The sequence below is a fragment of the Rhinichthys klamathensis genome, unplaced genomic scaffold, assembly GCF_029890125.1.
Source record: "Rhinichthys klamathensis goyatoka isolate OS25496 unplaced genomic scaffold, OSU_Roscu_1.1 h1tg000267l_1, whole genome shotgun sequence".
Taxonomy (NCBI): domain Eukaryota; kingdom Metazoa; phylum Chordata; class Actinopteri; order Cypriniformes; family Leuciscidae; genus Rhinichthys; species Rhinichthys klamathensis.
Genome location: NW_026606788.1, coordinates 443327 through 515415, shown reverse-complemented (window position 1 = coordinate 515415; position 72089 = coordinate 443327). Strand labels below are relative to the sequence as shown.

Sequence of the window (72089 nt, the reverse complement as noted above, 5' to 3'; positions counted from 1 at the left end):
GTATGAATGTTAAACATTGTAAACCATACAATAATTTATTTATTTAACAGACCAGTCCAGCAGTTCAACACACTTGTGTCATGAGAAAATTTAATCCACATGTACAAACAAGAAGGAAATGTGTGTGTATTTTAAAAATAGTAAACTACACAATTATCTGTTTACACAATGATTTGTTATTGTACTGTTATTAAACACAAGTAGTTCTATATACAGGTCCTTCTCAAAAAATTAGCATATTGTTATGATGTTGGAAGGGTGAAGAAGGGAATGAACCCAATCGCAGACAGTAGTCACAGCACACGGTTTATTATGAACAAAAAGGGAAAACAAAACCCACGAGGGGGCGAAACACGGACAGGACAAGGACTCTTAGGCTGACAAGACTAAACTATGACTTCACAATAAACAGACAATAATACTAATAAATGCTCACAATGACAATAATCGCCACAAAGTACTCACAGGTAACATTTGGCAACATTTGGCAATGAACCGACACAAGACAGCAAACACAAGGGGATCAAATAAGGAGACTAATCAAGACATGACAGGTGACACAGATAAAGCAATAATGACTAAATCAGGATAACAAGGGGGCGGGGTGAAGAGACGAGACAACACAAGCACATGACCAAAACACAAGGCCATGTGCTTGCACACAGAACATGGGTCTGTCATGATCCTGCCGCAAAACTAAGAGAATCACGGACATGATGGCAGAATCATGACACATATTGTGATAAAGTTAATTATTTTCCATAATGTAATGATAAAAATTAAACTTTCATATATTTGAGATTTATTGCACACCAACTGAAATATTTCAGGTCTTTTATTGTTTTAATACTGATGATTTTGGCATACAGCTCATGAAAACCCAAAATTCCTGGCTCAAAAAATTAGCATATCATGAAAAGGGTCTCTAAACAAGCTATTAACCTAATCATCTGAATCAACTAATTAACTCTAAACACCTGCAAAAGATTCCTGAGGCTTTTAAAAACTCCCAGCCTGTTTCATTACTCAAAACCGCAATCATGGGTAAGACTGCCGACCTGACTGCTGTCCAGAAGGCCATCATTGACACCCTCAAGCAAGAGGGTAAGACAGAAAGAAATTTCTGAACAAATAGGCTGTTCCCAGAGTGCTGTATCAAGGCACCTCAGTGGGAAGTCTGTGGGAAGGAAAAAGTGTGGCAAAAAACGCTGCACAACGAGAAGAGGTGACCGGACCCTGAGGAAGATTGTGGAGAAGGACCGATTCCAGACCTTGGGGGACCTGCGGAAGCAGTGGACTGAGTCTGGAGTAGAAACATCCAGAGCCACCGTGCACAGGCGTGTGCAGGAAATGGGCTACAGGTGCCGCATTCCCCAGGTCAAGCCACTTTTGAACCAGAAACAGCGGCAGAAGCACCTGACCTGGGCTACAGAGAAGCAGCACTGGACTGTTGCTCAGTTTTGCATGTCATTCGGAAATCAAGGTGCCAGAGTCTGGAGGAAGACTGGGGAGAAGGAAATGCCAAAATGCCTGAAGTCCAGTGTCAAGTACCCACAGTCAGTGATGGTCTGGGGTGCCATGTCAGCTGCTGGTGTTGGTGCACTGTGTTTTATCAAGGGCAGGGTCAATGCAGCTAGCTATCAGGAGATTTTGGAGCACTTCATGCTTCCATCTGCTGAAAAGCTTTATGGAGATGAAGATTTCATTTTTCAGCACGACCTGGCACCTGCTCACAGTGCCAAAACCACTGGTAAATGGTTTACTGACCATGGTATTACTGTGCTCAATTGGCCTGCCAACTCTCCTGACCTGAACCCCATAGAGAATCTGTGGGATATTGTGAAGAGAAAGTTGAGAGACGCAAGACCCAACACTCTGGATGAGCTTAAGGCCGCTATCGAAGCATCCTGGGCCTCCATAACACAAAAAATGTCAGACATGTCAGAATATGTTCCATTGGGACAATGCAAAACCTCAACTGACTATGATCTGGAAGCTGAGCAGGAAAGGATAACAGTATGTTTTGAGCTGCCATGTGATTTTAGCTACATTTATAGAAAGTAAACATGAATATGATTTACTGTGACCTAGCTGCATCAGTTACACCTAGGGTTCATCATGTTATATTCATATTCTAGTCTTCCTGTTCTGGGCTTTGCTGTATTATTATCAACAAGTAAGTTACAGAACTGAATAAGATTTCTTAACGGTCTTGATGGAGTTAACCATTAGCAACTAAGAAAATTAGCCATGGTTTAACTAGTAACTACAAAGAAAAAAACACGGTAGGCCTATTTTTAGTAAAACTGTGGTTAGTAAAATGATAATAAATTCGCCAAAAACGGTGTTACTACAATTTTACTAAAATAAAATCAAGGATGTTTTTTTAAGAGAAGAGTGTTCAGCTTCCAGACAGTATTTCAAAATGTCCCCTGTTTAAGAGATTGATTGACTGACTATCATAACGAAGATTTTATACACAATTGGACGGACTTTGATACGCATAACAAGTCTACTAAAGCTTGTTTTAGGTCTTTAGAGATGTGGGTGCAACTGATCTTTTTTAAAACAGATGGAAAATTAAAACTTGCATGCTGCCCTCCAGCTCTCGACGCCAGTTATGACTGAACGTTTAAGAATGCTAAACGTTAGCTTGGAAACTGTCAACTAACACAAATGTAATATAAAATATCGTTCATATGTAGTATGAGACTCTTACCTCAGCCGGTGATCGGTTGTTGGCATGATGTCCGCTGTGATGAACCAGGCTTACTGAAAAAGGGCGCGTTATTTCCGAACGGACTGACTGACACCCGGACTATAATTAATTTGTTCAGCAATCCTGCTCACGGCTGCTCCTGACGAATAAGATCATAGCTTTGAACCACTGTGATCACAATCCACTTCACGTGCGTAGACTGAATTCAAATCTCCCGCTTGCCCTGACAACAGATCCAAACTTGACAGATCTGACCAGCTAACCGTTGTGGGTGGGACTAAGCAACGGAAAAGTAATGGCGGATAATTTGAATCTGCGTCATCGCGCGTGCGCGTTTGCACACACAGTTAAGCCCCGTTCACACCGTTAGTGCTGTCGCTCTAATGTTATTGGTACCCTTACAAAAATAACCCACAGGAATCCTGCAGGAATATTATGCAGATTTCCTACAGGATTTTCAGCTCATTTTCCTGTAGGAATACCTGCAGGAATTATATCCCTCACTGAAAAAAAAAAAACCTGTTGGATTAACATAAAAAAAAATATGTACATCGGTTGCACATAATAAAGTTAGGTTTACGCAACATGATTTATATATGTTAAAGGTACATAATTTATGTTTGTTATATAAACATGATTTATATATGTTAAAGCTACATAATTTATGTTTGTTAAATAAACATGATTTATATATGTTAAAGCTGCAGTCCGGCATTTTTCCTCTTTGTCGCCATCTCTGTTTGAAATCTGTAATTGCAGTTATTCGCGGAATTATTAACTTTGCGTGAGTTGCACATCGGCATGAAACAGCGCGGATGAACACAATGTTTTGAGACTGCGAGTCTGTCAGTCACCGCGCTGATGTGGAAACTGGCATTCAGAATCACACATTCTACTTTTGGAAGTAGGCCTACAGTATGACCATGACAACATACAAATTTTCATCGGAAAATGTCATCTGAACAAGTAACATCCACATCAACTAAGGGGGGAAAGCCTTGCAGTAAATCGTGCTGATTAAATATAACGATCGCGTCAAACCTTTCAAATTATACTTTGTTCTCAAATTATCAACATCAGCATTGTGACTACATTTAATGTGTATTATGATTACCCTGTAGTTCAGTTTCTATTTCTGTGCAGTCTAATTTCTAATTGTCATACCAATAAATTATTGTTTCTTTACTGGTTTTCTTTGAGAAAAAAACAAAAACAAAAAAAACACGTATCTGTAATCCGATGCATATTTAAAACTATATATAATTTCGGAGGAGGCCGGTTTGGTTTTCTTGGAGTAGAGGTGAATTGCTCCCTCTCATAGCTAGCACAAAATATTTACCATAATAGCTAAACGAATAAAGACAGGAAACTCCGTAACTGTGTGAATTAAGCGAACAAGTGTGCTACTGTTACACGATTGAACTATTGAAATGTCTTACCTGTCCTAAAAGAAAAAAAGCCGTCTCTGCGTCCGTTTTGAACCGATGTTTATCCTTGTTTTCGCGTGGGCCAGTTGCAGTCTCTTTTTTCTCTAACGTTACCCACTCCGAAGTCCGAATTATTTGGGGTTTTACAAGTGGTGAATGTCCAGTTGTCACTGGTGATTGTCGTTTGAACATTTCTGGATCCGCCATAAGTTTAATTATTTAATGCTGTGAGAAAAGGCTAAAAATGTCCACCTCCAACATCCTCACGCAATATAGCCGACTAGCCGGGACGCCTTCTTTATGTGTACAGATGTGACGTAATGACGCAAAGACATGCTCGAATTTCCCGCGGAAATCCACCAGTACCACTGGAATTAAAATCATTATTACAAGCTAACCGTTTTGAATCGGGCAAAACCAAGCAGATATTTTTGAGCACTGGCTGGTTATGTTTTTTTAAATTATTATTATTTTGGATAATTTTTAACCCAAAAATGTTACGGACAGCAGCTTTAAAGCTACATAATTTATGTTTGTTAAATAAACATGATTTATATATGTTAAAGCTACATAATTTATGTTTGTTATATAAACATGATTTAAATATATGTTAACCTGTTAAGCTTCAAGCCCACTTTTGAAAAATCCCCAGAAATGACATACACAAACTGAAACAGATACAGTTCATGAACCCTTTGCACTAAAAGCACAAGTATGATCTCATTTGAAAGCTGACACCTGGTTGTTTATTGTAAATGTAGAATTAATTATTGTCATAATGAAAAAAAAACATTTTAAATAGCTTCAAAGTTTTGTAAAGTTATTAGAAATTTATTTTTATGAAACATCTTCATGAAAATAAAATTGAAGTTGGCCCTGGAGCAATCTAGAAATGCACTGCAGCTAAAGCCACATGTCTGACCATTTTATATTTAAAATCTGAAAATGATAAGTATAAAGCTCTGTATTTAGTTAAATGTTTTTCAAGATCATGTCAAATTACTTTATTTTGATTAGACTCTATTAGCAAACTGATGTTTAGTCATCTTCTGAGTCATCTATTCAGTCTATTGTCTCTATTGTTTTGTGGTGCCCCATTCAGTCTCAGTCTCCCCTGCACACATTTACACCTCTCCAGACTGGTTATTATGGCTCTAAATATGCATTTCTTTTGTCTGCATTATAGCTACTAACGACTGGCTATTCACAAGCTATTCATAGGGTTTCAAACCCTAATTTCTTTTATCAAAGTTCTCACTAAATATTTGAAACTGGTATCAAATGCACTGAAACATTTCAGTAAGCATTCCTATTTAGAAAAAAATCATAAAACAATAACTGCTCGTGGCAGGTGCGCCTGGGCTCGCTAGCATGTTAGCTTAGCACACCATCAATACACGACCATTTATGAGATTAAAACCATGTTTGCGCTCCAAACTCACTATATAACGCAAGTCTAGTGTTTTAAATAATCTTCTGTGATCTAACTTGGCTTCAGATAAAAAAAAAATCAGACAGAAAATGTATTATTTAGTGTTCTGAACGATGATGAAATCTATATCGATTAGCATTACATTATAAATATAATCTATTATTATGAAATACCTGGCATGGCTTGAAGAACACAGGTAACTCAAATATCATTGCAATCATGTTTATTGTCTTCAAAACATCTTTATCTGCATGTTACAGCGATCTCTGTACTTTCTGTATCACTCAGTGACGTCCTGGAATGTCACATGACTATGGGTCTTCTTCATGATCTATATATGGACTTTTATTGGACATAATAGCGCCCCCATGCAATTGGTATGAATGGAAAACACAGCACATCTCAGTAAGAAGCGATCATTATGATTACATCGACGCATTTGGGTATAAATTCAATAAATATTATTCCTGTCTATAGAAATATGATGTGAATCTATGAGAATATATCAATATTTCTCCACATCTGCACATTGTTGAGCTAAAAGCCCTCAGGGACGTTGTTTTGTGAATCGCTGTCATGACGACAGCACGGAGTGTTTTTTATGAATGGACCAGCTGACGCTTATAATTCATATTAAAGGTATCGACTCATTTTTTTCATTTCATAACTCCTGACACAAATTAAGACATAACTGTCACTATAAGTTTCTCAGAATACAATAGTGGTCAAATACTGAATCTTGAGTCTTATATCTTTTTAATGATGTATAGTTTGTCAAGGTATAACATTAAATCTGATAGTATATTTGAACTAAATAAAAAAAAAAACGCTTCAGTGCGCCGACGCTCTGGAGAAGGTTAAGAGGTTAAAGCTACATAATTTCTGCTTGTTAAACAAACATGATTTTAGTGTTTTTCCATTGATATATGCTGTGATTTCAATTAAACTACTTTAATCACATTTTTTAAAGTACATTAACTACATTACTCTAGAGTTTAAAAAGCAGTAGGACAAGCAAACACATTTCTTGAATCAAATCACTGTATTCTTTAAGTTACAATACAATTGTCTTACAGTAAGTGCTGCAGAAGTAAGCTTTCTCCGGGTTAAAAATAGTTTAAACTCCATGAACAATGACAGTGTGGCGTCTCTATGATTTGATAGGGGGAGTGTAAACTGAAAAAAACAAATTTACACCTCTAAAATGCTCGACTACGCCACCCCAGAGGCAACATTACCAGGGAATCGCCTTTCAGAATGATTTAAAGCACACAAGTTCGGTTACGACTGAGTCAAGATCAGAAACAGAGGTGTAGTACAAAAATATAATTTTATTAACAACCATTAAACAGCATGTACCAATAGTCAAGTAAAAGAAAATATCGCACACACACAAACACTGCTACACCTGTTCCAGGGCTGAGAACCACTCGCCTATCCTCAAGGAACCACGGCAACCACACGTGCACTCACACTGCACCTCAAATGTGAACCACCGCACACGGAAGAGGAACCCACCACCAAACAGAGAGGAAGGCTCGTCCACACACACACGGGTCTGGGTCCCCGACCCCCCTGGAGAGAGAGCAAAAGTTCCAATTACACATACACATTTATTTTCCTAAAACTTGGTACTCAAAAAGAAAATGCAATCATAAACAACCTACACAAAACCTTAACAAACAAAATTAAATAATAAATGCACAATTAAGTAAATTCACAAACTGGTCGAAGAGAGATTGCTTAATAACTGATTTAGAATACTGGGTAAGCAATCAACCAGATCACAGAAAACTCACAATCCCACAAGAAAATAATAATAATCAAAAAGAAGATAAATACACAGACATGTTGACCAAAGAAAACAAAAAGAAAATAATTCACAGAAACTTGGCTGGTACAAATAAAGAAAAATAAATCACAAGAATGAACCAATCATTTAAATTATACCAGATCTCATTCGCAACCATCATAAAGAACAAAATAAAGAAATAAACCAACTAAAGGGAAACATTAAAGCACAAAAGCGCTTTCCATCTCGACATTGGCTAGTGAATGGCTAGTGAATGGTCAAACCGTTTCGAGGGGTTGTGGAGGAAGAGAAGGCGAGTTACGTTGCCGAATCTGCGACACACCAGGCGGCCACTCCAGCAGACGTTAAAGTGTCCAGCTTCGGAACTCACACAGAATATCGGCAAAACGCCCAGCAACAGCACGTGAGCACTGATCGCCGGCAAGGTGCAATCGATCTGCCGGTCTATACTGCAGCACCCCGCTGAGGGAGATTCAGCACACGTCAAGAGTCGTCATGTGAGGATTTATCCGCCCAAATCCCAACCATACGAATAGCAACAAAGAAAACAGCGCTGGCAAAAGAGAGCAGCCAACAGAAAGCCCACTGCAACGTCCCGCACTCGGTTTGAACTTGCGGCACTAAAACATCCTATTGCAACGCACGTCGCTATAATGTATCACCGGAGTCCTCAGTCCACACAGACAGACAATTCCGTGACACGCCGGAAATGGATAACGTCACTCGTGACGATGAGACGCACATCCCAAAGGCACTACCGCGCTGCTTTTATAGTCCACTAAATCATGCGAAATAGACCCGCCCCGTCATTATGCCAACGGCAATTACTAACAACTGCTACAATCTACCCCCCCTTTTGTCGTCGTCGTCCCGACGAGGATCCATCCTTCCAAGTGTACCATCTGATGACAAATCTAACACCAAGGTCTAAATACGGCTCTGATGGAGTTGGATGCTGATGCAAGAGGATTACTAGGTCTTACCTCCCCTCCTACCGCTTGTGGCAAGTGGTGCACATTAGAATGTTGTCCTGCCCCAATTCGTCTTGTTCTACGCAGGGTTACCTCAGGCTGGACATCTGGACCACCTTCGGTAGGTCCAGGTACCGGTAAAGGACTCGTGCCACCATCACTAACCTCAACCTCTGCGGAATCAACTGTACTGGAAACGGGAACATCGACCTGCCTCAAAGGAGACCTACTCAAAGTAACCCTCTGATCTACTGTGGGAACTCTTGATACCACATAAACCAGGTCGCCTTCTATTGGTTCCTCCGCCTCAATTGCAACCGCAACTGGCGATTCAACCCGAACCTCAGGGAGGTCGAGTGCCACCTCTCCCTGGGCTCTGGGTTTCAAAGATGAACGATGGACGTGCCGTACCTTCTCCCGATCCTGCTCTGGAGCTATCGTATACACAGATCCACCCACCGGTGGGGCCTTAACAACCCGATATAAAATTGAACTCCACAGATCATGTATCTTATGACGACCCCGGACCCCGTGATCACGCAGGTAAACCAACTGACCTTCATACAACGGCAGTTCCTTGACCCGTCGATCATGTTTAACCTTACGCCGGTTTGCGGCCACCTGCAGCCTATCTCGTGCACCCTCAAAAGCAACCCTTAAACGTGCCTGGTGCTCCTCAACCCACTGATGCACTCTACCTGCAACTGGCTCTTGTACTCTACCGAGCAGAAAGTCAATGGGCAACCTGGGCTCCTGCCCAAACATGAGAAAATATGGGGACTCTCCTGTGGTCTGATGCGGGGTAGTATTATAACAAAACAGAACTTGCAGTAAACAGGAGGCCCAATCTCTCTTTCTCTCAGGGGACAAAGTTCGCAGCAAGTTGTGTAATGTTCGATTGAACCTCTCACATTGACCGTTGCCGGCCGGATGATAGGGAGTGCTGCGAGACTTACCCACCTGATAGAGACTACACAACTGCTGTATTAACTGAGATTCAAAGTTGCGGCCCTGGTCGGAATGAATCCGGCCAGGGACCCCAAATCTGAAAAACCACTCATTTACCAGAACACGGGCCACGGTCTCAGCCTGCTGGTCCTTAGTGGGCACAGCCACAGTGAATTTACTGAACACGTCAGTCATCACCATCACGTTCTCTTGTCCTGAACGAGACGGCTCTAAGATGGTAAAATCAATAGCCACAATCTCGTTCGGGCGAGAAGCCAACAGATGTCCCATGTAACTCCTTGCAATCGGTGCCACATCTTTGGCCAGTTGACACCGCTCACACTCTTGCACCCAACGAGCTACATCGGCCGACATACCGGGCCAATAGCACCGCTGCCGCACCAACTCGAGGGTGCGTTCCGTCCCCTGATGACCATGGTGTTGGTGCAACTGAACCAGCACTTCTGATTGCAGTGCCACCGGCAACACCAGTTGGAATATTACCTCTCCTCCATCTGGCCGGAAGATTTTACGATGTAATAGACCCTCCTGCTCACTCAGTCGGTCCCATTGTCGAAGCAGCATCATTACAGGTTTAGCCAACTGTCGCCACTCTCTAGGCTCTGGACATTGCCCTCGCTGCCAGAACCTCCTCACTTCTCCTATAACTGGGTCTGCCACTTGCAGAGCAATAAGATCGGATAGGGAACGGCTAGGCCACGCCTGTATAGCCCCCTGGGTTGCGGTCCCTCCTGACTCTAAGACCGCCACTCGCCTTAACAGCTCTGGAACGTCAGACCCCAATGAGCAGCCACCGTTTCCTTCCGATCCAACCCCACGTAACCGAGAAAGAGCATCGGCATTCTGGTTGGTCTTACCTGACCGGTAGTGAATCTCAAAATCGAATGCTGCTAACTCAGCGGCCCACCTTTGCTCGGTGGCCCCAAGCTTAGCTGTCGCCAGGTGACTAAGCGGGTTGTAATCAGTACGTACCAGGCACTTATGGCCGAGCAAATACTCCCTGAATTTCTCACCCATAGCCCACTTAAGGGCCAGAAACTCCAAACGCATGGAACTGTAAGTAGCGGAATTACGCTCAGCTGGCCTGAGGCTTCGGCTCGCATAAGCGACGGGTCTAACTTTACCATCAAATTCCTGTGAGAGTACTGCTCCCAGTCCCACGTGACTGGCATCGACCTCTAAGATAAAGGGCCGGGTAAAATCCGCATAAGCCAACACTGGCGCTGTAGTGAGAACCTGTTTCAATGCTTGGAACGCTTCCTCGCACTGCTCTGACCACGCTGTAGTTATTTCCTGACCTCGCTTACTGGACTTACCTCCCGTTAACATAGCCACCACTTTGTGTAACGGGGCTGCCAACTTGGCAAACCCCTCTACGAAACGCCTGTAATAGCTGACAAAACCCAAAAACGTTCGTAGCTCTAACACGGTCGTAGGATGAGGCCACTGGGCTACAGCTTCAATCTTCTTTGGGTCCGTTGCCACACCACGATAAGAAATCACATGACCTAAGTAACTCACTTCCTCTCGAAAGAACGCACATTTCTCCAACTTTACCTTAAGTCCCTCTGCTTTTAACCGACCCAAAACTACCCTGAGTCGCTGCAGATGTTGCTGCACGGATGATGAGAATACGATAATGTCGTCGAGATATAACAAAACCGACTGATGTCTTTGGTCCCCAAAAAGTCGTTCCATCAAACGCTGGAACGTACTGGGCGCATTGCATAGGCCAAACGGCATTCGATTCCATTCAAAGAGCCCGAATGGCGTACAAAAGGCAGTCTTAGGACGGTCAACCTCGGACACTGGAACCTGGTTGTAACCGCTGGTCAGGTCTAACGTGGCAAACCAACGGGCACCGGCTAAGGAGTCCAACGTTTCTTCGATTCGCGGTAACGGGAAAGCATCTTTGCGGGTCTTGGCATTAAGTTGGCGGTAGTCAACACACATACGGAGGCTGCCGTCCTTTTTCCTCACTAGTACTATGGGAGAGGCGTAGGGGCTGCAACTCTCCCGAATAATCTGTGCGTCGAGCAACTGACTAATATGAGTTTTTACCAGCTCATATTCTGATGGTGGAATACGCCTGTACCGCTGTCGGACCGGAATATCATCGCTAAGAGAGATCTCATGTGACAAGAGATTAGTGCAACCTACATCTCCTTCATGGGTAGAAAACACATCTTTAAACTCCCGGAGTAACGCTCTGACCTGCTCTCGTTCCTCTGCAGTTAATGCACCCAACTCAACAGATCCAATCTGTTCTGGTATACCTGTGGCTGAGACACTGCACGATGCTGCCTGGGTGCTCGCTATAGGAACCTCCGTTAACCCGTCGGGTAGGTCCACCAAATACACCTCTTGCAGTGTACCTACTATCGTAGTGGGGTAAAGCACTACATCAACAGTCCCCACATTCACCACCGGTACATAAACGGTACCCCCAGTTACTCACACCAGTGAAGAAAAGGCCAATAAACCTGCAGGCAAGCCTATCTCCGGGGGCTCAAAAAGTACTGTACTACCCGTATACTGGGTAGAACACGTAGCTGCTACAAATTTGATAGTGCCAGCTGTAACACGGCATGTACTACGTCCTCGTACTCTCACCTTACTGCCCTGTTCAGCAGTGCGAATGACCCGTTGGCATTCTTGGAAGGCCTGGATAATCTTAGCATCCTGCTTTACTGACGGGAGGGTATATAACATCGACCCATGGTGTCCGAAAAGGCCCTGGTAACAACGACTGAGCACATTCATTCCTAGAATACCCGGGGTATCGGAGCTACCCCCGGGGGGATCTCGGACCACTAGTACGCCACATCCCTGGACAAGATTACCGCAGAGTTCAATATCCACTTCCCAGTAGCCAATATAGGGAATCTCCAGTCCATTCGCCGCTCTGAGCTGCAGCCAATGGCACGACTGTAAACGATCCTGGCCCCATGGTTCAAACCTAAGCCGAAAACAGCTCTCGGTAATGGTTGACACCATGGACCCAGTATCGATCAGACAAGGCACAGGAATCCCCCCCATCTTAACAACTAAGTGTGGACATGAGGACACCAAACGGGACACAAGTTGTTTATCATTAAAAACTTGCAAGCCACGAGTTTCCCCTACCGGACTGTGGCTTCGCAGCCCGGTGGGAATTAGTTTTCCGGCGGTTGAGTGCTGGACGCCGGCCTACATCCACCAGGATCGGAAGCAAACGCTGGTGGCAGAGGGCGAGGGAGATGTCGTTCACCATCACAATTTCGGGCAATATGACCGGGTCGTTGGCATCTCCTACAAATTATGGTATTTGAACGAGGCGAGCGATCGCGTAAGGGCACATTTTGATTACGGGACACAACTTGAGTGAGCTGATCAATCTGACGTTGCTGCTGACGCAGCAACTCCCGCAGTTCGGCAAACTCACCCGACCGAACCCCATGATCCAAATCGGACCCTCCCCGAACACCATATTGAATGCCACTTACCAACGGTACCGATTGACTCCTACCCCTCGAACCACCCGGCGTCCCCTCCCTTTCCCAGCGAATGGCCTCCGCTCGCATCTCCAATAACGTTGCAGTGGGCTGTCGTCGAACCATTTGTTTCAGTTCCCGACGGAGTGTATTATCAGACACATATTCGACAAATTGATCACGTACGACGATATCAGCATTGGGAATGGCATGTGGAGCTTGACTTTTCACTTTATCCAACAAGCTCATCAGGCCCAGGGAGAACTCTAGTAATGTTTCTCCCTCACGTTGTCTGCGAGAAAAGAATGCCTCCAGCAGCGCAACGTATGAATCCGCACACCCATACACTTCGCGAAGAGCAGAAATTATCTTGTCAGGATCACTCCTGTCCGCAAGCGAACGATACTTAATTTCGTCACGAGCTTCTCCTTCCAGATTATCATATAGGAAGAAGGCCCGTTCGGTACGTGACATATTACGTGTGCGCATACACGCTTGGGCCTCTTCGACCCACTCATCGAGGTTAACACTAGTCCTACCATTAAATCTTGGACAGCGTCGTTCTCTTGGGACGAACACGAATCGTTCCGATGCGCCGTCACTCCTATCAGCCAACTGAGGTGTAACCGGTTGTGTCGCACTAGTAGAGGCAGCGCCAGGATCACGGGAGTCAACCGAAACTTGCTCCTGCCGCAGCCTCTCATTATCTGCCCGTAATTGAGCCACTAAATCTTGCATTTCCCGCAGCTCCTCCTCCATGATAAAACAATACACACAAAAAAATCACTTACCCAACGGAATGACCAATAAAACAGCCACCACTGTTCTGAAGAGAGGGAAAAAGAAAAAGAGAGAAAAGAACACCAATATCTCAATCTCCTAAACAACAGCCGTGACCCTGCCGACTATACGCCAAATGTGGCGTCTCTATGATTTGATAGGGGGAGTGTAAACTGAAAAAAACAAATTTACACCTCTAAAATCCTGCCGACTACGCCAAATGTGGCGTCTCTATGATTTGATAGGGGGAGTGTAAACTGAAAAAAACAAATTTACACCTCTAAAATGCTCGACTACGCCACCCCAGAGGCAACATTACCAGGGAATCGCCTTTCAGAATGATTTAAAGCACACAAGTTCGGTTACGACTGAGTCAAGATCAGAAACAGAGGTGTAGTACAAAAATATAATTTTATTAACAACCATTAAACAGCATGTACCAATAGTCAAGTAAAAGAAAATATCGCACACACACAAACACTGCTACACCTGTTCCAGGGCTGAGAACCACTCGCCTATCCTCAAGGAACCACGGCAACCACACGTGCACTCACACTGCACCTCAAATGTGAACCACCGCACACGGAAGAGGAACCCACCACCAAACAGAGAGGAAGGCTCGTCCACACACACACGGGTCTGGGTCCCCGACCCCCCTGGAGAGAGAGCAAAAGTTCCAATTACACATACACATTTATTTTCCTAAAACTTGGTACTCAAAAAGAAAATGCAATCATAAACAACCTACACAAAACCTTAACAAACAAAATTAAATAATAAATGCACAATTAAGTAAATTCACAAACTGGTCGAAGAGAGATTGCTTAATAACTGATTTAGAATACTGGGTAAGCAATCAACCAGATCACAGAAAACTCACAATCCCACAAGAAAATAATAATAATCAAAAAGAAGATAAATACACAGACATGTTGACCAAAGAAAACAAAAAGAAAATAATTCACAGAAACTTGGCTGGTACAAATAAAGAAAAATAAATCACAAGAATGAACCAATCATTTAAATTATACCAGATCTCATTCGCAACCATCATAAAGAACAAAATAAAGAAATAAACCAACTAAAGGGAAACATTAAAGCACAAAAGCGCTTTCCATCTCGACATTGGCTAGTGAATGGCTAGTGAATGGTCAAACCGTTTCGAGGGGTTGTGGAGGAAGAGAAGGCGAGTTACGTTGCCGAATCTGCGACACACCAGGCGGCCACTCCAGCAGACGTTAAAGTGTCCAGCTTCGGAACTCACACAGAATATCGGCAAAACGCCCAGCAACAGCACGTGAGCACTGATCGCCGGCAAGGTGCAATCGATCTGCCGGTCTATACTGCAGCACCCCGCTGAGGGAGATTCAGCACACGTCAAGAGTCGTCATGTGAGGATTTATCCGCCCAAATCCCAACCATACGAATAGCAACAAAGAAAACAGCGCTGGCAAAAGAGAGCAGCCAACAGAAAGCCCACTGCAACGTCCCGCACTCGGTTTGAACTTGCGGCACTAAAACATCCTATTGCAACGCACGTCGCTATAATGTATCACCGGAGTCCTCAGTCCACACAGACAGACAATTCCGTGACACGCCGGAAATGGATAACGTCACTCGTGACGATGAGACGCACATCCCAAAGGCACTACCGCGCTGCTTTTATAGTCCACTAAATCATGCGAAATAGACCCGCCCCGTCATTATGCCAACGGCAATTACTAACAACTGCTACAACAGCATATCAGTTATACTCATATCATTTTAAGTAAAAGACAAGACACAGTCAAAACATGTTGTGGAAAAGGTGAACAGTAATGACCATTCAGATACAGTAAAATGCAACAGAACAGTAATGAATATCAAGTAGTCCAAAGCTTCCCTTGACATTTTTGTTTTCAATTTTTAAAAGCATAAGACCGGTCAAATTGCTGAATTATTTTTTAACAGTACAACAAATTTTCCACAGTAAGTGCTAAAGAAGTAAGCCTTCTCTGCTTGTTAAAAATAGATTCAATTCCATGAATGTCAATTGAACAATGACAGCATATCAGTTCTACTCAAATAATCACTATACTCATATCACTATACTCTGAAAAGGTGAACAGTAATGACGAGTATTAAGTAGTCCAAAGCTTCCCCTGGCGTTTTTGTTTAGTTTCAAGAATTTTCATTTCTGTGTGGAGGAGTGTCCTTTTAACCAATAGCTTTAAACAAAAAACTATGCACATGTTAAAACAACCACACACAAAAACACAGTGGTCAACCTACTCATATCAAACAGAGTAAACTTTTGAATAAAGCAAGTTCTTTGTGAGTGTGTGAACTAAAAAAAGAAATGGTCCTTATTCCAAGAGGTAGCAAACCTTGTGTCCGCCTGCCATGGAAACAGCTCACTCATAGAGTCTGTTTCTGAGAACTTGAGCGTTCTTGGATAGAGTGACTATCTTCTGCAGTACCTCAAAGGTTCTTTCATTTCAGGTGGGTAGATTTAAAGAATTCATTAGTCCAAAAAGCATTGCCGTAGCTAATGCAAAGTTATCCAAGCCTTGCAAGATGTTCTGGCCTTCAAGGACAATCCCGATGTCGTCAGATCTGTCATGGAATTTGAGAATGTAGGTCTCCTCTGTGGATTCTTGAATGAAGGCTTCGTCACCAGCCTGCAGAATGCACAGACAAAATGAGATTCTACAGAACACCGGGCACTGCTCTGAGAATATTATAACAAATGTATTTTCAATCATTTAATAATGTAGATATCATGAAAAATGTGAACTTGTATATAATGAGAACCAGACAAGACCAAGACAGACAGATGACTGATTACAGATTACTGTTAGACCTCAGTTCTAGGATTGTGGATGGTAGTCCTACAATTTTAGAGCCAAGATATTCAATTGTGCAGTGGTCGGCAACCTTATGGCAAGCAGAGGGATAATCACAGAATGGTTTGTTGTATCTGTGCTCTAGCGCAGGTTAAACTATCACTTTATTAGTATTTGTTGCACCTAACTTAATAAAACATGCTATGTGACTGTGGAATGATTACCTCAAAATATATGTCCATTTCAAGGGACTTTATTTAAATTAAATACATACACCACTTCAGCTATTATCACGGGCCAATGGTTATCCCTCCTTAGCATGCATGCCTTAGCAACCCCTTAGCATGCATTAAAGGGGTTGCAAACCCCTTTAACAACAAAAGGTACAATTTATTAAATTGTATATTTTGGCGAATGTCTTAATTACAGCTGCAAAAAAAGATAAAAAGATTGCGATCTCGATTTAAACACCCACGCAATCCTATTCCTAAATGACGATTCCATTATGCTCGAGTGTTGATGGCGAGTGACTATCAATACCGCCACATATGTTTTGGATGAAAAGAGGAATAGACTATCTCCAAAAAATGCAGAAAAGTTCAAATTTATGAAGAGAATCCTGCATTGCCTACTTAACACTAGAAGTCCCAGAATTCCATAACTACTAGAACTGCCACAAGCGGTCATTTTGACCGTTAGATTGCAAACTCTATATCTTTAATGATAAATTCCCAATTGAGAGATTAATGCATTTATTGTATTATGATATCTTTTAAAAACAAAAAAACTCCAAACTGTACATTTAAAAAAGTTTAATTATACATTTATAAATAATAATATCAGTAGCCCGTAATTATCGCATATTCACAACAGATAGGCCTAGCTATATTTCCATATCCATTCAACATAACTCAGAACAAGATAATAACAACTAAAAGTATCTTATTTAGATATTATTTTGACAATGAGAGAGACAATGTCACGGTTTATGAATTCGCTGTCTCCTTTTTCGTCTTGTTGTGTGTGTGTGTGCGTGTGTGCGTGCGTGTGTGCGTGCGTGGTCGCTGATCATAGCAGCTGATCAGTCTTTGTCAGATCGTTGTGGATTTTTCCTGCGTGTTTGTTCCCTGCCTGTATCCGTTTTCCGTGTGTTATCCCGTGTTCAGCACTCCATGGTTCTACACGCAGCGTCCCTGTGCTGCCAAGGGCTTCATACCGGACATTTGCACACCTTAACTCTCCCAGCATCTGACCAGCTCTCAATAAACATATCTGTCATTTTGCAATTGAATCTTCTGATTATTTCCTAATAGACAAAGGTCAACCGTGAGAAATGTAACAAAAGAATACCTTTTAAATATGTTCATTTATTTTTTTGCCTTATGTGTAATTTATATTAAAACATTTTAAATGAAAATACAGACACTTTTAGGAAAAGTCAGGTACCAGCAGGATTTTATTTATTTTTTCAACAAAGTTATTGCAGATATAAAATTCAAAACGGTCAAAATGACCGTCGTGGCCGTTCTAGTGTTAAAGAGATAGTTCACTTTGAAATTATTTTTTGATATGTTTTAGCTTACCTCAAGGGCATCCGAGATGTAGGTGTCTTTGTTTCCGCAGTAGTTTCAATTTTGATATTTTTAGCTCAAAGCGTTCTTGTCTGTCAGTCATATAATGCAGGTCTATGGTCACCACCTCAAAGAGCATGCACAGAGAAGTCCAAATTAAACATGATTTAATGACTCGTAAATGTAAGTACACATTGATGGCCTAAGACACGAAACGAGCGGTTTGTGTGAGAAAACGAACAGTATTTATATCGTTTTTACCTCTTGTAAACACAGCCTTGTCCAAGTGATCTGAGGGCGCGGGCGCTTCGGTCTGTGCAAGCGCCGGAAAACGCCGGAAGTGATCTAAATATGGTTGTGAAAAAACAATGAGTGACGTACACGCGCGAGAGATCACTTCCGGCGCTTGCGCAGACCGAAGCGCCGAATGAAAGATAAAAAGATACATTTAAATGAAAGATAAATTGTACTCACCACATACTCTTTAACTAAATTGCCTGGGTGCTCGTTGAGGTATACGCAGAGACCCTTGATAATTCACTATTGGCCAATATCGACATCATCAACCTGGCCACGGGTGAAAAGCAGAGCAGAGTTTTTTAAAATACATTTTTACCCCCACTGATCTATATAAATGACTGGATTGCTCATGGAATCCTAAACTCCAAGCAGGTGGTTAAGCCACCAGAAGTGTTCGAGTGGCCATATTGCTATTCCCAACTGACTTAATATGCTTTTTACGTCCAGCCTAGTCTTACAACTGGGTGTGCGTCCAGATGGTGCAACCAACCCCAGTTCTCTATTATAGATCAGTGTCTTCCCCAATAAAATGTGTATACACAAAAAACTAAATCCTAACATACTTGAGCCATGGGTTCCATGATGGCCTGAAATCTTCTTCCCATCTGCCCTCCTCGCTTTTGAAAGACTTTTAGAAATTTGTCAGACAGCAAATCGATCTGTGACAAAAATCTGGACTGTAGGGACATGGTGGTAATACGCTTAAATTCAGCATTAATCTGAAATGAAAATAAATAAAATCAATGCATTTCAAAATACAGCATCTATATATTTAATAATATGCATCTAATAATGTTCTTAATATCTCCTTCATGTCACAGGGCATCACAGACAGAAGCTAAAATAGTTTACTTTAAATTAAATTAAAATCAAATTGTATACACTTTATGTAATCAAATAATAACTGGGTGGGAATTGGACACTGATTTTTTTTATAAACGAGCCCGAAATAGAACGGGACTCTTATTTTGAAATGTCTATGCTTTATTATTGCAGAATTCAAATTCAGATGAGTGCATCAAAATATGAATGCATCAAAATTAATGTTGTTGTTAATCAGTGACATATCCAAGGCTGTAATGATCAAAGAAAAAAAATCTGCTTAGCATTTATTAATTTGAAAATAATTACTATTTTTCTTTTTTCATTAAAAAAACAACAACAGTGGCATTTTGTAAACAAACCAGCATTTAAAGGGTTACAATTCTGAACATTAATAAATGTTTGGCCATTATGATTAGAGCTGATGCTGGTTAAAAAATGATGTCAGTGAAAGTGGAAAAAATATATAAATCTATAACATTTTTATGGAAATTTTTGTCAATAATGAACCTGTGTAACTTTTTTTTAATTGATGCACAAGGGTTAATGAAATCATAGTCTTTTGAAGGTTAATAATCACAGTAAGCAGTATCGCGATTTATATTTTTTCAACCCCAAAATATAAGATGCCTTAAAATGATCGTTTGTTATACCATTTAAGGTAGCCTATTGAAGACTTTATTACATTTAAGAAAACTGATCCGCAGGGACTTTTTTATTCGTGCTCCAAAATACATTTTACACTTCGCACACATCTATTTTTAGTCGCAAATACGAGTGAAATGGTTGCACTGTCGAGCCATGACTTGGATAGACTTAAAGGGATACTCCACTTTTTTTGGAAATAGGCTCATTTTACAACTCCCCCAGAGTTAAACTGTTGAGTTTTGCCGTTTTTGAATCCATTCAGCCGATCTCCGGTTCTGGCGGTACCACTTTTAGCATAGCTTAGCATACAGCATTGGAGTGGACAAGACCATTAGCATTTCTAAAAAAAAAATGACCAAAGAGTTTCGATATTTTTCCTATTTAAAACTTGACTCTTCTGTAGTTACATCGTGAACTAAGACCGACGGAAAATGTAAAGTTGCGATTTTCTAGGCTGATATGGCTAGGAACTATACTCTCATTCCTGCGTAATAATCAAGAAACTTCTCTGCCGTACAGTGAGAGCAGCAGGCGTAATGATATGACGCAGCGCCTGAAAATAGGCCACCTTCCGTCAACACAACGGAACTATTTTCAGGCGCTGACTTTACATATCGGGTCTAGATTTTAAATGAATGTTAAGTCAGTACTTTACAGAATGTCGATAGAACCCTCTGAGGGAAAGGACAGCGGTGGAAAGACATTGATTCATGCAGGTTGAATTGAATGGCTAGGCTGTGTTCACACACGTCAAGTAAGACATGGTCCTGGATCAACATATTTTGTTTATCCTGGATCAACATTCCTATCCCAAAATGTAGTCCTTTCCCAATCCCTACCCCTAAACCTAACCCTACCCATAACTTTTCCCTAAAATCAATATCTATAACTGTGGCTGGGGAACTTTCCTCTTCATAAACCACATCCACAACATCTCCAGGTTCAAACTTTTTTTTTAGTATGTCCTTTTTAGGGACAATATCATAGGTGGGAGGCTCCTCCCTCCATTCCACCAGAACCCATGTTTTTGTTCATTTTCTAAATAAATAAATAATTACATGCATACATATTTACTTACATACAATTGAACATAAATATATTTATACATGAATAAAATATAGGCCTATATTAATCCAAAGGTGTACAAAACTCTAAAGTCTCATCATTCACATTCATCTGTTGCCTTCCGCTGACTGTATCCATGACAACAATGTTACCTTTAACGGCAACCAGCCAGCGACTAGGGCTGTTCGATTCCGGATTTTTGTCGGATTTTCCGAAAGCCAGTTGTCCTTCCCATTAGACTATTGCGAGTGCTGCTTGGTCATAAATATAACGAGGCATTTACTTCCATGCATGAAAACGGGTCTGCGGTGAAATAGGTTTGAAGTATATTACTAGTGGGGTCCGGGGGCATGGTCCCCCGAAAGAAAATTTTAAATATTCCATATTTTAAAGCATCAATCTGATGCATTTTGAGATGCATTTTTTGCAAACCTGGGGAGAGAAACTTAACTTCAGCCATGGGTCAAAAATATTATGGCCTCATAGCGTTAGCTAATAATGTTCCACCGGAGCGTTCTCTCCTGCTGTGTTCAACGCCTCGTCAACTTTACCAGCGCAGTTAAAAAAAAAAAAAAATCAAGTAGAATTTCTATAAATCTAGTGTTGAACTGATAATCACTCTTTTGTGTGTTAAACACAATCTAATTAATACAGACAACTTCATTATAGCTAAAGAAAAACAACAAATCAAAAAAAAAAAAACATGATCAACCTATGACAAAAATTAGCCTATATTATACTAGATTAGTGGATACCTCAGTAAAATTTAGTCTAGAAAAACAATAATTGTATAAAATCTGAACATTTAGTGGGGAACAAATAAGCAAATACACATTGCATTGTTGTAAAATATACATTCATGAAAAACAAGATAAAAATCAATTATATATATATATATATATATATATATATATATATATATATATATATATATATAGTTAAGACATTTTTTAAATGTATAGCACAGCTGTTTAATGAGGCAGCAACATATGATAGAGAGAACAGAACAGAACAAAAAAGGCTAATAATCTTTCATTGCGCAAAAAGTAGCCTATGATATGATTATGAAAGACTCCAATACAGTGCGGCATTTTATTTTTCATTTTATGCGAAACCATATAGCTTTATCTACAGATCAAGTATAATAATAGTATTGAATCATCTTGGACTTGGAGAGAGTTTTATCGTGGACTGTCGTAACCGAACGCGACGCGCTGTTTGAGAATGACTGACAGGGAAAAGTTTACGTGAACTTGAATTTAATTACTTAAATATTCATTTCTATCTCACATTATACTATAATATGGCTTCATATATTATTTTTGTGAACGGCCCTATTTGTTTTATAATTGGGGATGTCGTTTTGCTAAATTTATCGCAAATTTGGCATTTACATTTTTTTGTCGAATCTCACGCAGCGCCAGACTTGACCTTGGAGGCATTCTTCGTCGCGTGAGTGTGATTGATTTTTGTCGATTGATTTCATAAATCAGATTTATTACTTGTCCTAAATTACAACGAGTAAGATCAAACCCCGCCAAGCAACCGATTCTAAAGATTTCATTGGGTCAGCCTACACACAATGCTGAAATAATCATCCTACCCGGCCTAAACCATACTCTGTGTCACGACTGGATCCATTTATTTAGTCTGAACTTTATTTATTTACAGGTGACGTGATTGTGTTGACAAATGAAATCGGTTACAGGCCGCGGTTTGTGTTACAAAAAAAAATCTTAAAGGAGGAGTCGATTCCCCTTAATGGAATTGATTCCAACCTTGGAATCGACTCTCAATTCCTAACGCCTCGGAATCGATTCTTTTTGGCATCAATTCCCAGCCCTACCAGCGACTCTCACGGTCTCGATAATTTACTTCTATTCTAAGGTAACCAAAAGGTACAATAATATCAATTATTAGTGATGAAATACAAAACAAAGTAATGTGTTTTGTTAACAATAGATAAAGCTAATTTTTTAGTCATTTATTTAAAAAAAATTTGATATAGGTGGTATAACGTTATTATTTTATAAGCCTATAATGTGCCGGCAGCAAGAAAAAACATTTTCATATGTTTAGTGTTACAAATACACATTCATTTAGAAATGTATAACAGAACAGTAATTTAAAAGCATTATAACGATACAATTATTATAATAAAAAAGGCGGACTTACCTTCACAAGACAAAGTGAGAGTTGAATTACGTGAATCGGCTACGTGTAGCGAGTAGAGCGTCAATGAAACACGTCACCTCAGTCAATCGAATCTCTAGAAAGATTCATTTACCGGTTCTTTATGTAGATTACACGAGCGTCTTTTCCAGGGTGAAAGACTCTTAGGCTATTCAACAGATTCCTTAAAACACAAGTCTTTCGCGACAACTTTTATTTTCTTTAAAAAAAATAGCCTTCTAAAAATATATATCTATATTAATCCTATGTTCCTAATTCAATTTTATAAATACCCAGATTCGTTATTGTAGTCATTTTTAGAAAATGTTCTTATATTACAATTTGGTTTAAGCTATTCGGATAATGCAAAAAATATATTCTTTATTATGTTTACAAAGAAATAACACTAACTTGTTTCTTTTTGAAGGATACACATGGAGTATAAAGTGTACTTAAATGAAGAGGCACCTGTTCCAGCAGCTAAAGGCGATGGACACAGAATATAATAGGTTGCTGAATTCAGAATAATATGCAAATAACTGTAATTTAGGCAATTGTTTTCTTATTGTAGAATTACATATTGACATTAATCAAATAAGCAAGAATTCTGCTCTTTCTTCTTCTTCAGGCGCAAAAAAAGAGAAGATCATACAAGACATGGCTTATTCCTGATATAGTTGCAGTAATTCAGGTTTTGATGTTGGCCTAATGATAAATACATGGCCATTTGTTGTAGTCAAGAAGCCATGTCTAACTAGCTCCTGTATGTTTATAATTTCATACTTATAGGAAAAAATTTCCAATGATGGTGACAATATCAGCCAATCTAACAGGAACTCCCCTGATGCTCATGTGAGAATAGTTGGGGTTTTTTCAAAGTTAATCGTCTTTAGAATTGCGCTTCTTTATTGTCATAAGGTTGGCAATTCTTTAATCCTTTATCAGCCAGCACATAGTAAAATTTAAAAGTATAGTACATGCATAAATCTAGTGGTCCAATAGCTGTACATGTCTCACAGGGAAACGTTTCTCCCGATGATGAGAATGAGGTCGTCAGCGATGCTGATGGGAACTTTTCAGATGCTGATGTGAGAAGAATTTTTTGATCTTTTCTTTTTATCCAATGTTTTTGTAAATATCTATGTTCATATCTTTTGTTTTAATGTGTAATAAATGCACAATTTCTGACAGGAAAGCTTTTCTGCTGATGACGAGGATGATGTTTTTAGCACAGCTTATGAGAACTTTCCACAGACTCATGTGAGAATAAAGTTTAGAATATGTACTAGTCTATAGCCTCACACTTTGTTTTCTTCTTTATGTGTCAGCTTGTAATAAGTGCAATATTTACTGTCAGAAACCACAGTGCAGTTTCTGAGGGAAGCACAGAAGAAAGAGAAGAGTGGTGTGGCAGTGAGGAAAAGATATATCCAAATGCCAAAATCACTATAAAGAATCTCTCCTGTCTATACTTGCCTACTGTCATGTTTCAATGTGTTTAAGTTCTGTTTTGGTATCTGGTTTCCCCCTGTATTTGTGATTTTGGTTTAGTCCTGTTATTAGTTCAGTTTTGTGATCTTGTTCACCCCCGTCTTTTGTGATTTTGGTTCAGTCCTGTTAGTTTTCCCGCTCTGTCTAATTAGTTATTCCCTTCACCTGTGTTGAGTTAATCATCCTATTAGTCCCTGTTCATTTAAGCCCTGTGTTTTCCCTCAGTGTTTGTTGGTCGTCCTTGTATGGTTGTTTTCCTGAGTTCCTGTGTTTTCATGTAACCTGAGTTTGCGAATAAACCAGCTGCATTGAAATTCTGTTCCCTTGTCTTCAGTATCCTGCAACAACCCTGACACCTACAGCCTCGGGCATACGACATCCAAAGTGGCTTTGAGTGACTTGTTAGATCTTATCAATCTCCACTGTCCTGATTCAACCAATGCCGTTCCAGATAGTTTATACAAGTTCATGAAATCCTTTCACTGTGACACTTTTGAAGTCCATTATATTTGCCCATCCTGCCAATATTTCTTTGGTAATGAAATCCCCACCCCCTGTGCTAAAATTCTTGGCGGTTTGGGCCAAGAAAGCCAGAAATGAACTCGTTTCTGCAATCATTTGTTAATGAATTGCGAAGTCTTGAAAACCAAGGGTTACCTTGTCAGTGGAAAGGTGAAAAATCAGTAGTCCATGTTTACAGTTTGCTTTGCATTTGTGATTCAGTGGCTCGTTGTGCTGTACAGAATGTCAAGCAATTTAATGGAGAGCATGGTTGTAACTGGTGTTATCAAAAGGGTGAGGTTGTAGAAAAGGGTAATAGGTTTACAAGGGTGTATCCTTTGCAGTCAACGGAGCCAGAGCTGAGATCACACAAAAAACACACTAAAGATGCTCAGCAAGCTGTGGATTCGGAAACATGCATAAATGGTGTAAAAGGTCCATCTCCTCTAATGCTGCTGATGTTTTTTAACATGGTTACTGGATTTGGATATGATTACATGCATGGCATATTACTTGGTGTTTGTCGCCAGCTGACTACCCTATGGTTTGACTCCAAATCCCATACAGAGCCTTGGTACATTGGAAGAGAAGTCGAGTAGATTGAAAGAAGGTTACTTGCCATTAAACCACCTGCAAGTATAACAAGACCACCCCGTACAATTTCTTTGCGTAAATATTGGAAAGCTTCGGAATACAGACACTTTTTCTTATTTTACAGCCTTCCCTGTTTGTTCGGCATTTTACCCAGAAAATATCTTGACCATTTACTACTTCTAGTACAGGCCACATACATTCTCCTTCAAGATTCAATTCCCCCCCATGACATTGACAAAGCTGATGGCCTTTTAAAATCATTTGTGGGCCGTTTTGAGTCTCTGTATGGAAAGTGTCATGTGTCTTATAATGTCCAGATACTTGTACATGCAGCAGCATCTGTAAAAAATTGGGGTCCTTAATGGAGTCACAGTGCATTCTTATATGAGTCCCAGAATGGACACCTTCAGAAACTCTTTCATGGCACACAAGCTGTAGTAGAGCAAATTGTTAACATGTTTAACCTTTACCAGCATGTTCCACGACTCATTGCTGCTGTATTCAATGATCAACAAACACAGCACAGCAAAAGCTTTGTTGAAAAAATGTTGGGAGGCACCAAGATTGTGACAAAGTGTATTGGTAGTTCTAGCGTGATGTTTCTTGGATGCCCACATGTACGACAGCCAACCCCAAGAGTCTTATCTCCTTCAAGAGTCGGGTTTTAGTGCACATAAAGCTTTCAGTTTTTATTCTAGGGCTGTGGTTAATGGCAAGCGAATTCATTCAAAAGGAGCAAAATCTTTATTTAAAAGAACCAACCATGCAGTTCAAACCAAACATGGGTCTGTAGCATTAATACGATCATTTATTAATGTAGGTAATGCGCAAGGAGAGGGTCATGCCTTCATTGATGTTATGAAAACAACAAGTAATGACATCAGCAAAGACAGAGAATCAGGGATGACAGCAACAAGCATTTTAAAAGAAAGAGGGATAGACTCAGTTGAACTAATCAAATGCACAGACATACATTCAACCTGTGTCTATCTCAAGGACCTGCCAGGTCTTGCAAATATTTTTTTTTGCATCCGACCAAATAGATGGGAGTTGGATTAAAAATAAATTGCTGGTTTTGATCTGAATGTTATAAAATGTAAAAGTGTACAGTACACAGACTCATATCTCTTAAATGTTGAAATGTCTTGGATGTTTGCATAAATGCATAATTTTGAAATGATTTAGAGTAATGGTGAATTTTTTATTTTTGCCTATATCTATTCTTACTCTTAATTGTATTCATTTATTTGTTAAGACTCATTGTTTCTATTGCTGCCAACAGAGCATAATATATCAAAAATAGTTCAATGATATGTACTTGAATATAATTAAATAAAAATTGTATGACTAAAACGACAGCAACTATCACAGTTTTATTCTCTAGTCATTATATAGTCTATCCTGAATCCAAAACCTGTAGATTTTTTTATATTTATTTTTCATTTTGTATTTATTTATTTTTCATTTACAGGAAAAAACTCCATTATAAAGTCCTGCAGGATTTGTCACTTGTGCTGCACAGCAGTATGTGCAGGACATTCCTACTTGTTTTACAATGAGCCCTTCAGTACAACAAAAACATGCAGGAACATCCAACAATAGTGAAAAATCCTGCAGGATTCCTGTAGGTTATTTTTGTAAGGGTAGACTGCACGTCTGGCCATATATCTATACAAAATACCATCAGAAGTGACATATACAAATATATCATTTTAATTTGACTATACAAATATATCATTTTAATTTGACTAGGAATTAGGCTCAAAAGAAACAGTATGCCGAGTGTTTTTATATTACCACAGCAGTGTTCAGTGTATTAGATCATTTACTAGATTAAGGATCGATCAATCAACAAATTAAACTCACTCATTCTGTCATAAATTATTAAAACGTCATTCGAATTTGACAAATAATCAATTTTCTTGTCCCTAATAGTCAACATAATGCAGGGAAACTGTAAAATGATCTGCTGCAGTGCTAAACTTGCATCATAAAATTACAACACTCGACCTATAAATGTATATGAATTAAACTCACCGAGACTGTCGACAGTTTCTTTTCCATTCGTCATTTTTTATATCCATGTATGTGGTTAGTCAAATCATATCCACCCTATTCCTACGCCCGCTACTGTAGAAATCATTATGGGTGAAACTTCCGGTGAGATAGCGGAAGTAGAAGTAAACTAGTAAATCCCAGTGGTTATGGTGCGTGGCTAACCGTTATAATCTGTTCTTTCCTGATGCAATTCTTTCTAGATTAAAAAATAACTGCAATCTGACAAATACGGTTTTATTTTGTTTTTATTATTTTGAGTTTTATTGTTGTAAAATGTCATTGCGGAGCTCTGGTATCTGTTGCGCTGTTCGCGGCTGTACTAACAACCAGACTAAGCTAAATCTGTGGCTTCAACAACAGTGCGTTGAACACAGGGGCGTAGCCATCATTTCAAAAGTGAGGGGGACAGAAAGTCAAGTTTTTTTCTTCAGACTTTTCTTGACAGGTTTTTGCTTAATTGGTTTAATATGCAATTTATTTTTAAAGCAATAAAACAGAAAGAAAGAAATGCAGATGTTCAGTAGCCTACTTTATATTGCACATGCAGGGTTTTTGGTCGCAAACGAGGCGGAGGTGGTAAAATCCCGACCATGTATTTTTAATTAGATAATAAAATGTTTATTTTTCGTAGATCCCCATATAGCCTAGGTGTTATCCACATTATTTTTGCCCCCCCCCCCCCCCCCCGCCGGAAGAAAATTTTGTAATTTTTAAAGATAAATTCATTAATCTGGTGCACTTTGAGTCCCCCGAATCCACTGTTAAAAATAAATAATCCACCCGTCAACCGCCCAAACATATGATATTCTCTGATTTATATTTGATCATCGCATTACAATTATTAAAATTATCAGTGTTAAACATGATAATATGGTTAAATATCACACTGAAGTAGACTGATTTAAAAATAACATTTAGGTTACTTAGAATAAAAGTTCTTCTTTTGGCTAAATTAAATTTCCTTAAAAGCCTAAACAATGTCTGTCTTACTAAACTTTCCAATTGAAAACCTTCAAACTTCAAGCTTTTAAAACTAATTAAAACTTTCTAGTTAGGCTTTTTCAAGAGAACTTAAAGTTTGTCTATAACTTTTTTATCTAAATGTAAAGTGTTACCGAATTATGGTAAACATCATGTAAATGTTACAACGCTGCCTGATTCAAGCAGATCGTGGCTGTTATTGCAGGAAAATACAAATTCAGCATTAACAATCACCATGTTTATTCTAATTTGAAGGGCTTTGATAACATATCTGTGAAAATAAGACATTACGAATAAAAAAAGATTGAAAATAGTATTAGTGCACGTTTTTGCGGGTAGTGAATATTTTCAATTTATAACAAAACTTCTTAATTCAACAAGAGAAATAGGCAGAGTTATTCATCATTGTGCAACACAATTCGGATACTACATGACAACTTACTTACAGTGCTTGACTTTTTCGTGAAAAACGAGTGAAGAGTTTTTGCCGTTTTGAACTGATACTGATGGATTCGGCGCGGGTGCGAACACGTCCCCCCCGTCCCCCGCGTAATCTACGCCCATGATGTACCTAGAACAAAAAGAGATTGTTGTTGTGAGAAACGGTACAATTTCCATCGCCTACCAAAAGACGAGGAATGCAAAAGAATTTGGGTGAAAAACCTAAACTTGAAGAGACCACCCAAAACACTGTATGTGTGTTCATTTCATTTTGTTGACAAAAACCCGACGGAGGAAAACCCGCATCCAACTTTGTGGTTGGGCTACGAAAGACCACCAGAAAAGAGACGACGGGTCCTGAAAAGGATTGACAGCAGTGCCACGAGAAAATCAGGTATGATTTCAGATGCAGGATTTCAACAGCATTGTAGTTTTTGTCTAATAATGTTAATGGCAAGTTAGTTTTACTGCTTTCTGTAAAGCTTAAAATGCCGTTTATGGCACGGAGTGCAGGGCAGTATGTTTACAGTTGTTTTTGTGTGTAGAAAAAAAAACCTTTTGCAGTTTTTGATAGAGAGAAACAAGAAACAATTCTAGTTTCACTGTTAGGCCTATTTATTTAACTAATAGACCTACTAATCTCTGTGTAAAAATATGATGCTGCAATCTTTCTAAAGTCATTTTGCACCACTGTAAATTGGCTCCTAATCTCAGATGAAAATTTGTCATTTTGACCCCCTCTTCAATATATATATATATAGTATATACACAAAATATTTTGACTTTAATCACTATTTATGTTTGTCTTTCTTCAGAAAAAAATATTATAATTATGATTATAATATAACAATATTAACAAAATCAAAAATTTGAGCTGGGGAAGTTTCTGAAATTTGGTTGATTTGACACAGAATGACCCTACTCAGAAACTAAAGCTAAAATGCATATCATAAAAACTAAATGTGTTAGCAGCACAATCCAATAATGATAAAGTGATAATATCTCTAATACTCTAATAACTGTGAACTCTATTGTTACCCTCAGATGAGCTTGATGGGTTGGATGAGATTGATTGGGAGCCGTGCTCTACATCAAAGCCCTCCTGTGATGCCCAAACTCAGTGGTCAGACCCAGAGATGGAGGATCACACCTATTCAAAAGGACCTACCATCACCTGCAGAACGAGCACTACACCATCCCCAGAATTACCATGCCCTGTTGCAGACAGTATTTTGGAGAGTGATGCTCTTGTACACAGGGATTCCACTCATTGCGTTTCACACCCTTGTATCCTGCCTACAACCATTTGCCCCTACTTCTTCATCCATGCCTGTTGTGGACCAAATCCTAATGACCTTAATGAAACTAAGGCAAAACTTAGTCATGGCTGATTTAGCACACAGATTTAAAACGTCACAAGGTCAGGTCAGCAAGACTGTTGGAATCTGGATAGACATAATGTCTGAAGACACCAAGGATCTTGTTATCTGGTTGCCTCGTGAAACAATCAAAGCTATGTTGCCCCAAGCTTTTAAAGAACGCTTTTCAAACACAACCTGTGTAATTGACTGCTCAGAGACTGTCTTACAGAAAGCCAAAAACCTCAACTCTGGAAGTGAATCGTACAGCTACTACTATGCCAACAACACTGTGAAATATTTAGTGGCAATTTCTCCCTCTGGAATGATCATGTTCATTTCAGATGCTTATGGTGGCAAATGCAGTGACAGGTACATAACACAGAACTCAGGGTTTCTGGACTATTTGCGTGCTGGAGACGAGGTGATGGGTGACCGTGGTTTCACAATCAGGGATTTGCTGGAGGAGCGTAGAGTAAACTTAATCATTCCAGCATTTACACGCAAAGGATGCCAGCTGACCAACGAGCAGGTAACGCATACACGGCGTATTGCTCACGCCCGCATTCATGTTGAACGGGCAATAAGGCGTCTGAAGGTGTACAAGATTCTTTCGCAAACAGTGCCAATTAGCTTGGTCCCAAAAATTAATAAAATGCTCAAGATCTGTGCTGGTCTAGTGAATTTAAGAGGTGAGCTTATTTCAAGTGAAAAGTGAGAAAGAGAAGAGAGTCAATATATTGCACTTCAACACACACACACTTAATTCGTTTCACATTTCAAAAACTGTGATGGGGTACAGCTACACTTACAGGACCTCTAATACATTACACTCAGGTAAAGAGCTGTATAAACTTAAAATCTAGAAATAAAGCAGAAAAAACAGAAATTGAATAGAAAATGTTTTGATTTGTCTTTTTAATGATGCAATATATTATCTAACTTTTGTATCTAACACATGTAATATACCTTTCTAGTGTCTTGAGTTTTTAATACTTTTTAAAAAATATATATTTTAGTTTTTTCCTATTTATGCTTTTATACAGTACTTTTGGTGTGTGTTGTTGTGTACAAGATATAACACCTGTTATCTGCTTACTGTATTTGCAAAATATTCTGGTATTTAGGACAGAGCTTCAGCTTCTTTGCAACAAAATCATCCACTAATCTAGGAAGCATGTGTGAAAAATAAAAATTCTGAAGGTGTTTCATGTGTGCATCTGTATATTTTTTGTCAAATGAAATGTCTAACTCCAGGTGTTCAGTTGATGTCCAGATAACCAGCTTGCAGCTCTGCAGCCCCAGGCACATCATTGTCAGCTGGATCTGGACAAATAAATGTAAAATAAAATGGCTTACATTTTGTTATAATGATGGTTCACAAGTATCTCTCCCATTAGTTCAAATCTTAAAAATATTTTTGTTCACCCACCTGGAGGTAGTGTCCACTTTGCCCATTGGGAACGATGAGATACTTCCCATTACTTAAGCATCTGATGTCACCGTTTGGCCGACCAAGAAATTCTGCAAGTGACATGGCACTCGTTAGGGGACACTTAATCTCAAGAAGCTGTGTTGAGTCCAAAATTCCATCTGGGCTGGTCAGGACACACCACCAGGCCTTTCCTCTCCACAGTGTGTCCGTGAGCCTCCATGAGCTGTATGGCTATGTCCTCATTTTCTTTTCCATGTTTAGTTGCAGTATTGCCAGTGAAAGTGTTCATTTAGGAATTTTTGTGGGTTGGTAGAGCTCCGCTTGGGGACTCTCTTTGCTGTGCTCGCAGTCAGTCGCCGCTTCCTTGCATCATGCCACAGTTGTGATGCACTCTGTACCTGTGTCTCTTCAGTCAACTTCTCCAGCTGAGCAGGGCTTAGTTGAACATAGGTCTCATAAAAAGTGAGACACTTCTTACAAGTTAGTGCTGTTCCATGTTCTGTATGTGGTATCTGTAGACCACATTGGCTCTGAGAAGACTCATTATTCTCTACATCTAATCTGTAACACCGCTGAAGGAGACCATCTGTCTGTAGATGAAATAGTGGGGCCATCACATACCCCTTTTCCACCAAGGCAGAGCTGGTGCTGGTTCGGAGCCAGAGCCTAGTTTCAATTCGGTTCTTTGTTTTTCCACACGCAAAGCACCAGCTCCGAACCAGGAAAAGTGGTTCTTAAGTAGCACCAAATCATTGCTGGTCTAGAACAGAGCCAAGTAAGAACCGCTTGCGTCAGGGGCTGGGGGCGGGGTTACCGTGACCAACAAGACGAATAGAAACTTGTGACCGCCATTTTTAAATAGCAGCTAGTCGAGCTAATAGCAGCTTGATTATAATATCCGTCTATGTAAGTTACGGCGAGCTGCACAAACGCGTTGGATTCCGATGTATTTTTGCAAACCCATGAGCATCCATAGTAACCCAACGTCCGTTATTGTTGATGGCTTGTTCGAGATGCATCGGAGCGGCGCGGACCGATCGGAGCTGCGGGAGTGTTTGGAGATCATACGACTCCTTGTGCTTTTGGATCGCTTTCGCAGTGCTTTGATGTCATGCGGCGATCGATCTGCGAGAAGCCGATGCATCTCGAACAAGCCTGGCGTGTTTGGCGCTACCGCACTAGCTTTGCTGGGCAACATGAGACGTATGCAGTGACGTAAGATCTGGCTCTGTTGTGGCTCTCTAGCCGGTGGAAAGGCAAACCGGTTCTTAGTAAGCTTGTCAGTCGAACCAACTCTGAACCAGCTCTGGCTCTGGCTCCGAACCAGCACCCGGTTCTTGTTGGTGGAAAAGGGGTAACAGAGGAACTGACATACATTTTAAATTCTGAGTGATCCTTGAAAAGTTTGGGGAAGCCTTCTGTGGATGACACACTTATGGGATCTGGTGCTGATGAGCCTGGATGAATGTGGTCTGGTTTATGACGTTTGAAATTAATGTGCTTAACCTTTTTCTGCTCTACATTCTGCCTTGTGCCTGCATTCCACTTCCTCTGCACATCAGTACATGATATCCCTGTCTTTCCCTGTCTGACTGCATTCTCAACCTACATTAGAAAATTGCCCATTATAAAATACACTCAGCAGTTGCAAACTGATTTAATTCAATTCACATTTATTTATTTGCCTTTCACAATACAAATCATTTAAAAGCAGCTTTACAGAAAATGCATGTTGCCTACATTACAATTTATTGTGATCTTTTATCAGAGGTGACTGTATCCAAGTAATGTCATAAATATACGTATACATACAATTCACACAGTTAGCTAATAATGTATTAAACTAAGGCAGAAACAATGAGCTCATTTAAGTAATGAATACAAATGATTAGGTTATAACAAATTATTAGGATGTAACAGGCAAACTGATATTACAAAACTACCAGAAATATCAGCATTTTACCTTCCAAAGTATTGCAGCTGCATGATCGCCCTGGTCCCGCAACACATGAGCACCCAGCTGTCTGTACTTCACCTGACGATGAAACTAAAACCCAGGCCCGGTGATGTGGGACTTTAAGGCGCTGACTAGGCTCTATGTCCGCTTTAAGGTAGACAAGATTGTGTCCCGTCTCCTTTATCAAAACGCGACCGACTTTATTACTATGCAAGTACTGATAAGCCTCAGAGCTTTTCAGATTGTTCATCGCTTCACCGTCCGTAGCAACGGAGTCAATAAAGTAGCTAAATATACTGGTGTAAGTTATCTGAGGCCACTTCTTCAGGTCGTCCTCCCATCCCTCAACAGTAGAAGGCAGTGGTATAATCAAATTATTCCGTTTGAGGTGTAACAGACTGTGTTCCCACATATTTAAGTTACCGCTACCATAGACTGTTTATGACCCTTACCATAGAAAACGCCGGTTCCGGTTCAGTGACAGTACGCGCCGGAAGTCGCGCCCATAATTCACGCAAGGAATCATGGGGGCTAGGAATAAGGTGGATAAAACAGTGAAATCTCCCACAAACTCTTCTGTCTTGCCTGCACTCGAGACAGTGACGTGAGCTCCACTGAAAGTCTTCTTTCCTATTGGTTGTCGCTCACGAAAATCGCTTCTCATTTGCATAAAGTTGAAATTTGTCAACTTTTGTCGCTTGACACGCCCACATTCTGTCGCCAACGCTCACTGTCGCCGGATGTTGGCAACGCTCCATTGAAATAATAATAATACGTTTATTTTCTATAGCGCCTTTCAAGAAGGTCCGGAGGGTTGTTTCATAAAAGAAGCTTTGAAAAGCGGGGATTAAGCTCCAAAACCCGACTTGAATTAACCTAACAAATCAGTTGGGGTTTAAGGCGGTTTCATAAAAGGTAATTCAAGTTCACGCAATCTCACTAATTTGAACCAGGTTTATCTAGTCTAGATAATTGCGCGTGCACGCTATTCTTAAGAAGCCCTGATGGTGGAGCATAGATTCATCAATTTAACATGGCAACTAAAGGGAAAGAGAGAGCAGCGATGTTCACGGCAACTGAGCAGCAATTACTTCTCGAATCTTACGAAGAATTTAAACTCATGATTACAAAAAAAGGAAATACCGCAGCAATTAATAAAACGAGAGAAAAAGGCTGGCAGGAAATTGCTGATCGTCTCAATGCGTAAGTATCAATTAATGTAGGCCTACATTACTATATTTTATTAAAGTTAAATGAAATGTTTGTCACAATACATTGAAGTGTGTGTGTGTGTGTGTGTGTGTGTGTGTGTGTGTGTGTGTGTAACTTTTACAGCAGCAAATTAAGTGAAGAAAAAAGAACATGGCAGCAGGTGAAAATAAAATATAAAAATATTGTTCAGAATGGTAAGTATTAATCATAAAGTATCTATGCAAGTAATTAAGCATAACCAGCTTGATGTTACAACTGTCCAGTCTCATGATGTTTAATATTTGCAGCTGCCAAAAAGAAGAGTGAGGTTTCTGGCACTGAGGGAGGGCCACCAACAGCCAACTTTACTCCTGCAGAGGAGCTGGCGTTAGACCTGAATAAAGGGAGGGCTGTCATTGAGGGAATAGAGGGGGGAACAGCATCTGGATCCATTCCATCCAGTATAAGAGATCACTACTTAAAAGGTATTTTGTTTATTTTATTTATTTTTATTCTTGCATTCCTAACTAAATCTTTTTGTTTTATAGTGATGCCAAATTCTGTGTGCTTTCTGGATCCACCAGACATCATGCTGAACCCTGTGAGTATGACAGTATGAGTTTAAAGCACTGATTTTTCTAGTGGTGATTTATTAAACCAAGTTTAATTAATGGTTTTAGGTTGAAGGCCCATCTACAGTTGAGGAGGATGAGGAGACTGTGTATGTTCAAGGAGGCCTGAGGTAGGCACAGATTTCCACATTATATATTTAAAAGCCTACCTGTGAGGTGCTAAATTGTGTATTTCCATTTTTGGCAACAGGATGCTGACACCCTTCTAGAGCCCTCTCAGTCTGGGACCACATGTGACCAAGTGAGTATTAAAAAATTACAAAAAAAGTGCCAAGAGCACTAGATCAAACTGAGAAAACTTAAATGTCTGCTCCTACAAAACCCAGAACATAAAGGGAGTCTACAAAGGGTATCTCCTGAAACAAATGGAGGCCATAGATACTGACATCCAATATAAAAAACTCAAGATGAGAAAGTTGGAGCTGGAAATCCAACAGCTTGAGAAAAATGTAAGTAGAACTGCCATATTTAAAACAATGACACATGACCTTTTTGTTTTTTGACCACATTTAATTGTATGTTTTCACCCCCAACAGCCAGCTTCAACCTAAATAAAATAAAAAATTAAATATGACTTGTGTGTCTGGTAAATTAAGGGGAAAGTGAAAACTTTTAACATTTGGACAGTATTAACCAAAATAATTATTGGCATAACTGTCTCTTATAACCCTGCCTATTTCATTGTCATCAAAAATGCCTTCAATGTCCCAGTCTTGCTCTACAACCATCCTTGGTTGCCTCTCTCTCCTCAGACAGGCAATGTTATGTAGCACAACACATGCAACTACAATGTCACATGCCCTTTGTGGAATCACTCTGAGGTAATTCAGGCACTGGAACCTTGACTTGATGAGCCCAAATGCCATCTCTATTCGTGCATGGGCAATATTGTAGTTGTGCTGTGCCTCAGTCTGCGTCTCCTGATAGGGAGTCAAGAGATAAGGCAGGCATGCATATCCCTTGTCTCCCAGCAAAACTCCTGAGAATTGACCTGAAAAAAATAAAAAAAATAATAATAATTTAGCACTGAAATTGTTGAATGTATTTTAAAGCTGTAGTTCCTGTAGTACTAACACACCTTGTGCCAGTTGGTGGGAAAGAGAAGAGGCCCGAAAGATTCTGGAATCATGCATTGAGTCAGGCCATTTTGCCTCTACATTTGTGATGATGCAATCTGCATCACAAATCATCTAAATAATTAAAAATGTAGGTCACTACATTGGACTTATATATATATATATAAATAAATAGAATTGTTAATGCATTTGCAATAAATAGAACACAGGTGCCCAGCTTATTGTAAAGAACAATCGCTTCTAGCCTACAATATAATCTCAGTGGGACTGTACCTGTACATTGATGCTGTGTAATGATTTCCTATTAACGAAGTCTGCTTCATGCGGACCAGACGGGCGCTTTATGCGCACGTGGGTGCAGTCCAGAGCTCCGATAACATTTGGGAAAGCTTCAAAAGTTAAGTTTTTTTTAAGTGCATTAACAGACAATAAATATTTCCATTTTCTATATAGTTCTTATTTGAACTTACCAGCGATTCGAGCCCGTTCTCAACCCAAGGCGTAATATACTGACTCTTTTGCCAAAGCGTCTATATCCCACGCACATGGCACCCTTTAGCGTCATATGAGACGCAGATATATGGCGCCTCCTAGTGGTCTAACCCTAACACTACCCCAGACCTAAACCTACCCAAAACCGAAGCGTGTTATATTGACGCTAAAGGGTGCCATATGCGTTGGATATAGACGCTTTGGCAAAAGAGTCAATATATTACGCTTTGGGATGAGAAAGCGTTGGCGATTCCATAAAAGGCCTGTTTAATACTGTGAATCGCTCTGTGGCCAGGGAAGGTGATGAACACATTAAGCATTTTTTTTAAAGACAGGTACACAATCCGTACAGAGCGGCAAACCGATGCTTTGCTGATATTCTCTGCATCTCCGACTGTGTACAAAAATGTTCCGCTGGCAAAAAAGCGAAGTGCAATGCACACCGTCTGTGGGACTGTGAGCGCTTTATTGCGCCGTGTGCTTTTTGCGATGTGTGGGCTCAGTAATCTACAAATATATGCTATCCCTTCCCTCGAGAATCTATACCGCTCATGCAGGTAGTAGTCAGAAAAAGCCAACGGGTCTGCCCTGTCCCTGAAAGTACGTTCTCTTTGAAATGCCCTGCGTATGATTATCGCTCCCTCATCCACCACCTCATCAATGAAAGGACACGCCATGACTATGCGTCCTCCTACACGTATGGGTGGAGCTCCCTATTTATAGACGTTTAATTGATTCATTACAAAAATCACACCAACTAAACAAATAGGCCTACCTTTACTTTACATTTGTTTCACTTTTTGTATGTTCGAATGTATTACATTTATTTTTAAAGTGCATTTGTTTTCATTGTTGGACTGATAGTGGTTACATGAAATAAAATGGCAGCATGCCAGAGAGTCCGATGTCACATTCCCAGTGGGTCAGTATTAAAACGGTATTCTGGTTAAGCATCATTTCAGGCTTAGCCTGACAGTTAGCCTGCCCTGGACCAGGCTAGTTTCCCAGCATAAGTTTCCAGGGTAACTGAGTTTGAACTATTTTAAGTTTGCTTTATGAAACAGAATTCACAGACAATAAGTCTGACTAACCAAAATAAGCCTGGCTTATTTTCTAATCTTGTTTTATGGAACAACCCTCTGGTATCGTTCGTTCATTTGTTTTTGCTTTCATATATGAAAACGAAAAAAGTAGAAAACAACTCCTTTTTTCGTTTTTTTCGTTTTATTTGAAAAACGAAATTATGACTAGTCAGTTTTTGCACGGAAATCAGAGAAACCACTTGATATTCCGCTTTTCGGTCCGTGTACGTTTTGATAGTTTGTTTTTCCGTTTGAACCACAAAACAAAATAACGAGAAACCACCTTTTTTTCGTTTGTCGTTTCAAACCAAAAACAAATAAACGGTAAAAAAAGAGCCGTTCTCCCGTTTTTGGTTCTGAATCCAAAAACGAAAAATGACAAAACCAAAATCAAATAACGGTCCGATTTTGGTTTTTTGAAATTCCTTTTTCCATTTTTCCGTTTGAAGATCTAGATTAAAAAATAGACAGGTTGGCCACGTGACCCGGAAGTAATAGTAAATATGGCCTATCAAAATAAAAGCCAAGCTTTTAGAACGGTCAAAACATGCAGCACATAATGTTATACCAGAGTAACGTTAGAAGAAGAAAAATCAATTAATTAATAGGCTTATATAAACCTGGACCGGAATAAATATGTTAGCAACATATTGGATTAACATATATAAATATGTTAGCAACTCGTTGGATGCCGGGTCTGCGTTGAGCAGTGGGCAACTACCTCGCCGCACTGCCCAAAGTGCAGGGATGAGATGTTCCAAGAAAAATAAAATAAAAATGAAATTACAGGGATGGGGAGATTGTCAATGTTTTGAAGGACACTATAAGTTAGGGGATTGTTTTAGTTAGTTTTTATTTTAGATTTAGGTTTTAAGTTAAGTTGAATGGTTAAGTTTGGTCAAATGTTCATCTGTTATGTTATTTTATGCAATTAATAAATTGTTCCATTTTTTTCTATTATGTTCACTTTCAGAACTCCTTTTGTTGTAATCATTTTATGTTATTTTATGCAAATAATAAATTAATATAAACATTTTAATAAAATAAATTATGTTCACTTGCATGACATACTGCTTGTTGTCTATTATACACTAGAACCACACACCCCACTGGACTGTAGGGCTATATGTGAGACATGTTTTTAAATTTGTGAGTGTTACAGTCAACTCCTAAAACTGTTCACGCAGTATAATAGCACACATGTAAATCAGACAATCAAACATGAGGAGAAAGAGCTCATTTTGGTGAGTAGGCTAATGCCTTAAGCAGCAGTGCTAAGAAAGTGATTTGTGAAAGCACAGTTATAATGAAAATAATGGAAAGTGTTTTAATTACAGAACATAAATCAATATCTCAATGACAGTAGCTCGCACACAGCAGACACAGTGCGACACCTACTGGTATGTTTCTGTAATCGTTTTGAACTGCCCTTGATTTTAAACTTCGTTGGATTATTAGAGGACTGAGAACCTTCACATATGTCGTTTTTGATTGTATTATTAACAAACTACTATCACTATTAGTCTATTACCTAACTAGCCTGTTCAATACATTTCTATTAACACTGTAGCCTATAACGTGAGCGAGGTAACAGCGTGTCCTTGGGCTTTTTGAAAATAGATATGATGCGTTTGGATAAAATTATATTTGAGGACCAACACAAGTTTTATGAGGGTTTCAATCGAATGGCAAAGACGAGATAGGGACTGATATTTTGATGGCGGAATAGCGGAATCCCAATCTCCCTCATTATTTTATTTTACTATATATATATTTTTTAATGCTTTATTTGAACATTCAGTTTGCATAGTGTGAAACAACAGAATAATAGCAAAACAATAATTATTAAGAATAACAAAAATATGAAGAATAGTGAAAGAAAACACTACAACAACATCATATCACAAAACAGAAAACAGTTAGACAGTGATATAAACAAGAATGGGGAAAAGATAAAAAAGAAAAAAAGAAGAAAGAGGGCATTACTTAAATGAAATGAGTCTAAACATTTAATAAAGTAAAAAGTTTGTAGGTCTTGCAAAATTTTTACATGTTCTTAGTGCTTTTGGGTTAAGAGAGGATGAAATTGTAATCAAGTAATGTTTTATCTCATGTAAGAGCACCAAAAAAAATAGTTTTACAATTTGAAAACTTATATTTGTGAATATAAAATCTACATAGGAAAATAATTAGATTTATTATAAAGCAGGTATTTGAATCCGCTTTAAAAAAAAATTAAATAACACTTTTAGGATTCATAGAGAAATTTTGCAAGATATTGCTTGAGGTAAACTAACATCTTTCCAAAGTTGCTGAGTAAAACTGCACGACCAAAACAAGTGAAGAAGAGTATCAGTGTCATTCTGACAGAAAGAGCAATTAGTGTCAAAATCAGATCTGAATTTTTTCCTAAGGAAATTTTTGACTGGGTAAATATTATGAATTAATTTAAAAGATATTTCTTTTACTTTGTTTGTGAGGAGAAACCTTTGTTGTATGGACCATATATTTTTCCAATTTAAATGATCAAAAAGTCCATTCCAATATGAGATTGCAGGAGGGGCAGAAATAATGTTCTCAAGGAATATAACTCTTACTTTATAATTTCTTCCTTTTTTTACAGTGAAACATTCTCCCTCATTATTAGTAACGTTATTAGGCCTACGCATGACGTCACGTGGGAATTCACGTTGACAAGTATTCATTCAATCGCTGTCAGTTCGCTGTCCATTACGGTGGAAACCACATTAAATATAAATTTAATTATATAATATAGCGCTAACAGTAACAACTCTGCACACACAATAAGTTCTTAGGTTAACCTATATTACCAACTGTATTGAGCCAAACAATGCGCTCATTAAACGTGACTGGTGATGTCTGGATAGGCACGATCTTAAATAGCTGTAATAAACTATAAAGCCCATTTATTAATTGATTTTTCTTCTTCTAACGTTACTCTGGTATAACATTATGTGCTGCATATTATGACCGTTCTAAAAGCTTGGCTTTTATTTTGATAGGCCATATTTACTATTACTTCCGGGTCACGTGGCCAACCTGTCTATGTTTTAATGTAGATCTTCAAACGGAAAAATGGAAAAAGGAATTTCAAAAAACCAAAATCGGACCGTTATTTGATTTTGGTTTTGTCATTTTTCGTTTTTGGATTCAGAACCAAAAACGGGAGAACGGCTCTTTTTTTTTTACCGTTTCTTTGTTTTGGTTTGAAACGACAAACGAAAAAAAGGTGGTTTCTCGTTATTTTGTTTTGTGGTTCAAACGGAAAAACAAACTATCAAAACGTACACGGACCATTGACATATGACATTTTCCTATGTAGATTTTATATTCACAAATATAAGTTTTCAAATTGTAAACCAATTTTTTTGGTGCTCTTACATGAGATAAAACATTACTTGATTACAATTTCATCCTCTCTTAACCCAAAAGCACTAAGAACATGTAAAATTGGCAAGACCTACAAACTTTTTACTTTATTAAATGTTTAGACTCATTTCATTTAAGTAATGCCCTCTTTCTTCTTTTTTTCTTTTTTATCTTTTCCCCATTCTTGTTTATATCACTGTCTAACTGTTTTCTGTTTTGTGATATGATGTTGTTGTAGTGTTTTCTTTCACTATTCTTCATATTTTTGTTATTCTTAATAATTATTGTTTTGCTATTATTCTGTTGTTTCACACTATGCAAACTGAATGTTCAAATAAAGCATTAAAAAAAATATATAGTAAAATAAAATAATGAGGGAGATTGGGATTCCGCTATTCTGCCATCAAAATATCAGTCCCTATCTCGTCTTTGCCATTCGATTGAAACCCTCATAAAACTTGTGTTGGTCCTCAAATATAATTTTATCCTAACGCATCATATCTATTTTCAAAAAGCCCAAGGACACGCTGTTACCTCGCTCACGTTATAGTGTTAATAGAAATGTATTGAACAGGCTAGTTAGGTAATAGACTAATAGTGATAGTAGTTTGTTAATAATACAATCAAAAACGACATATGTGAAGGTTCTCAGTCCTCTAATAATCCAACGAAGTTTAAAATCAAGGGCAGTTCAAAACGATTAAAAAAACATACCAGTAGGTGTCGCACTGTGTCTGCTGTGTGCGAGCTACTGTCATTGAGATATTGATTTATGTTCTGTAATTAAAACACTTTCCATTATTTTCATTATAACTGTGCTTTCACAAATCACGTTTCTTAGCACTGCTGCTTAAGGCATTAGCCTACTCACCAAAATGAGCTCTTTCTCCTCATGTTTGATTGTCTGATTTACACGTGTGCTATTATACTGCGTGAACAGTTTTAGGAGTTGACTGTAACACTCACAAATTTAAAAACATGTCTCACATATAGCCCTACAGTCCAGTGGGGTGTGTGGTTCTAGTGTATAATAGACAACAAGCAGTATGTCATGCAAGTGAACATCATTTATTTTATTAAAATGTTTATATTAATTTATTATTTGCATAAAATAACATAAAATGATTACAACAAAAGGAGTTCTGCAAGTGAACATAATAGAAAAAAATGGAACAATTTATTAATTGCATAAAATAACATAACAGATGAACATTTGACCTAACTTAACCATTCAACTTAACTTAAAACCTAAACCTAAAATAAAAACTAACTAAAACAATCCCCTAACTTATAGTGTCCTTCAAAACATTGACAATCTCCCCATCCCTGTAATTTCATTTTTATTTTATTTTTTTGGAACATCTCATCCCCGCACTTGCGGCGAGGTAGTTGCCCACTGCTCAACGCAGACCCGGCATCCAACGAGTTGCTAACATATTTATATATGTTAATCCAATATGTTGCTAACATATTTATTCCGGTCCAGGTTTATATAAGCCTATTAATTAATTGATTTATCTTCTTCTAACGTTACTCTGGTTAGGTATAACATTATGTGCTGCATATTATGACCGTTCTAAAAGCTTGGCTTTTATTTTGATAGGCCATATTTACTATTACTTCCGGGTCACGTGGCCAACCTGTCTATTTTTTAATCTAGATCTTCAAACGGAAAAATGGAAAAAGGAATTTCAAAAAACCAAAATCCGTTATTTGATTTTGGTTTTGTCATTTTTCGTTTTTGGATTCAGAACCAAAAACGGGAGAACGGCTCTTTTTTACCGTTTCTTTGTTTTTGGTTTGAAACGACAAACGAAAAAAAGGTGGTTTCTCGTTATTTTGTTTTGTGGTTCAAACGGAAAAACAAACTATCAAAACGTACACGGACCTGACATGAATCAAAGAAAGACATGTTGTATTATTTCAAAATATACAATTACGACGAAGTATGTTGCAAATAGAGCTGGAAAAGTCAAGAAAAGTGAAGAACAGAGAAAGCAGTGATGAGGATACTGATTTATTGGGCAAGCTTGAAGATATGAGTTTTAAGTTGTTTTTTGAAGGTCCGGATGTGTTCGGTCGCACGAAGATTCGGGGGCAGCTTATTCCCCAGCTTAGGGCCAACAACACTAAAAGCCCTACCGCCCACCGTGGAGAGTCTGACCCGGGGTACCACGAGTAGGTTTTCAGTGCTAGACCTAAGGGCCCGAGTTGGAACATATGGCTGTACCAGACAGTAGCGTGGGAAGGGGGGTGCTGCGGGGGCTGTGGACTAACATAATATTGTACTAAAAAACGTGGGGGGAAAAATGAAAATAGACATGCTGTGTTTGAGTGTTCAAGCTACGGAGAAAATGAAATAAAGTTTGAATTTGTCATGCTTAGTTTGTTCCGATCAGAGCATGTGAGCGGAGAGCGCATTTCTGAATCCCTCCGCTCGCTCATTCCGCTCAGGGTCGCGCGCTCAACCCAGAATGGCCTGCTGGTTCGAAAATATGTGGAATAAGGGCTGCCTCCGACTAAAGTTTTCTTCTAGTCGATTAGTAGTTGTTCATTTTAGCCACTGGGGACACATCGCCCCTCTTTATATTGATTTCACGAGTTCACACTTACAAATAAGTCAGATAGAATAAATGCGTATTTGGCGTGCTGTCCGAGGAGAGGGCTCCGAGTTAGGTATTCAGCCCGAACCCAGAGCACTCCCCCCGTATTCCTGGCTGTGAAATAAATAAATAAGATAAGCCAAGAGTGAGGAGTCGGGGTGGTGGAGGGATGCTGAAACTGTCAAGGAATGTTAGGTGAGTTGACAGAGTGAATATTTATATGCTCCTTCTCGGGTAGACATGGTAATTGTTTGATGACCAGTTGATTGGAATGATTATTTGAACGTGCTCCTACCGAACTTTGTTTATACAACATCATTTAATTACTTAAATAGGCTACAGGATGAGCGTTTACGTAGCCTAATATAGCCGCACTCATCAAGCGCACGCCCGCACTCATAAACCTTGCCACAAAGAACCGGTGAAAGTAATGATTATTAATGTGTCAAAAATAGCAAGGAGACATTTAATTGTTTATTAATAAACAGGTGTTTTCTGTGTTGCTGCAAAGATGAAGTTATGCGGACTCGCCATGAACGCCAGAGAGAAATGCACATTTGATTACATAATCAGAGAGTCGTCTATTTCTTTTCGTTTTGAATAGTTTCGTTTAAAAGAAGACATTTCAAGCTAATAGATATCCTATATTTATAAAATCTGTGAGGCACAAGCTGAGTTTCGGCGCCCTCCAGTTTACGTGCAATGCAAGTGATCGCCGGCGCCTTAAATTGTCTGCTATATTTGCTTCTTATTTAGCTATTAAATACAGGCAATTGTTTGATAAAACATCAAAATTAAGATACAATTTATACTAAACGAAAATATTTTTAAAAGAGTCTTTCTACAACAACAACAAAGACATTTTGGGTATCTCATGATCTCATGTATCATGTCTTTCTCACGCTGCACGCTCACTTTCATAATCAACATTGATTAAATAAAAAATAACATTAGCCTATAATATTTAAACATAAATATGAAACTAAATATGTTTTCTTTAATGGCTACAACATATATAGAGAAATGTCATGTCTTGTCGTCAGCCATAACACAATGACGTCACATATTTTCCAACCCAGCCCTCAGCCCCCCTCGCATGAAACAGCTTCCAGCGCGCCTGGTACCAGATCAACAAGGTATTTGGGTGCCGGGCCGTGGACAGCTTTAAATACTAGAACTAACAGTTTAAATTGGATGCGGTTTATGACAGGAAGCCAGTGCAGTTGGTGAAGGATAGGAGTGATGTGGGAAATGAATGGGATCATGTCGCTTTGTCGCTGCGTGCCGCTGTGAACGGGGCTTTACACGTACACAAAGCCACGCGATGTGCAGCAACGCAGATTTGGAAAAATATTCATAAAATATACATGAAATTAGGGGAGAATACTACAAATGATGATCAAAATGAGCATCTATGTGCAAGACAAGATTAAAAGACTATGATTCAACAGGCCTGCTTATTATTTAACCTTAAAACTCACTTTAACACCCACATGAGTTAAACATGAGTTTAAAACTCACTTTAACACAACCACATCTTCTAGGGAAACATGTTAAATGACTGCTGATTTCTGCGTTTTCTAATTTTATAGAAAGAATCTGTAAAATATTACGTAATATTTTATGTAAAATTACACATAACCCTGTAAAAATACAGACAATTTCCTTTAAAAAAAAAAAAAAAACGTAAAATTGATGTAAAACCAAAATACAAGCAATTACCTGTATATTAATAGTGGACCTTTAAATTACAGCAAATATCTGTAAAATAACAGGCATTCACTGTATAATAATAATGAGAAAACGGCAAAATTCTGTAAAAAAAAATACAGGCCGTTACCTGTAAATTTACGGGGTTTTTTTTGTTTTTTTTACAGTGTATGAAACTATATTTATAATGAACTGTAAAGAAATACACTTAAATGTACTTGAAGTGGTTCCATTTTAGCACAATTTAATATATTAAAATATAGTGCAAATAGCTTGAAATTGATCTTAAGCATATCGTGAAATACACTTAATATACTTGAAATTGTTTCAAAATAATACATTTTTACTGGGTGTGTTGCTTGTATGAATTTGTAATGTACTTGTAACACAAATAAAGTACACTTTAATGTCACTAAGCATATAATTAGTCCCTACACAGGCATATACTTAAAATATACTACGTATACTTAAAGTTGTTCCACTTTAGTACACAAAAGTACACTAAATACACTTTAAGTTATGCTTTACTACAATTTAATTACTACTAAAATATACTTAGTACAAAATTAGTTGTTCCAAAATAGCACACTTGAAGTTAACTAATCATTAACACACTTGAAGTACTGATAAATAGTCTGCCTACAAGTATACTTAGTATACATTTTTTTTCACTTGGGATGGTATTGGAATGTCACTGGAAAGGCATTTGGGAAATCAATAGAGAATTACTGTTTATTTATTCAGACTATTCCAATTTAATTTTGTATTAATAAAAACAGTTTATAAAGTATGAATATATGATGTGTTTGAAAGCATCAATTAATTAATAAAAATAATTTCAAGACTTTTTTGTCATTTTAATATTAGGTAGTTTCTCACAATCAGATTCTCAGTCCATGATAGAATGGGCCGACAAAATGATGCATAATAAAGTATTTTAATTATTTCTTATTGCTAATGATTTATGATTGGTTTTAAAGTAAAAATATAAAAATATTATTCTTTGTGTCTTTGGAAAATAATTGAGGTGATCACAGGTGTGGATGATTCTTAAATTTCCAGGATGGCTCGATTTAAGAGTCACAGTTTTAATAACTTAAGTTAGAATTAAGTTAAAATGAGAGTCCCGATTCTTTTAGTGTTTCAGACAGAGATCACGATTCTGAACAGAAAACTTAACAACATAACATGTAACTTACTAGAGGTTTTGACAAAATGTTAATTTTGAAGCAAGCTTACATAGGCAAATCTAAATAGAAAAACCTCACAAATAAAATAGCAAAAAATGAACGGCAGAAAGCAAGAGAGAACACAGTGAGACTGAAATATGTTTAAAATCCAGCTTTATTTAACTAACCATCATTATGACATGTTTATGTCACAATGGCACAAATTTTAGAACCAGCCTTGAGTGTTTTGGAAAGCTGTCAACCCACTTTAATAAGAAATTTCAGAACACACGAGTCAAATTAAAATACAAGAACTGCAACAGCTAGATGCAGCAACATAACCTTATAACCTTTTCAGTAAACTTTAAACTGCAGCCATCTTTTGGTGCATTCTTGATGCCCTTTGTCCTCCTCTGTCTCTTGCTCCAGTGAACCATTTTGACAGTGCCCTCTCAGCTTCTTGCTGGTTGACCTTTGATGTCAGGGGGTTGTTCTTAAGAGCCTCTGCAAAAAACAAATACATTTTTAATACAAACTAATTAATATCAAAAATCGGGATGGTTTGATCAATTGGGCCCAGTAGCGGCAGATATTCACATTCTGTATGACTCAATTCGGTAGTTACTAAATATGGCGGATCTAACAAACCGCACAAAATTTGATTAGCACTGCAGTCATGTCATCAACAGTGTATAATTATTACGAGGTCTCAAGAAATAATAAAATAATTCACCATTGTCTAATGGATTTAATGCAACAACCCTGATTTGATGCGTCTGCTCTCTGTCTAAGGCAGTCCACACTCAAAGCAGAAAACGACAGGGAAATTTAGCTTGTGTGATACCAGCGCCTGTCCTTCTATTTAAAAAAATATTTTGTCTAAAAGTATAATGTACTGCACCATTTAAATAAAATAGATTTTCTGACTATTATTTCAAAGGTCGGGCTTTACCGGATTAAGTAGGCACATGGGGAGGAAACATACGGTGCATTTCAATGGGAATTTAATAAGTAATCATACTGTCATTCTGTCTGCAGATTTTAAAATGAAATAGGTAACACTTTACAATAATACAATAATTTACAATACTTTACCTTTGTAACAATGACAAACACTTCTAAAGAATTTATTAATCTTGGTTAATGTTAATTTCAACATTTACTAATACATAACCAAAATAAAACATTTTACCTTAATGAGGTAATATAGTTTAATCGACCTGATCTATTATGAATTAACAATGGTTAGTTTTGTTTTCATTAACTAATGTTAACAAAGAATAATACTGTAACAAAAGCATTGCTCACTGTTAGCTAATGGTGGTTAATGCATTGACTAATGTTAACTTATTGTAAAGTGTTACCATCAAATTAAAGATCAGTATTAACAACTTAAGTTCTATCAGGACCACTATCGTCAAATACGATTGACAATTAGCATACAGTTTGGATCGGCGGTGTGGTTCTGTTCTGGGCGAGAACTCCCTGCGCATCCAGTCAGCCTAGCATGATAAGAGCAGCAATAACCCTCCTTAGGGGAAACACAACAGAACCAACATGAATGTATGCCGATATCATTAATTCATGATTTTAAAGTACAACATAATTCAAGAATTTATTCTGATACAAGGGGAATCATAATGCCAAATCCTGACTGAGACAGGAGGAGCTGGGGAGGGAGGAGGGTAATCAGCTCCTGAGGAACTCGACAGCTGCTGATAATACTGAAGAGCGTATATATGAGTCCAGTGATAGACGTCGTATTCCTATAGGTAGAGGATCAGCTGATAATACTGAAGAGCTTATATATGTATACAGTGATAGACGTCGTATTCCTATAGGTAGAGGATCAGCTGATAATACTGAAGAGCTTATATGTATATAGTGATAGGCGTCGTATTCCTATAGGTAGAGGATCAGCTGTTAATACTGAAGAGCTTATATATGTATACAGTGATAGGCGTCGTATTCCTATAGGTAGAGGATCAGCTGATAATACTGAAGAGCTTATATATGTATACAGTGATAGACGTCATATTCCTATAGGTAGAGGATCAGCTGATAATACTGAAGAGCTTATATATGTATACAGTGATAGGCGTCATATTCCTATAGGTAGAGGATCAGCTGATAATACTGAAGAGCTTATATATGAGTACAGTGATAGGTGTCATATTCCTATAGGTAGAGGATCAGCTGATAATACTGAAGAGCTTATATATGTATACAGTGATAGGCGTCATATTCCTATAGGTAGAGGATCAGCTGATAATACTGAAGAGCTTATATATGTATATAGTGATAGGCGTCGTATTCCTATAGGTAGAGGATCAGCTGATAATACTGAAGAGCTTATATGTATACAGTGATAGGCGTCATATTCCTATAGGTAGAGGATCAGCTGATAATACTGAAGAGCTTATATATGTATATAGTGATAGGCGTCATATTCCTATAGGTAGAGGATCAGCTGATAATACTGAAGAGCTTATTTATGTATACAGTGATAGGTGTCATATTCCTATAGGTAGAGGATCAGCTGAGAGTCACTGACTGAGACAGGAGGAGCTGGGGAGGGAGAAGGGTAATGATCTCCTGAGAAACACGACAGCTGCTGATAATACTGAAGAGCTTATATATGAGTACAGTGATAGGCGTCATATTCCTATAGGTAGAGGATCAGCTGATAATACTGAAGAGCTTATATATGTATATAGTGATAGGCGTCATATTCCTATAGGTAGAGGATCAGCTGTTAATACTGAAGAGCTTATATATGTATACAGTGATAGGCGTCGTATTCCTATAGGTAGAGGATCAGCTGATAATACTGAAGAGCTTATATATGTATACAGTGATAGACGTCATATTCCTATAGGTAGAGGATCAGCTGATAATACTGAAGAGCTTATATATGTATACAGTGATAGGCGTCATATTCCTATAGGTAGAGGATCAGCTGATAATACTGAAGAGCTTATATATGAGTACAGTGATAGGTGTCATATTCCTATAGGTAGAGGATCAGCTGATAATACTGAAGAGCTTATATATGTATACAGTGATAGGCGTCATATTCCTATAGGTAGAGGATCAGCTGATAATACTGAAGAGCTTATATATGTATATAGTGATAGGCGTCGTATTCCTATAGGTAGAGGATCAGCTGATAATACTGAAGAGCTTATATGTATACAGTGATAGGCGTCATATTCCTATAGGTAGAGGATCAGCTGATAATACTGAAGAGCTTATATATGTATATAGTGATAGGCGTCATATTCCTATAGGTAGAGGATCAGCTGATAATACTGAAGAGCTTATATATGTATACAGTGATAGGTGTCATATTCCTATAGGTAGAGGATCAGCTGAGAGTCACTGACTGAGACAGGAGGAGCTGGGGAGGGAGAAGGGTAATGATCTCCTGAGAAACAGGACAGCTGCTGATAATACTGAAGAGCTTATATATGAGTACAGTGATAGGCGTCATATTCCTATAGGTAGAGGTTCAGCTGAGAGTCACAGATGCGAGCTTGACTGACGTGACCTGGCAGAACTGACGCTATGCTTGATTTATACTTACTAATTTACTTACCATACACAACGTTGAAAATACGCAAATCTTTAAACTTTTTTTTCCCATGATGGCCAAATAAAATTGTACTCCAATGCCAGCTCATTTGAAAAGATGTATTTTATCATTCTTCTCGTTGCGTCATCTATACTTGTGCCGCCCACATCTGCCACCATGGCAGCCTAAGGATGAGAGGCAAAGAGAGAAAACAAAGATTTACATAAACTGCAAAAACAATAAGCTAAGAATAATCAAATCAATTCTTCAAAGTAGACGGAAAATTCATTGCAGTATATATTTTTACATCAAATGGTACTTTGCAGTCTATGTACAAATACTTACTGATATTCAAACTTTATTGTAGACTTACAAAAGCGTATAGCAATAATAAAAAAAACTGAAAAATAAACCACAACAATTCATCAATTAAAATAAAATTGTAGGCCTTAGGTGTTTTTGACCATAGATGTAATAAATAATGTAAACTTACAATTTGGGGTTGGTAACTGTAGCTGTGGGGCTGGTAAGTCTTCTGGCTGTGGGGCTAGTAACTGTAGCCGTGGGGCTGGGGAAATAAAATCCAGAGTCTGGACCTAAGGTCCAGGCCCGGTTGCGCACGGTCCTTCCGACCGCTGGCCACTCCGGGCAGACCACTGCACCAACCAAACACCCGAGCACACATGTTCTCCCCACACACTCTCAAAAAACACTAAAACCCTGGTCCGAATTACTGACAGACCACTCCTGATGGAAGCAGAACCACGTACCATTGGACTATAGACGTATCCACACAGAAATTAGAAAAAGAAGGCTAAGAGAGTCCGGGCTCTCGGAGAAAGGGCTGTATGGCCCAGGGTTAGGCGTCCTAGGGCTCCAAATGGTAGGGTTAGCGTGTAGGAAGGGGTCGTGTTCAGTCGAGCAATGCAACAGAGTGCAGTGACGGGTAGGATTAGTAAAGATGTGGGTGTGAAGTTAGTCAAAATATGTACTCCGGTTTTTAGATAGAAAAGAGTTGGGTAGCCATTTAGGAGAGAGGAAAGTGATGAGCAGAGAAAGGAGGAAAAGAAGTCATGAGAATGAAAGTGCCTTATGTCTCGTTGAGGCCTCTGGGGTACAGGGCGTCCATGCGCTTGATCCAGGCCCTCTCATGCCACAATCTTTCTTTAAGGGACCATCCTGGATCGCTCTGGAGGCCCGTGACCCGGAGGGCCTCAAGGCCATGAGTGATGAAGTGTCTATCCAGATGTCTGCGTTTTTCTTTCTTGTGTACGATGTTATGTGCATGTTGATAAGTTCTAACTCGGAGTTCATTCTTGGTTTGACCAACATACTGTTTCTGGCACTTGAGACAAAAGACAAGATATACACAATTGGTACACTGATGAGAGAGAGGGTGAGACAGCTTGAAAATCTGGCCATTAAACCTGTTCTTAACCCACTTTAGAGAGACAAAGTACTTACATTTACCAACGCGCCCTTTTGGTGGAGGTGTCAAGGATGTTTTCATTTCTCCTATAGGCCGCGATCGGTTTATGATGTTGCAAGTACTTTGTGGGAGTGAGGAACTTAAGGAAGTTCGATTTAATGGCCTGATTGAGTTGCTGACTTACACTTGAAAAATGTGACACCAGAGGAATGATTTTGTTTCTTGGTGTCGTGTCTACAAGAGATACAGGTTTGGGTCTATCAAAAGTTTTTAGTGAATTTCTGAGAAACGTGCGAGAATAACCACTGTCTCTCAGTGCTGTGAAAAGAGTTTTTGTAGCGGAAAGGAAGACTGTTCAGAGCAAATTCTCTTGAAACGAAGCGACTGTGACTTTACAATACCCCGGAAAGTGTGACTCGGGTGAAACTGTGCTTATGTAAAAGTGCATGAGTATCAGTCTCCTTGAAATAGACCCTAAAATCTAGCTTCCCAGTGGGAAGGAACCTAGGCCCCTTGTAAGACACGACATCCAGAAAGTTCACTTCTGTTTCGTGAACTGTGAATTTGATCGTAATGTACTCTTGGTATGTATTCAAGTGGTCAGTAAAAGTTGTGAAATCCTCAATAGAGTGAGTCCAGACAACCCAGATATCATCGAGAAACCTATAGTATGCAAAGGGCTTTTTTTCGGCCGAGAGTAATGCTGACTCTTCCCAATCTGCCACAAAAATGTTTGCATAAGAGGGAGCAAACTTTTTGCCCATGGCCGTGCCTTTCACTTGTAAGTAAAATTTGGAGTGGAATTCGAAATCATTCTTTGTCAAATTAATCTCTAATAATCTCAGAATGTGCTCATCTGGTCTTTTTGAGTCTGGGTATTTTTTCATAAATTTTTTCACTGCTTCCAAGCCTACTTTAGTCTCAATGTTGGTATATAAGCTGTCAACGTCTATTGTGAAGAGAAGAGCATTGGAAGGGATCTTAAATTTATTAATTTTCTCAATAAAATCATAGGTGTCTTTCAAATAACTGGGGTGTCTGATGGAAAGAGGGTTTAAAAAGTGCTCAATATACTCGGCGGTGAAATATGTTTCGCTATTACAGTCTGACACAATTGGCCTGCCCGGAGGAATCTGAAATGGTACACTCCAACTTTTTGGTTCTTTGTGTATCTTGGGTAGCAAGTAAAATCTTCTTGGTCTCGGTGAGCTATCTCCTATCAAATATTTTTTCTGGGCACCATTAATAATTCTTTTTTGAGCACATCTCCTCTAAAATTTCCTGGACTTCACTAACTGTTTGAGGAAAAATCGGTTCCTCTAGAGGCCGATAATGTTCACTGATCGCAAGCTGTCTCTCTACCTCCCAGGTGTACTGGTCTCTATCAAGAATCACTGCTGCATTTCCCTTGTCCGCAGGCTCAATTATAAACTCTTTATTACTCTGTAACTCTTTTAAGGCTTTCATTTCACCTGCTGTCAGGTTCTCTTTCTCTTTAATTCCCCAATGCAAATGTTTGTATGCATAATTATCTGCTCCAATTAACTTGGAGATCTCTTTAGGTAGGCTGGACAAAACCGGTGTCCAGTCTGAGGAATGAGTAAATGGAAGTTTTTTCTTTGAGCTTTTCTTCCATCCATCCATCCATCTTCATCCGCTTATCCGGGGTCGGGTCGCGGGGGCAGCAGTTCCAGCATGGGACCCCAAACTTCTCTTTTCCGAGCCACATTAGCCAGCTCTGACTGGGGGATCCCGAGGCGTTCCCAGGCCAGTGTGGAGATATAATCTCTCCACCTAGTCCTGGGTCTTCCCCGAGGTCTCCTCCCAGCTGGACGTGCCTGAAACACCTCCCTAGGGAGGCGTCCAGGAGGCATCCTTACCAGATGCCCAAACCACCTCAGAGCTTTTCTTCCCTTCAAAAAAAGTTTCTAACTTAACTCTGCGATGGTACGCTTGTAAATCTGCTAATAACTCTATTTTTTGTGTTTTGCTCTTGCGGAGTAGGGATAAATGAGAGACCTTTAAGCAGCACTGAGGTTTGGTCTTTATTGAGGACCAGTGACCGCGAAAGGTTAACTATGAGCTTGTGAGAGCCTTCTATTGGGTTGTTGTTGGGAGGCAGTTTAATGCTCCGATCCAATGCTCTAAAATGGCCCTTGCCGTCACTGGTCTCCAATGTATCCCATCCTCACCGACGTGAAAGTGTTCCGCTGGAAGCGCTGGGATGAAACTCAAGTGGTGCATCATATGTGTGTTCAGATGTTCCAACATGCCCTGTTCCCCAAGCGGAAGTGTTCTAGAGAAGTTGATTAAGGAGAAGAGGATCTCAGTCTCAGGCAATCCCTTTTTCGCTACTCTGATTGCTTTTTGAAGCTCCGTGATAGCTGTCATTCGATATCTCTGCTGTCTATTGTTCAAGCCAAAGGCTAACACTAATTTCTCTGGCACTGTCTCAATAATGGCTCTTTCTATCAAATTCCCAGCGTGCTGGAATTTGGCCCCTGGGTAGCTCTCAATTTGTAAATCCCCGCAATTAGAGGCTGGAAACCTTGAAACATTCGAGTCCCCAACAATCACAAATCTCTTATTCAATGTAAGACTCCAATCACACAATTTCCTTTTGGTGTTCACATGTCTGTGGGGAAGACCAAAGAGGTTCGTGCTTTTGAAGGAGTGATCTCCCCCATCACTTTTGTGAGTGGCAGAGGTGGTGAGTTTATGGTCACCGGCAAGGGCACGAGCCTGGGTCTCTCAATGACAGGAGATAGTGGCTCTAATGCGACAGCTACACGTTCCCCCTTTGCCTCTAACTTTTCTTGATGTCTCAGCTTACAGATCTACTTCGTTTAAAAATTCGGACAATGGGGAGGGCATTCTAGCATGTGGTTCAGAGTGGTCGGGAAAGAGTAACTCACTGTCCTGAGGTGAGGTTGCTGTCTGGTATGGACATGGATATGAGTCCTCGCTCACTGGGGCCAGAAGACCCATTGGGGACTCCTCTGCTTGCCGTGGAGAGTCTGACTCTGTTCTTTATTCCACAGCCGCAGAGAGTTGAGTCCCAATGGGTCTGACTGGTGAGGGAGTGCAGTGCAACACTTTGCGTGTCTTTTTTTGAGGACGTTGCTGGAGAGGACTGAGCTCTGTTGCCTGTATGGGCTGAAGAGTCTGTTGGAGACCGACTGGAGGGACGTCCTCCTCAAACGACCAGTCTCCCCTTTTTGGAGAAGAAGTGGTCGTGGTCTCTTGGCCTCTGAGTAATAAGCTCGGTGAGGTTTGCACCTCTATGTGCTGCCGCAAAATACTACCAGGCCCAGTGGAGGGAGCCGTTGTGCAGGCCGCCAGTGGTGGTGTGGTGTGCAACGCCGGTGCGGTGGTGGTGGTGGTGTGGGTGCGGGATGTGTGTCCCCCCAGGGCCACTGCCTCCGCATATGTCGGTGCACATGTGGTCACCACAGGTGGTGTAGTAGAGGTACTGGGCATTTTTGCTCGAATCAATGTCTCAGCCTGCTCGAGTGACTCCTTACTGACGTGAGATTGGTAATTCTTGCCCGCCCAGCCAGCTGCCACTTCAAACGCTTTTGGCCAATCTGTGTAGTTATCGAATATGCAAATCTTCTGTAAGATTTCCTCTACAAGTGACTCATAATGCTCCTCTAAAATCTGCTGCGCATGGAACGCCCAGTTCCTAGCGTTGCCCTCTAGCATGAGGCTAACTGTTTGTTTTGATCGTTCGGATGAGCAGCTGAGAGAGTCTGCGAAAGGTCATAGGCTGGTTGTCGCTCACCTTTGTGGTCACTTTATTAAAATAGTGCGTTAATTTGATAATGTCAAAAAATGATTTGATGGTTTGTTTGAGAGCTGGCTGTGCGGGTGTATACTCATTTCCTTTTTTGGGCGCGTACTGATTCCCTTTTGTGAATTTGCGAGGGTTGAGCCTTTCCCCAAATCTTCTCTTTTCCTGGGCAAAGTAGTGTGGAATTCTATCCCTTCTTTCTCTTTGTGCTAGTTGTGCTCTATCTATTGAAATATCTATATCCCTGTATCTACCCCCGTGATTGACGAAAGAGACCTTTTTGTTTCCTCTTTTGGAAATCGAATGAGAGGGTACATTGTACTAAGAGTTTCTCCTTTGGAAATTTGGTTGAGGGACTGACCTGGGGTCAGTAAAGTGTCTCTGTTGCTGATGAGCAACCCAATCCCCACCAGTAACGTCTTCAAAATATTCACGCTCTGCGTGTCCATCCAAATATTGATCGTTCCAAGGAGCTCTATTTGTGTTTGTGTTTTTCTTCCCTCGTCTCTTTCTGTTTTTGTTTTTCCGTACATTTTCAATGTGTGTGGGAGGTCTGTATGGACCTACAACCACCGTGGGGCGCTCTGATCTCCTTTGAGGTCTTTTTGGATCTCTGACCGGTATAAATTGATCATGAGAGACCGTTCTAAGCCTCTGAGAGGACCCAGGCGTGGGTCCTCTAAAATTTTCTGATGGCCCACGCAAGTTATGGCCAACTCCTTGGGCATACCTGTGTGCGGATCTACCCCTTTCTCTAAATCTTTCCCTTTCAGTGAATCTAAAATTTTCTTCCTCTGCATCAAAGTGTGCATTTGGGTTGAGAGGTAAATAGTTGTTTCTATGTGAAACTGGAGAAGCGCTTCGTTGTCTCACACGGCCTCTAAAGATATCCATAGTGGAGTGAAGAAAAAATAAATAAAAAGAAAACCATTTTTTTTAAATGATAAACTAGATAAAAAGATAAAGTTGGAGAAATAGTGCAAGATATATCGCGACGTTTCGGTATTTGTAATACCTTCCTCAGGCAAGCTTGCAACACAGATAAACAAAAAACAAATAAAAGACAATACACTATATAGATATCTATAAAAATCCACTATATTGTATGATTAATTATAAATATTTATTTATGTATTGTAACGGTGGCACACCCTTGTAAAAAGATTCTTTAAATTTGAAATTAATTAGTTCAGGCCCCAGGTAGATTTAGGTCTACCACCTTCAATGGTTTAGGCCGGATAGCTCAAAAACCCACCAGTTACACACAAAACAAAAGGTATTATAAACCCATACTAAAACATTCCACCAAAGTAGTTCGAAGTAAATATTTCTATTCTTCGTTTCTTACAAAACAAACAGAAAAAGTAACATTTCACACATGAAGTTTGGTATATTAACAGTTCACAATGAATGAAGGTTGTGTGGGGTAGGTTCGCCTTAATGAATAGTCCAAGATTTCGAAAAGAGTCCACAAATGCAAATTAGTACCGGAAGACCACACACAGTTACATTCAAATGCAGATCGTCATTCTCAAAAACATAATCATGTAACCAAACAACAACAAAACAAAAGCGCACGCACTAACCGTGGATTGAGTGAGCTTGTGTGTGTGTATGTGTGTGTAGTCGTGTGGAGGTGTGTGGCGCGTGTATACGGTTATGTTCATCGGTCACTGTCGTGAATGCACAACACCACAGTTGAGGATTTCAGGGCTTGAGTTTGGTATGAGTACCTGAGACGGTAAGGCTTTAGGGACGATCAACGCGTTGCAGTTGGTATCTGAAAGGTTCCAAAGACACACGGCAAGAAAACCTCTTTGGCTCGTTCTCTCTCCGTTGACCAACTTGGAAACAACGTGCGCTGCAGACGCTCCACACAGGTGATCCGAGTCAACCAGCTTCACCCGTAAAGTTCACTTCCACACAAAATCTTTGTAGCAAGAGGAAGATTCAAGCGTGAACGAAGAGAACTTGTACTGTGACTGCTGACTGTTCCACTGCTGCCTTTCTCGTTTACCGAACTCCCTTCATTTCCTTTCCGCTTCCTTTTATACCCGTTGCGTCATCCTCTGTCTGTCTCCTGATTGGTTAGTCTCATTCATTCATACAATAATTAAAGTGCGGGTTCGTCCCGAAACCGTCACAGTATGTATGTATAATCAATGTGCAACAAGTTGTTTTTGAGTTAAAGATCGCAGAGCAGTTTTCCGTGTCGACCGTTTCTCAAGAGAGAAGAGAGTGAATAGGGGTTAGGGTTAGTCTTCGGGCTGTGGGGCTAGTAACTGTAGCCGTGGGGCTGGTAAGTCTTCGGGCTGTGGGGCTAGTAACTGTAGCTGTATGGATGGTGCCCAGTTGGGAAGTGGGGTTTTGAAGTAATTGCTCAATTCTCTCACTGCTGGCCAAAGGAGTTGGTTTGGTGGAGTGGGTGGAGTGAGCTTGTGTGTGTGGCGCGTACTGATTCCCTTTTGTGAATTCGCGAGGGTTGAGCCTTTCCCCAAATCTTCTCTTTTCCTGGGGAGAGTAGTGTGGAATTCTATCCCTTCTTTCTCTTTGTGCTGGTTGTGCTCTATCTATTGAAATATCTATATCCCTGTATCTACCCCCGTGATTGACGAAAGAGACCTTTTTGTTTCCTCTTTTGGAAATCGAATGAGAGGGTACATTGTACTAAGAGTTTCTCCTTTGGAAATTTGGTTGAGGGACTGACCTGGGGTCAGTAAAGTGTCTCTGTTGCTGATGAGGAACCCAATCCCCACCAGTAACGTCTTCAAAATATTCACGCTCTGCGTGTCCATCAAAATATTGATGGAAATACTTTCCAAAATACTTTGGAAAACAAAGATGAAAAGAAATGAACACAGACATAAAAGAGTTCAAGGGTCAAAAAACGAATTAACTGAAGCAAAGTATAGCAGTATTTATTCTACTATATTTAATAAAGGAGGAAAATCAGTTACCTGCATTTCCCATTACACGCACATTACACACTATCCAGTTGCTGGCTGGTGGTGTGTGCTCTTTCACAGCCTTTGTTACATTGGCCAGTGAGGCTGGTGGCCACCAGCATACTTTTCTCTCTGTGCCCTTGAACCACTCGAATGGAATTATGTCCATTTTCTTGCAGCCATCAGGGTCAAACTACACAACACTGAACGAGGACACCCTGCAGAGTTCAATAAATCATGTACTGTGTAGCTGAGGCCAGGGACGGATTATGGCGATGACGTGCCCTGGGCACGGATGTCTCAAAGGCCCCCTTCACCACATTTTGCGACAATTTATTTAGTAATTTTTTTACATTTTTGCTAAATCGTACATATTTTACGAGTTGCCCAATTCGTATGAATTCATTCTGAGCACAGTAGCCTACCTGCTCTTCCTCTCTCATCTCCCCCTCCTTCTCAGTCTATTTATCTTGTATATCTTACCTTCCCAAAACTGAGCTTTGATTGCCTTAGTCTTTGCAAACTGATTATTTCTGTCGGTCGGTTAAAAATTCTATCTTAAAACAGCTGTTTTGCCTCTTATCTCGCACTGTACGCCCGTTAACTTAATTCCAGCGCGATTTGCGCTCGCCTAGCGCTTCTGTGAACATAAAGCCCGCCAACTGTAATGTGATTGGTTATCTGAGCACTCAATGTTTGAGTTCTGAAGCTGCTCAGATGAGTCGCAACTCGCGAACGCGATGTGCGAATCATTGCCACCCGCACCACATTAAAGTTAATATTAGGCAATTATTTTACAACCTTCATTATATAGCCTACACAGAAAAATTACAGAGGTCTGGACCTCAGGGACATCAAGGGTACCGCCCTTTATATTAGCCTACGCAATGATTTTCACTCGCCTCTTATTTATTTATTTACCAGTTAATACTTTGCAACTGCAAAAAAAAAATCACAATATTCAACACAATTTTACTGAAAAAATAAATATTTGAAAAAAGTATACATTTGACAGGGCCCCCTACTGGTCCAGTGCCCTGGGCATGTGCCCAATAGGCCCGTGCGTTAATCCGTGCCTGAGCTGAGGCAAAGCCACAAACATATTATTAAGAGGCAACAAAAGCAGCGGTTTATTGAAGTCTGTCACTGGAGCCCTGGAAAGCTGACTAGACAGTTTTGATAGCAATCAGACTCCAAGAGATGTAGAATCAATGAGGTAGTGTAAAAAAATTTCCCTGTCTCGAAAAGACACACATGTGTTCCTCCAGTGGAATGTACAATGTTCCGCACAATCCCAACTCTTCCCTCAAGTTCAAAACAATTGGTACCAATTGAGCTTGAGATCATTGTGTCCTTGTGTTTGTACATTTTGTATTGAACATACTGATGCAGGGGAAAATCTGTCAGCATTGGTCCAAAATCATGAGGCTGTGTCAGTTTAACATTTTCAGGCATTTCTTCGGACATGTGAGCAAATAATTGCCTTTCATAAACACGCCTGGCAATTTGTTCCACATAATTCCCAAATGGAAAACATGAAACTGAATCCAGAGGGCCATACTTTTTAGCATTATCTGCTAAATGTAAAAGACTGTGTGTTGCTAACTAGAAAATTTGTCCCATATAGATGGTAACAAAACATCTTAAAGGGATACTCCACCCAAAAATGAAAATTCTGCCATCATTTACTCACCCTCAAATTGTTGCAAACCTGTATGAGTTTCTTTCTTCTGCTGAACACAAAGGAAGATATTTTGAAGAACGATTTTCGAAGTTCTGGGATCCATTGGTAAATCCAAACCTAGCTCCAAAAGTACCTACTAGTCCTAAAAGTGCAGAATGAGACACATTTCGGTTAGCTGCCCATTCAGCCAGTTTCCTTTAATAATCCTGAAGAGGAACCCCATAATGATGCTAAGAGCAAGAATCTTCATCAGGATCACTTGCCATGTACAAGTCATCAACTTCAGTATCAACATCAAAATCCAGATTTACAGCTTCATCAGCATTGTCCTCAATATGTTGCACTGCCTGCTCCATAGCCTCCATTGCAAGACTCATTAAATGCTGCTGCACTCTGACTTCGATTTTCCTCCTCCTCGTCCGTGAATTTCCATTAAGGTAATCCTTTCACTACAACACACAGACCAGGGCAGAAATAGATATATATGCTGCGTCTTCGAGGGCTGCGTGCTGCAGAGGTCGCACTTGAAGGCTGATTATGTCAACAAGGATGTCTTATTTAAGAAAATCAACCTTAATAAAAATGTATTGTTATTCCTAGTGAGATGTAAAATATTGTAATTTCTTAATTTGCAATCTAATGGTTACTTTTCTAAAATGAGACCATCTCGATGACGAATGCAGCCTTCAAAATTAAACGCAACTATAGAGTCTTCTCCAAAACAATCGGAACAGTAAAGTCGAGTCATCATATACCTATTATATTTAGTTTTGAGATCAAAATATGCATAATGGAAGAGTTTAGAATTTTTTTGCTGTGACACATCATGCTGAACACATTTCTTTTACAAAATTTACAATATACTGCATTTGGCAAACAGCAGAATTATAGACTTTTTAAATGTTGTAAATTATTTAATTTTTATTGACTGCTACAGAACACAAATGGACCCTTTTCAAAGACTGTGATGATGCGTTTTAACGGTCATCAGCATTGTAAATCCTACAGTTTTTGATATTTACATACAGTACATACATTTACATACATTTATAACACTATACTTTATATTATATTACTTTTGCATAAAATTGAAAAAAAAAAAAAAAGTTAACGCTGCTGTGAGGGTTCTTCTGACTGCCAATCTCTTTTTCCTCTTTTTGAAAGTTGTGAAAACACTAATATGTTCGTCTTTTGCTATTTGAGCAAATGGGAACACAAAAAAATATTTAAAGGGGTGGTAAAACACCTTTTTACGAAGGCTTGATTGTGTTTGTGGGGTGCACTGTAATGTGTTCATCCTCCGTTTAAAAATAAAAAATGCATTATTTTTCACATATTTTTATGGAATGCTATTCCGAACATTATTCAAAAGGAATTGCAAATTGCGTTTTCAATTTGTGACGCATCGAATGTGACATAATCCAAACGCAATTGCAAATCGCGCATTACCGTTTGCATTTTTGTTTAAGCGAACGCACACTGACTGCCAAATTTCAAATGGAAAAGCAAAGTCCGTTTGCAACTGTGTTTCCCATATCTGACGAGTTTTGGCCCTGTCATATTTAAATAGCAATTTCAATTACCACGTCTGCTTTTTCACTTTCTCAGCGTTGCGTATGTAGCCAGACAAAACTCAAATGGAATACTAATTCCCTTAGTATTTCCATTTCCGATGCCTCACGGAGACCTGTCAATCAGTGTCGAGGGTGGGATTATGCTATGGGGCGTGTTTGTGTTGGGAAGTGACGTCACTCACAGACGACGATCAAGAGGTGAATCGGGCGATGCCCTGAACAGACGCCGGTTTATTTTAAACAATGGAGGTTGTTGGTGAAATTGTGGAGGACCTTATGATGCTCGCGCAGCAGCTTGATGGCAGTACATCCTCTACAGATTTCCTCTTACTAAGAAGCCATTTAGTTTTGGATAAGTTAAATGAGGTTGTGGCCTTGACCAACAGCAACAACATAATATTTTATGGCATTTTACTACTTAAACATCTTTAAGAATTTTTATAGAGTGAATACTGGTAAAGTGGGACATTTCTGATAATTTATATTCTCCATACTTTTTTATTATGATCCAAATGTCTTAGCCGCTCATATGATAATATTCTAAATAGCTTAAGAGCTCTACTATACTATACACACTAAAAAAGAAAGAAACATTAAACACAGGATGGATGAATCTTCCTCACAAAAAACACACAATGTTTCAAGGCGCTACTGTCAAACTGGGACACCTTTATTGGCAAACTGGGACACTTAAAACACATTCAATTGTTATTCAAGTGGAGGCCTTATAAATTAAATACACAATAACAATATAAACAACAACAACAATAATATAAACATCACTTTTTTTAAGAAGGGGTGCAGGTACAGCAGATTCAACCCACCCCCTCGCCTGCCCACAACATTTTATATTGGGTCTAATTTATTTCATACAAATTTCTTTTTAAAAAACAGTAACCTTCATGAACATCAATTCTTGTAGACTAATTAATTGCACACAGGCTTAATTTCATTTCTGTTCGGTAGGTTAATCTACACGTCAATACAGCCAGTGCAAGGGAACGCCTCCCCGTCTTCAATGAGGCCATTCTCCTCGCCACACGTCTCGTGGAACCAGTCCTCGCAAACAATGCACATGATCCAGTCCTCTGTCTTCTTTGGATCATTTTCATCACCAAATGTGGCTTTACAAATATTTCAAATGTCCTGGCCATCCGAGCTTGTAGCCTCCATCTTTCTTGTTTTTTTTTGTCTGTTTTTTTGAGGCAATGTATGAAAAATGTTTATCACTGGTTAGGTGGTAAGAGGGTGGTTTGGACCTCTTCCTCATCTTGCCTCTCTCTCTCTTTGGAATTGGGATTAGTGTGGCAAAAGACACTCCCTCTAACACCTCTCCTTGGCCTCCTCCCCAACAGCCACTTCTGCCCCAATCCAATCAGGGATCTCTGGCAAATCCAGATTCTCATGTTCCTGTGCGCTTCCGTCAGGCTCCAGTGGCCTTTCGGTGGTCAGACTTGCCTCATACCATTGGGGTGTATAGCCATGGGATTTACTGGGTACATATGCAAGCTCAATATAAGTAGTTTAAGTCAGTCTTTGTTGAAATATCTAGCTAACTAACTAAATTTATGAGGGACATATAAAAAGGGAACTCAATTCCTCCATTAGAATGACTTGAATGGCTGTCCCAGTTTGCCAGTAATACCCTGTGGCAAACTGGGACAGTGTCAAAATCACAAAAAAAAAACCCTAAGAAGATTAATATGAATGTGATTTTCAAAAATTCTGATTCACCATTACATCCTATAACAAAATATATAACAATTACAAATGATCCATGAGTTTCTTTATTTTTATAACCTTAACATTATTTACCTCAGAATGCTATGTCATTGTACTTACCTTCACGGTTCACTGCAAGGTTGTTAAATGTGATGTGACACACCCCGGAAGTGATGTCATAGCCACAGAATCAGTTTTTTTTTTATCACATACTTGCTAATGATGAGCTCAGTGTTGATTTTTTAGTAATAAAAACATATCCATGTAAAGATATAAATTATTAAGCTTAACTGTCGCACTTTACCAGTATTCACCCTATATTTGGACTGGAGGGGGTTGGGTTGACTAGCTTTCGTGAGGCACACTCGCAAGGTCTCTCGCTCTCTCGCTCTCTGCCGTGTGTTATGCGCGCAGTATGTTCTATCTCGCTCTAGATTCCGGGAGATTTGAACTAATTTGCGGGCATCAGGGAGACGCTATCAATATGCGGGAGACTCCCGGAACTGCCGGGAGACTTGGGATGTCTGACATAGATAACATACACAGGCCACGCTCCTAGATAATTGAACCTTTCTCTATTAGGAAAGAACATTAAGATGAATAAAATAATGAATCAAAAACAATTTACATAACAATTGTTAGAAACATTGTTTAAAATATGACTGAATATGTCAAAGATTATTACCTGCACAACATTCCGATTGTAGTGGGACGTTTAATTCAATGCTCGCGAGTAATGTAGTGCCCAATTATATTCGGCGAAGGAGCGTTTAAAAGGGGTTCGAATGAACGCTTGTGGGTGTGGGGTCACCGCCTGTGCGTCATGGCAGATGGTGCGTTGCTGGGGGTTGTCGGCGGCGGCTACTCATAAGCCCCTCCTGCACTCCCGTGCCGTTATGGCGACATTCGTCTGTGCGTGACTCGGATTTGCGACTCGCTATGAAGTAAAGGTATGTGTAACTACCGCTATTGCGCAATGTTTATTTATTTCTATGTTGTAATTTTGTTAGTATCTTGACAGGAATAATCTGTTCGCGGAGGCGGTGCGTTCAATGAGGCCGCGGGGCAACACTAATTGAAGCTGCTGCTTTGTCGACCCTGGTTTCTCCTGGACAACTCGCAAGCGAGCGCGAGTGCGCTCTGTTCGTGTGTTTGTGTTTTGCTCTCTTGCTTTGTGTACATTTTACTTGATTTGTTCATCAGTGTTATTGCTTTGTATCGTTTGTTTGTCTACCCTGGTTTCTCCTGTGCCAAACTCACGTGGGCGCTCGTCTTAAGTGAATCGTGACACCTGCTTTCCAGCATTGTTTATGATCGCTGGGTTGCTAATGAAGTATGAAAATACCAGTTTTGGTGCCCAAATTCTTAACCTCAGCGTGATTTGATGCATGAACCTCTAGTTGTGAAACTGTTTCTCATTTGTTTTCTTTCTTTTATAACTTTAAGTTTAAACTGTTATTTGATTATTTTAGAGATATATTGTTCATTTCGTTTTGTTACAGGAGCCGAGGCTTCAGGCCCCTGCTGTGCGGTGGTGGGACTCTGTCACGGAGTGCTGTGCGTTCATGCTTGGCCTTGTTGGTGTGCGTGTGTTGTGGTGAGACCTGTGCACAGGGTGGTAAAAGAGCCTTGTGCTCATTAAGCTAGTTTCCCTGCCATTGGTAAGCCTCGGCTTCCTTTACATGTTTGGTGTATTTAATGTTTGTATGTGTTAACCTGGTCCTTCAGTCTTTTAATGTGTTTTTAAGATTACTGCTTGATGATTGAAATAAAACTTTTGTACCATTCTGTATCCACGTCTCAGGCCCTCCTTCGATAACCATGCTCTTGTGTGTCCTTTGTAGGTGGTTAAATTCATTAATATTTATATTTCCCTGTTTAACAGGGTGGCGTAGTCAGCTACGTGTCTAGAGGTAGTTCACTCCTCTTAAGGTCCCGCTACACTATGAAAGGGAAAATCATGTTCTTTGGGTCAAAACGCAAAATCAGCCTGTGGAATGCCTCCGGTGACGACGTCTGAAAGTGGGGGCTGAGCTTTTCTACATCCTTGAGAACTCTCTTGTTGTATAATAGCTTTCCCACTTTGTGGAGTGCTATCGATCCTGTAACGATACAGATATAAATATGAAGAAAATCTCAAAATTGTACCAGTTTACTGTCATTTTATTTACCCTCTCTATATAGTCATACCTGGTTGGAACCATTTTGTTGGATCCCTGGAAACTTTGCCTGGGTGTTCACACTTGGGGAAGAGGTGGTTATCATGGACATGTACATTGTGTATGTGGTTCTGCAGTGAATTCGGTAACACTTTACAATAACAGTACATGAATAATCATGTACTAATACCTGAATTAATAATTACTTTACTGTGAACTAATGATGACTTAAGACATGTACTAATGAAGAACTAACCTTAACTATGACATGAGTCATATGAATTACTGCATGAATATACCATCTTAACTACACGTTAGTACATGCTTGTTAATTAATGTATTAATTAACACTTTGGGGTAAACTAAATCAAACATGCTCTAGATTAGAAGAAAGATGTATTAAAAGGGCACAATGTAAAATTGTTCATAAATTTGCCACCAACAACTGTCACAAACCTCATTGAATGACACTAGATGTCTTGCAATATTTACATTTAACCTTACTCATTGAACACACAATGATGCATTCATCATTAAAACAATTTAATCTCATTACGTTTTAAGTTATTCCACTGCTGCCTTCAAGAGTGAAATACCTACACTAATATATCCATTAAACAGATGCAATTTTCAAAATTAAAATCAATGTTAGCACATGATGATGGTTATTTATGTGGTTATTTTGAGGATTGGTTTACTGTCTTTATATCAAAATACAGTCGGATGTTAGTCTTGTTTTCTTGCCCCCTCAAAATGTGTTCACTTTCCTCCTACCGTTCAGTTCCTTCTCCATCCAAATTCAGGCACAGCACAGCACCTCTGCTCTTCCACTTCTTCACAAACCACCGAAAAGCACCAAGTTTTATCTGATTTAGAAGAGCTGAATATGTATAGAACATGTGTAATTGATAACTTTTTAAATATGTACTCTTGAAGGGCCAAGACAAGAAATGACATAATGATACATTAACCAGTCATGAATTCATGTTACTTTATAAGTAATTAATGATGAGTTAGTGATGATGTGCCCCCTCAAGAAAAGTCATGACATAATGATGCATTAACAAGCCATTAGTTGATGTTAGTGTATGGTTAGTTAATAATGAATTAATGATGATGTGCCTCCTCAAGTAAAGTCATGACACAATGATGTACTTACAAATCATGAACTAAAATATGAATAAATATATACAATAAAAGTGCCATCCTTATTCCTTTAAAACTATGGTAAAAAAAAAAAAAAAAAGATGAAAATTGTGTTACAAGTTCTTTCATTTTTACTTATACAATTAAACATATATGGACTTAAAAGAAAGTCCAAACATACCTGAAAGACACACATAAGACACAATCACATGTACAATAGGCTATAAGCTAATGCTAATTGAAGCATATACATTTAAACAACTAAAAATAGTTAATTAACCCTAACCTCCTGAAACCTCCCAAATACAACATACATGCAAACATGTCTTTAATTATTAATTCTGTTTACCAAAGAAGTCAACATTTATGAGATTAAAATGCCAGCATTACCATAAGAACACAACAAACGTGCCGAACGAGCACCGAGTGCGCCACTAATGAGTGTCCCACCAGAAACAAACCCTACATACTGTAGTTCCGGGAAGAAAAGTAGCTATTACTAAACATAGGCCTAAATAAACTATAAAAATCAGAAAACGGGTTAGATCAAATTAAATTTACTAGTGCTAGTTATTAGTCTATTTTCCACGTTTGATTAGACGGATAGGTGTAATTAATGGCTAAAAAATCATGTGCCATTCCAATTATTTGTCACAATGCTTGCCACAGATAGCAGATTATGATATTACAGTTTAAATTATGGCAGTGTTAAATGATATGTTTAATTCAAATTTAGATTACTTCTTATTTATTCTTACAGAGAGTGATTGATTTAGTTTACCCCTAAACGTTAATTAATGCATTAACTATCAAACATGTACTAACATGTTTAAGGCTGCTGTTATTCATGCATGAATCAGTATGACTCCTGTTGTAGTTAAGGATTGCTCTTCATTGGTTCATGATTAGTTCATATATTCACTAATCATGAGTTAATGTTGAAGTAACTATTAATTCAGGTATTAGTATATGATTATTCATGTACTATTATTGTAAAGTGTTACCGTGAATTCCACTTCGCCGCCTCTTCTGGGCCAGACTCAGGAATTCGCACTCCAGTAAACATGGTTTCTGATGCTGCGCAACCATTTTTCAGCACCTCGCAGTCCTTGCTTTGTAAAAAAGTTTGTCCAGTTTCTTAGATAAACCTGTAATAAGTAAAAGATCGGTTGTACAATCATTATTTCAAGATAATCAAATTACACTGAAAATAAAAATGAACAAGTTGAAAGTTGAACATAATTCATTGAACAAGAATCAACTTTGTATTTGATTGAAAACACAAAGATGAATAATTACCTTTCTCAAAGTGCCACACGTCGTAGAACTGAGTGATACTGCCTTCCCTCGGGTACTTCTGAATCTCTTATATTTTTATAATATAAGAGTATAAACAGTAACAGATTAAAGAAAGTGTAACAATTTTTTTTTGTAAATGCTTAGGAATTACTAACCTAAATTAGTTGAAGATCCAGAATTGTGTTGGTTTCCATGTGCATAATGGTGTAGCTGCCACATTTGGGTGAGTGTCCTATTGTAAACATCTTAATCAGAGATAGAACATCAATGAGAACATCAGTATTATAATATCTTAGAAAAACTCAAAGACTATAAAATAAAAAGCATGATAAAAAAATATGTGGGTACTACCTTGGGTCCATGAAGGCATCCTATGTGGGACTGATTGTGTTTATGTCCAGAAGAATAACCTTTCTTGAGCTGATAAGAAGATCGTACTGTCGGTTCGATAGATGAACAGATTATTCTATGTGAGATTAATTCTGTTAAAGGTTATTCTGAAAACTGATCTAGCCTATATTCATAATTGATTATAATTTGTTGTAATTAATTATCCATATATAAATACATGGGCTATTCTCTTTTTGGGCAATTTAAAATATGTAGTGCATAATTGATCATAACGAGTTATTATTAATTATATATTCCCTTTTTGAGCTAATTCGCTACATCATGCTGGCTGTATTGAGATGTTTCAATAGTGGTTTTATTTCATAGCAGTGATACACAATGTCAAACACACTTGGGGTGTTTTAGCTTTAGATCTGTGCTCTTGCCTGGTCCACAACTGTCACAACAACACTGCTACTAATAACATACTTTTACTCAGGTGTCTTTCTGATATAAAATGAGAATCATATGCTCAGGGTTTTATCTTACATTACTGAACTGTTTATTTATTTTAATGTGACACCCTGTATAGTCACAGGAATAATCGTGATTCATTTTTTCCATGTATTTGATTATTTTATTGTGTTTATGAAATTGCTTGAATGCTGGACTGATGACATGTAATGCCCTGAATGGACGGTAGGGGGAGTCGATGCGCTGTTGACAGACTGTGCGTGTGCGGGTAACGCTGAGCCGCAGAGAAAAGATCGCCATTACAAGAGCGGCTCCGTTGTGAACAACAGTACATCTTTGACTGTCTCGTTATTTCTGTTAGGTGGGTAACTCTGGTCACAGTGGCGATATAATGTCACAATAATATGTTAGGAAAGTGTATGAGGGTGGTATGCTGCCTTTTATGGACTTATTTATACGGAAACAGAGATAATATGTTCTCGTCAAAATGGCGTTTCATTTACAGGGCTGTGAGTTTTATATGTTAACTTTAAGCTTCACAAAATGCTCAAAGCACACTGAAATCCTATACAACTGTTATTCTATTGTATTTAAAGTTTACAGATGCTATGTTTACTGCAGGAACTTTTTGTGTGACTGACGTTTATATTCGGGGAGCAAAGAATTACTAATGATTTCGTCCGTTGAATGATCACAGTATTGGTTAAAAATGTTTGTTATACTCATTGAACTCAAAGTGTTATTTTGTATGACTGGAGACTAGCTCAAGTATTTAGTTCAAATGAATGGTACATTGTGTAACAACACATTCTCATGTGGTATAAAAATAGTGTGCTACTGTAATGTTCGTTTATGGGGACTACGTTTAAAATATAACACATTCATGTGCATTAAGGATGTAAGTTATAAAGAATTGAAACCATAAAGGAAGAGCCAAAGCAATTGTTTGGTTATGCAAAATAACATATATGGTTTATTGATATCGCTGATCACATGTAAGGTCTTGGAGAATGTTTATTGCTAAATAGAAAAATTCATCAGGTTTGAACAAGACATGTGGTTAAATTATTGTTATATAGTCTCGTTATTTGTTATATAGAAAACTTACTACATTCACATTTATATTTGTGTTTTATTTCTGTTTTTCACAATTACATTATTGAACAATACAAACATTCACACAGTGCACAAAACAAGGGCAACAGCGGCTGGCAGAAACTCCCTGAACGAAACCATGACTCTGCATGGTAAACTCATCCGGCTTTCACTGACAAACTGAAAATACTCTCCAAAAATGACATGCTTAACTTTCTCTTACTATTATCTACCATTTGAACAGTGCCGTACAATTATAAAATATACGTTTTATAAATATATTTACTAATAAAACAAGAATTTCTGAAAATTTTTGCACAATTATCCTTTATTTTTTTATCCCTTCATGGTACAAGGAGTTTTTGCACTCAGTTTTTGAGCATAATACAGGAAAAGAAGAAGAAATGATTGTCCATGTGTTACTCTTTGTGGCAATGCCAGTGATGGGTTTATTAAGTGTACTTGCAGTTGTCTGCAACAAACATGCAGAAGGAAACCAAGTGAATGGAATTACTTCAGCTTCATAACAGAGAATTCAGACAAGACTGAGGAGGAACGTGGCATCTGTCAATAAAGGAAGGATCTTCAGTTTTAGATTGGTTTCTTCAGTTTTGACGATCATGGAGAAAGATGTATTTTTCTTCTGAAGCAATATTTTCAACAAGACATGCAATTCTAATTATTTACTATGCTTTTATTAAAAGCAGCTTACAAACAAGAAACATTACAATCAATTTATCATGAGCAAAAATATTTATAGTACACAATGCCAAATATAAACAAACAAAGTGTGTTTGTTCATGGTTGTGGGTTAGTTCCGTAAGCGCTTGCAGAACACGAGTGTTGATGGTGTCAGCAGATCGGTTGGAGATTGGCAAACCTCATTCCACCAAAGAGGAACACAGGGTTCCTGTGAGTCTTTAAAAACATCTTAAAATATCTTACAGATTTTAGGCCATAAAAAGGTGCTCCAATATTATAAACAAAAAATATTTATTATCATTTAATTTATTATTTGCAGATTTCTGTTGATGTTTTATCAATTTTGTCGAGAATAGTGAATAGACTCATAAACATATGATACAAATCTCATCAAAAGTCAACATATGAGGGAAATACACGTGACGTGACACAAAAAATCTTTAAAGGGGTCATATAATGCCATTTTTGTACAAGCTAGTATGATTATTTAGGGTCTAAATTAAAAGTTTGTAATATACTTTAATTAAAAATTCTCATTAGTATTGTAAGAAAACACTTATTTTACCTGGTCAAAAACAGCTCTGTTTTCAGCACGCCGTTTCAGTGCATATGACTTTAAATGATAATGAGCTTTGCTGACTCCGCCTCTCTGTGCGTACACCGTTTGTAACTCAATAACCATAACGCATTGTTCATTATAAAAGTGGGATTATTAATTATATTGAGAACGTCATACATAGAAAACATGCCGTAATGTACCCTGAGTGTAAACCTTAGACGCATTCATTGTGAAGCGTGCAGCTAGCGATTTGCAAAGATTAATATAAAGGTTGATAAAACGTTACACTCACTTCAGTTCTTCTGGAGGTTCAGCAGGAACACGAATAGTTGGTATCGATGCTTTATTCAGGAGCAGCTTCTTAGCAAAACCAGCTTTATACTGACCCTCCTCGTTTATAAAGCAGTCTGGTGAGAAATGATTTGCGCAAACATGAGAGCATTGACATTCCTCGTG

At 39.0% G+C, this 72089-nt stretch overlaps 1 protein-coding gene and 1 pseudogene across 1 annotated transcript; one reads left to right on the top strand and one right to left on the bottom strand.

Moving 5' to 3' along the window:
* Positions 1-14731: 14731 nt before the first annotated feature.
* LOC130102077 (uncharacterized) lies at positions 14732-31129 on the top strand (annotated as a pseudogene).
* Positions 31130-36255: 5126 nt separating this feature from the next.
* Positions 36256-37902, bottom strand: LOC130102076 (putative nuclease HARBI1). Its single transcript, XM_056267971.1, has 4 exons — positions 37436-37902; positions 36976-37088; positions 36705-36816; positions 36256-36617 (listed from the first exon to the last, which is right to left on the bottom strand). The coding sequence occupies exons 1-4, from the start codon at positions 37869-37871 to the stop codon at positions 36256-36258; spliced, it is 1023 nt and encodes a 340-aa protein (XP_056123946.1). The 5' UTR covers positions 37872-37902.
* Positions 37903-72089: the final 34187 nt, after the last annotated feature.

Bases quoted from the DNA above. Each gene is read 5' to 3' on its own strand.
- LOC130102076 (XM_056267971.1), bottom strand. From the start codon at position 37,871: ATGGCGTGTCCTTTCATTGATGAGGTGGTGGATGAGGGAGCGATAATC. The intron at 36,817-36,975 runs GTACAGTCCCAC...TTAATTATTTAG, and splicing joins TACACAGCATCAATGTACAG to ATGATTTGTGATGCAGATTG. The intron at 36,618-36,704 runs GTGTGTTAGTAC...TATTTTTTTCAG, and splicing joins TTCCCACCAACTGGCACAAG to GTCAATTCTCAGGAGTTTTG.